The sequence below is a fragment of the Silurus meridionalis genome, chromosome 7, assembly GCF_014805685.1.
Source record: "Silurus meridionalis isolate SWU-2019-XX chromosome 7, ASM1480568v1, whole genome shotgun sequence".
Classification (NCBI taxonomy): Eukaryota; Metazoa; Chordata; class Actinopteri; order Siluriformes; family Siluridae; genus Silurus; species Silurus meridionalis.
In genome coordinates, this window is record NC_060890.1 from 27,905,707 (window position 1) to 27,977,795 (window position 72,089).

Consider the following 72,089-nt stretch of genomic DNA (forward strand, 5'->3'; position numbering starts at 1 on the left):
CAATGCTACCTACTAGTCCTTAGCCCTGTGTGTTCTGTTCCTGTAATTGTTGTATGTAGCATCAGGGTTCTGGAGGAAGGTTGTTTCATTTCACTGTGTACTGCGTCAGATATATAGGGTTGAAATGACAATAAAAGCTTCTTGAATTGACCTCGTTATTCTGTCCTGAGTTTTCGTGATTTTCAGTTACTGACCTACGCCTGATCTGACACTGAGTTTGCCCGGTCCCGTTTTGACCATATTTACCTCACTGTATTATATCTGTAAATATGTGTAAATATTTGTTGTTTTGTTCACTGGTAGTAGGGATGTGGCTGCCATTTCTGTTGGTTGTGTGTTTGTTCCCTGTTTTTGGTGAGGGAGTTGGGAAGTGTTTTGTCTTTCTTTTGGGTTTTGTGTGTAGGTAATTAATGTTTGTTAAAAGAGTGTTTTTGTTTATTATTCTGGCCTTGGTCCACCCTTGGTCTGTCCCGGTGCTGTATTGTACATACTTCAATATACCTTCCATTTTACGACACCCCGGTGTTGGCGTTTCATTCCCCCATCACACTTTTACCAAATGCACTTCCATCCACCAATTATATATACCACCCTGTGCCTTTAATCACGCTGTGCACCCCAACCCTAGACTGCGACGTAACACCTCAGAGAGTGTGGAGAACTCACCATTTACATTAACAAACTGATAGCGAGCAGTCAAATAAGACCTGAGCCACAAAAGAGCTGTTCCCTTTATTCCAACAACACTAGTTGTCAGGGTGCAGGTAGTTGGACCCCAATGCAGTATGCCAACAAGGTATATATTTTAAGTCTTTAATAAACAACAACAATTTCAGGCAAAACACAATGTGCTTGCAGAACAAAAAGGCACAAAACCAACATGTCTCAAAACTTATGATGGCCAGGCTAAAATAGTCCACATATGAAAAAAACACAAAAAAACAAGTGTCCGAAAACGTACGACCACACCATGCTGAGCGGAGTAAGTCTGATAGAGAAAATCAGTGTTATTTTGAGAATAGAGAAGATAAAAAACAACCCACGACTGGCAGCAAGTCGTGAATCCACCAAATGAAGCCTAAGGTATTTAGTGCTCTTTACAATCTTCACAGAGGAACCATTGATGTTCAGTGGGGAGCAGTCAGTTTGTGTTCTCCTGAAGTCAACAACCCGTCTCTATTGTTTTGTCTATGTTCAGAAACAGGTTGTTGGCTTTACACCAGTTTATTAACCTCTGCATCTCCTCTCTGTATGCTGAATTGTCATTCTTGCTGATGAGACCCACCACGGTCGTGTCATCAGCAAAATTAATGATGTGATTGGCTCTGTGCATTGCTACACAGTCATTATTCAGCAAGGTGAATAGCAGGGGACTGAGTCCACACCCCTGAGGGGCTCCAGTGCTCAGTGTGGTGGTGTTGGAGATGCTGTTTGTAATCTGCCAAGGTCTTACAGTCAAAATGTCCAGGATCCATTTACAGAGGGAGAAGTTCAGGCCCAACAGGCTCAACTTCACAATCAGCTGAGGACTGATGGTGTTGAATGCTGAAGTGAAGTCTATGAACAGCATTCATATGTACAAACCTTTTTTTTCAGTGAGTGAGGGCCAGGTGGAGTGTGGTGGAGATGGCCTCCTCAGTGGAGCATTTTGGGCGGTATGAGAACTGCAGTGGATCCAGTGTTACAGGCAGCAGAGTCTTTATGTGCCTCATGATGAGCCTCTTCAAGCACTTCATGATGATAGGATTGATTGAGATTTTGAAAATGTCTGCACATCCCCTGAGCACTCTGCCAGGAATGTTGTTTGGTCCTGCAGCTTTTCATGGATTGACTCTGCTTAGAGCTTTCCTCATGTCAGCAGTGGAGAGACAAAGCACCTGTTCTTTGGAAGGGGGGGTGGTTTTCCATGTTGTCACATCTGAAAGAGAGCTGTCACTGTTGCAGGCAGGTGATGATGTTCTGTAGGTGATAGCTTGGATGCCCTGCCACATGCACTGTGTGTCGCCACTGTCTGTGAAGTGTATATGGATACTCTGGGCATCAGTGTTGTGCTCGTTACTAAAAAATAGTAACTAGTTACAGTTACTCGTTACTTCATTTAAAAAGTAACTCAGTTACTTTGTTGATTATTTACACCAAAAAGTAATGCGTTACTGTTAAAAGTAACTTAGTTTAGTAACTTTAGTTACTTTTTTAAAGAACCTTCTTTAATGTTCCCATTAATGCCATTTTATGTGTTATGGTCTTCAAACACAAAACTGACTTAAACACAAAGTGATTTTTAAACCCTATTTTATTAAAGTCAGAGCAGCACAAACTGAATATATCACAAGCATTTCTGAAATAAATAACAAAACAAGCTGAATAATAGATTCACAATCAAAAATCAAAGTGGCTTCTGCTGTTGTGTTGAGCTCTTAAACATGTTCCTTTCACAGCTGAAGTATGAAAACTATCAACAATGTAGAACAGAACACCGGGTTAGCTTCTAGCTTCCAGCTACTCAGGCATGGAGTTCCTGGAGGAGCTTCGACAGACTGGAGTTGTTGTTTATCGCAGTAGATACGAGCTTTGAACCAGAAAGACACAGCTTACATTTGACTTAAAAGTTTTTGTCTTTATGCTCAACTAAAGTGAAATAATGATCATATTTCCTCTTTGAGAAACTCGTCTTGCTCTCGCCTCGACTCGCCATTACTGCCACACAGACCTGAATAAACGGAGACACGCCCACAGCGCGTCTTCTTCCTGTTTACAGTGGTTAATCCACCAATCCTACAATGCGCCGCTGCTTTAAGCAAGTTAGGATGTAGTCTACACTTCAGCCCAAATTCATTAATTTAAAAAAGTAACGGGTAACGCACCATATGGTAACGGTAACGAAGTTACTTTATTTTTAAAAGTAACGCGTTACAGTATTAGTTACTGTCAAAAGTAACGCGTTACCGGTAACGCCCAACACTGCTGGGCATGTGCACGCTTTGCCCCCGACAGTTAGGCTGTTCTTAGGGCTGCCTTGTTGTCTGCCCTGATTTCAGGAGTGTACGACCTCTCCAGTTATCCATGGTTTCTGGTTGAGGTGTAAGATGATGTTCTTGGAGATGGTGACATCAATGCACCTTCTAATGTAGCTGGTGTCGGAACTTAGACACCATGTCTGAGCAGAAATATCAGTTAAATGGCTCAATACTCAAATCAGTTTTAGCTAGTCACTAGTCAATTGCCAATATGTTTTAAAACTTCAAATAATACATAAACCAAATGCAGACCAGTTCCAGTCAGGACTGAGAAGAAGCAAATCAGCTTTATTGCAGTAAATTCAGCAGTCAAATTGGCCTCCGTCAGCTTTCACATGCGAGTGCAAAATTAATATTAAAAAATCCTACGCACATAGTAATGTGCTCAAATTTCTGATTAATTATGTTAACTTCTTGACATCATAATGTTATACAACAGGAAGTAGATGCATTGCATAAATTCTTAATAATGAGACAGTTTGCTGGCAGCGAGACCAGAACTTAACACTCCTGTCTAACTGGTTAACAGTAACTACGTACTACCACATGCTTTTTTCCAGGTCCAGATAAAAACCTGATCATCTTTAGAACAGCAAGCATAAAAGACATTTCCTTTAAATGAATTCACCAAGGAGCAGCAGATGGCAGAAGGTTGTAGAAGAATTTATTATTCTATTCTATTATTATTTTTTCCATAAATATGTTTAGAAAGAGAAATATTACGTCCCTGTCCTTCATTTTAGATAGTAACTGTTAACAATGTACAAGTGACAAAAACTGCATATCTTACTAGAAAAGTAATGTACATTTTTTTTAAAAGTAACTAACATTTTTTTTAAATACTCAGGAAAACAATTACTGTAGTTAATATATATATATATATATATACAGTACAGACCAAAAGTTTGGACACACCTTCTCATTCAAAGAGTTCTCTTTATTTTCATGACATATTGTAGGTTCTTCAAAGTAGGCATCAAGAGAATGCCAAGAGTGTGCAAAGCAGTAATCTAAGCAAAAGGTGGCTACGTTAAAGAACCTACAATATGACATATTTTCAGTTGTTTCCCACTTTTTTGTTATGTACATAATTCCACATGTGTTAATTCATAGTTTTGATGCCTTCAGTGTGAATCTACAATTTTCATAGTCATGAAAATAAAGAAAACTCTTTGAATGAGGTGTGTCCAAACTTTTGGTCTGTACTGTATATATATATATATATATATATATATATATGTATGTGTGTGTGTGTGTGTGTGTGTGTGTGTGTGTGTGTGTGGTGTGCATGGTCTATTATAACACTGTGTAAATAAGATGTACACAGATCTGTATTTACTTTCACAAACAGCAAATCAATTTAAAAGATTAACTTTACATATCTGGTACCATCAGTCTGTAGGTGTGTCGGTAGGTTATTTCGATTTACAGTTAAAACTACTTTAGATTAAACAGTCGTGTCTCATAGAATTTTCGAAATGTCCACATCATTAAAATCAGTTTTGAGACAATGGTGCCTTAAAACTACAGTTGCTTTAAAGTCTCTATCAGTAAACAGTTAATAACCTCAAATGATGTAACTATAAAAAAACTAAAAATGTAATCAGATTGAGTCTGTTTGACCTGTTCGACCCTCACTCACATTTAGCATTTTGTTTAATTGATTTGTTCATCATTGGTAAAATGCATAAGAAGTGAATAAACCTGCATATTAACATAGTGAATGATTCTGATATGGTGAGCAAAAGAGCAGTGGAGGCATAAAGGGGAAATGGTCTTTTCTATTATTTATTCACTTATTTTAATTATATGTTATAAGTAGTGAGTAATGGCAGAAGGAAATGCAGAGTGCAGAGAAATTTAATAAAGAACATGAAAGGGAACAAAATACCCAGAACAAAAAGCCTGGATAATACTAATAAACAAACACACAAAAGTAAATAAATAAATAAATAAAACACAGTACATGTTAATCACTAATACAGGCTTACATTCAACAAACGTAATGATTTAGTTACTTAACTCAAGACTCGTGAAGCAGGTGCATAATCATTAAAGGAAGTGGAAATGGCAACAAAACAAAACATTAGAAATGAATTGGATGTGAAAGTAGTCTCTGGTATGTGAAGGTATTTTCTGGTATGTGAAGGTATTTTGCCCATATATACTGGCCATGGCATATATTATATAAACAAAAGTATTGGGACACTTGTCTTTTCCAGCCATATGTGTTTCTTCCTCTGCTTTATAAATTTAGAGGCACAAAGTTGTATATTACATCTTTGGATGCAGTAGCTTGAAAATTCCCTTTCATTTTAACTACGAGACCAAACCTGTTTCAGCACGACAATACCTCAACCCTATTGGGATTGATGTGAACATGAACTGCACCGGGCCTCCTCACCTCACATACATCAGTACCTGACTTTACTAAGACACTAGTGGCTGAGTGAATCTCCACAACTCCAACATCTAGTGAAACATCAGTGGAGCTTATTATAACAGCAAATGTGGACTGAATGTGGAATGTGATGTTAAAAAAGCACATAGGAATCTTATCAGGTTTCCACAAACATTTGGTCATATAGTCTATATTGTTCCCAATTTATTCTGGCTTAATACCAGGTTTAATCCCAAAGTTCAACAAACTTTTTCATGAGTTTTTTTATTATTTTTACACAGTCTCCCTGAATTTATAGGCTTAAATACATTTATATAATTAATCGATTATTTATTTATGTTACTCTTAAATATGAATATTTTTTTTAAAATCAATGATGCCTGAAGTCCAGAACCCATTGAGTCACCAAATGCTGATGTTTGAGTGCCTTTAGTTGCTGCTTGTCTGTTTTCTGTTTTCAGTGTGTTCAGTAAGTAAAAAGCTGCTCAGGAGTTGATGGACTGGAAGTTCTTGAGTTGCTTTGACAAAATGTTTTAGGTTGTTATTCCACTCTACTGGAAAACACCATCCTATCAGTTTCGAAACATTTGGCAGAATCTCAGTAGAAAGTAAAACTCTAAACACTTACTTTTGGCACAAGTTCATCTTGGTTTCATCTGTCCTAAGAACTTTGTTCCACACCTGGCAGCTTTTTAAAAATGTTTTATTATTTTTATATTTTCTGTTCAATCTGTTCTTAAGTGTTACCAGTTTACACCTTAAAGTCACCCCTCTGGTGTAATTTGAAACATGCTCTTGACATGAATGGATGTTGTAAATGGTGTGTTTATTGTTGATTAGATCACTTATTATTAATAATATCTTTCCAATAAGTTTGTTGCCTAATAACAGCCTTCTTCACTTGCACTGATATCTCTTTAAACAGCTACCAAATACAAATTAATGTAAACACCTGAAATCCATCTGGAACTTTAATGTCTTTAATCTGTAATGAAATAAAAAGGATACATGCCAAACCTGGCCATTAAACTGCTGTTCAGTGAAATGTCTAAATTCTATTCAGACTATTAACATGTAGGAGATTTCAATCACATTCACATCCATTTCTTTTTCCCTGCATGTGAGGGAATCTACTTCAAATCAGCAACGTATTAAACCAGGTAGAAACAGATTTGTTGTCATGGAACAAAGAAAAACCACTAGCAGCACCCAAAGCCAGAAAGAGCTTTATAGGTGATGACCAGGAAAAAAGGATTTTGAAGCAGTCTTCTCTGCGCAAATGTAAAAAAGGGACTGGAACACTACAGAAAATAGATTCCGTATGTAGGAGGGAGATTTCTTTAAATATGCTGAAGCAGCACTTAGAAACATCAGTGAAAATAGTACACATTTTATGGGCATTGTATTAATCATAAAAGATTCTTTTTTTAGGAAATGGCAGAGAGATCAGAAGAAGGTTGGGTACAGAGCAGACAGTGTGGTAGTTGTTCTACATGTGGCAAAAAACTGACAAATGTCCGGGTAAGTAGTGACCTCTGCTTTTTACATTTCTATACTTTATTCATGTTTTATGATTGTGTGCTAGGATTGAGGTGAATCCATTTGAAAGTCTGCACTAGTTAAAATTCATTAAAGCAGTTTGCAGTATTTGTAAACTATTGAAGCAAGGACCATTCATTATAGTCTCCTCGTTGTTGACACAATACTAAATTGGGTGAATGACTAAAATAATCTTTTGTAAGTTAGATCTATATATTAAAAGTCAGGTCTGAATGTTAACAAAAACATTTTTATCTGACTTCCAAAATCATGATTCAGTTTGTTAAATATGTGACTCCTTTTTTAAAGAACAAAAAGTAATTAGACACACAAACATGTTGCATATCCTTTGTGTGTGCTTGTGTTGTGAATCAGTACCTTGTCCCATTCTTGGCGATGTAGGATTCTAGCTGCCCAAGAGTCCTGGGTTGTCAGGGTGTGGGCGGCTGGACCCTAGTGCAGGACGAAGAGTGAATTTGAACAGTTTTTTAATAAGGAATTACAGGGAGATACAGGGAGCAAACCTGGACCAGTTTGCGGCTTGACACATGGAAGGTAGGGTGAATTCAGAGGACTCAGGGAAGGCAGAGGCATAGGTCACAGGGTTGAGGACCTTAGATATGGGAAAATGACCTATGAAGCAAGGGGCTAGCTTTCTGCATGCAGCCTTTAGGGGAGGTCCTTGGTAGAGAACCAGACTTTCTGGCTGGAGCAGAAAGCGGAGCGGAACTGCACCTGTGCTTGGCCCAGTGTGAGTGGGAAGACTGTGTTGTGTTGAAGTAGGAGTTGGGCCATTTCCCTGGCTGAGGGGCATTTGGGAAGAGTTATGAATCATGTTTGCCATACCAAAAGAATGGTAGTATGGCCTTCCGAGAGGGGTAGGCCAGTACCAAAATCCAGAGCTATGTGGGACCATGGTCAGCAGGGAGCAGGAAGGGAATGAAGAAGACGGTCTGGGGAGGACCCCGGGGTACTGTACTGGGCCACAAACTGTCAGACATCATCTTTCATGGTGAGCCACCAAAAGCATTGCTGCAGGAGCAGTGCCCGGGTAGCAGAAAAGGTGAGAGTCATGGCAGCATTGGAGGACCTGAGAGTGGAGCTGGTCAGGCACATAGAGTTTCCCCTCTGGACAGAGGACAGGGGTGGGCTGCCTGAAAGTGGCCCTGTGCACCATGTGTTCAATGTCCAGGCAAAGGGCTCGGACTGAAACAGATGGGTTGAGGATATTGCTGGAGGTTCCCTCCTCCTCATCTGGGGCATCTAACTGAGAAAGAACCCGAGTGGTAAAAGTGGGTGAAGTGAAAATATCTGAAGAATAGGCCTCACTTGACTTGCCCGGGATTAAGGTGTGTGGCTGCTCAAAGATATTCTAGGTTACGGTGGTCAGTCCACACAATGAATGGGTGTTCTGTGCCCGCCAACCAGTGCCACCACTCCTTGAGCACCGGCTTGACCGCGTTCCACGACAGAGTAGTTCTGTTTAGCTGGGTTAGGTTGGTGCGAGAAGAAGGCACATAGATGGAGGTGGTTGTTAGACACATAGGCACATAGATGGAGGCATCAACTCTGCCCGGATGAATTGGGTAGAGCAAGGACAGGTGCAGAGGTAAACTGGCTCTTGAGTCTCAGGAAGGCTTATTTGGCTTTAGGGTTCCAAGAGAAACGGCAGGACAATTATTCATTGTGGCCTTTAAGGGTATTAAAGGCTGTCGAACCAGGTGGTAAGCATTGCGAAGGTTGAGCTTGGTGATGGTGACTCCCTTGAGGAGCTCGAAGGCCGAGGACATCAAGGGCAAGGGATACCGATTTTTAATAATGATGGCCTGCAGTAGTCTGTGGAGGAGTTGGAGGCTATTATCCTTTTTCTGAACAAAGAAAAATCTGTCCCCGGCAGTAAAAGGGGATGGTCGAATAATCCCAGAAGCAATGGATTCCCGAATGTATTCTGTCATGGCCTTTTGGGACCTGTCAGTTAGTAAAGGCGACCATGGAGGTGTGGTACCTGGCAGCAGGTCGATGGCACAGCCGTAAGGATGAATGGGGGGTAATGATTATTCTCTGGTTTTGCTGAAGACCCAGATCATGGTACTCAGCAGGGACGGAAGTGAGATTGGGGGAGGTTCCTCACCAGAGCGACGCGGTATTGGGGCAATCTCGGAGAGACAACTGGCATGAGAGGAGACTCCCCACTATAACACTCCAAGTGAGGCTTATGCCTTTGCAACCATGGGAAACCGAACATGGCAGGGGCTTGTGGTTAAGGGATGATGAGGAAAGATAATCATTCCTTATGACATTTAGCAGAGGAGACCAGGAGGGGTTTTGTGCAGTGGGTCCAGTGGAGAACATTGCCTTTGAATGCTAAAGCCAGGAGAGGCGAGGAAAGAGGTTCGGACTCGATGTTAAGCTGGCGACTGAGCCCCTAATAAAGGAATTCGGCATCCGCCCTAGAATCATCAAACACCGCTAACTTGTGGCTGCGGCCCTTGACATCAATCTGAAAAGTGAGCAGAGGTTTGGTGGGGGCTGGGATGTGGTGGCACGGTAATGGCCCCTGTTTAAGCAACAAGCCTTTACTTCTGCTGGGCGGGTGAAGTGGCTGCCATGTACCCTGCCTCGCCACAATACAGGCAGAGTCACAGGGACCGAAAGGTGGCGGCGGCCAATCTCCATGGGCTGCGGAGGTGGGGTTGGTGGGGTTACGGAAGTGGAAACCCTGGAGGCGAACCCTATTGTAATAGATACAGCATGTGGCTAAGCATTGTTCTTCTGAGATATGCAATGCCTTCCTTAAAAAAGATGTCTGGATGAGAGCGTATGCTGCTCTAAAACCTGTATGTAGTATTCAGCATTGATGGAGCCTTTTCAAATGTGCAAGCTGCTCATTCCACAGGCACTAATGTACCACCATACCATCAGAGATACAGCTTGCGCTGATAACAAGCAAATTTTTGGTTGCCAAAATGAAATTCAAATTTAGATTCAAATGACCACAGAACAGTTTCCCACTTTTGCCATTTTACATAAGTCCTGAAGAAGACAGTGGCATAGAGTGCGTAGTGCTTAGAGATTTCTCCAGATTCTTTGAAACTCTTATTGAACACTTATTTTTCCAGACTTGTTGCACTGTCCCAACATTTTTGAGATGTTTTGCAGCCATCAAATATTTTATGTTCGCTTGTGAATAAAATATGGATTTGCTAATCTTTGCATTCTGTTTTTATTTACATTTTACACAGTGTCCCAACTTTTTTGGAATTAGGGATTTACATCAAGATATAACCTCAAAGCATACAGATAGAACTGACACTATTCTATTTTTATATACGTAGCAGCTTTATTATATACTATGTAGCCTTACCAATACAGTTATTACACGACAAAACAATTTAGCAAATCTTCTTTTTTCTAGGCATTGATACAGCAGTTTCATGAAGGCAAAAACACTAAACATGATGAATCAGAGTTTAGTGAGAAAGATCAAGTACAGGCAAGTAGCAGCCCTTTGCTGTTATGATTGTTCTTTAATAATAATAATAATAATAATAATAATAATAATAATAATAATAATAATAATGCAATATTTCCTACAAAACATATTGCATGCATAGCCACATTTCTGTTTCTGGAGAAATTCTTATTGCAAATGTATTTAGGTTTTAGTGCTCACCATTGGAAAAAAATCTTGATTTATTTACTAGTTCATATAAAAACTTATAAACTTTACAATAGTATAGCTTTTTATTTGGACACATATCTAGAAATGAAATAGGGTAACACTCTGTATACGTTCTAGAACTTGGTGAGATGTGGAGAAGGAAGTAATGTTTTCTATACATCCAAGTATCAGAAGCCAAATACAGGAAATCAGAGACAAACTGGGATAATCATATTTATACCTAGAAATTTAAATGTGGCCAAATGACTATTACACATACCTCCCAGGTGACTTTATGGGTGAATACACTTGTTAAAAAAGATCATTAATCAAGCCAAAGTTCATAATCACATTTTCATATTGCCCTTCACTTCTTGTTTTTTAAAGTCAAAGGATGCCTGTTCTGAAGATCAGTGTTAAGCCCACAGTAATCAATACAGTGCTGCCTTTCTTTTTCTTTCTTCTTAAAATAACTTTTAGCCTATAGCTTGATAAGGATGGGTCAATGATTCCCAAACACACAAAACTGTTTTCTTTGTGTTCTGGGGCAACAAGTTGAGCAACCTTATACTTGGTGATGCAGGAGCCTATGTGGCGGTAGCATCTGTGCTTTTTTGGCACAGTTGAGAATAGTTTTGGTAAATTTGGACATGTTTACCAGGTCTGATTTAGTCAGAGCTGGTAGTTCTGGGAACACAGGGAACTGGACCAGTTGTATGTGTGTGTTATATAGCCAAGAGAATTCCAGAACCAGTTGAAGCACCGGAACATGGGTCCAATTAAAATATGAGCAATAGGACACCTTATGTCTGATAGTAAAGTTTTGGCAGCTACAGGTCCTGATCCTGATGGTAGATATGCAAAAGCAGATACTGAGACTGGATAGGAAAACATGGCCACTGGCAACACTTGTCTATTTACCAATGTCTTATCAAAATCACTCCATAGTTACTAGGAACGAAGAAGTCAGACACCTGGCTGGGATCATCACAGGTTTCCTTTCCTGCCCCGGCTCCTGCCTTTTGGCATCATGAAGTTACAACTTAAACACCAATAGCCAGCCTTCTCACAATACAAACACGTTTTATGAGAAGAAATCACAGATAAATTGCACGGGTCTTGGGTTCCAGGTCACTGGGAAGTAAAATGAAAGAATGTTGTTTATGCGTCAGCATGGTCACATTGTTAGAATTCTCTATGACATTCCTGCAAGTGTTTGTTAATCCTAATTGACAGGTTCAGATTCAGATTCAGCCTGTTCAACATAGAAATCATGTAAGCAAACTTAGACTGGGACACTGAGATGGCTGCATTCTAAAAGAATTAAACATGTGACTGGCATGTGGCTGAGGAGCAGGCAGTCTTATTTCATCATGAGCAGTATGAGGTAGTATTGAGGATAAGGCTCCAGGGGTCAATAAATCAGTTTATGATTATTTATGCTGATTGGATGTAAATTGGATTGGGGCTGTATCAGAAACTGAATTTGAGATAATACATAATGACTTAGGAATAACTTCATTTCTTTCATATAACATGTTTTTCTTCCATTCAAAGTTTATACATTACATTTATATAAATATAAATATATGATTTACAGTAAATTAAGTTGAGTTTCAGTGTAGGTTCATGAGAAAATTATAGGTGTATGTTTGTATATTGAATGCTAATAAATGTAATTAATATTTTAGTATCTTTATAAATAGCAAGTATCACATCCAGCTGGTCATCCAAATGACTTATTTATAAATCAGTTAATGTCCAACTTGATAAATGATGCCCAATGACATTGTCCTTTTCAGTTACACATCTAGTTTTCGAGCTCCACCAATGTTCATTAGAGATGATCGCATATGCACTTTGGACTGTGATAAAAATGTAGAGAATTTCCACACAGCCTTGGTTATGATTTGTGCATTACATTGTTCATTAAATTCCTTATATTTTGTTGTTAAAAATATATATATATTTTGTGGTCATGTTCCTTACAATAGAAGTGTGTTTTCTTTACAGGAAAAGACAGCGCAGTCAGGAGAGAATAAAAAGGCATATATTAGAGAGTATGATGATGACTCTGAGGCTCCTGGGAAAACAAATGTCAAGGTAAATATAAGTATTTAACTGTCACAAGGTTCAGGAGGCACAACCTAATGGTATGAAGCTAACAATGAATGTGTTGTTTCCTGTATACAAGGAAAACAGGAATAAGTGTCTTATATAATAAATCTTTTTGGCAACTAATACACTGTGATTCAGTATAGAGTGGCTCTTCCCCAAACTACTGCCCCAAAGTTGCAATCATACAACTGTGTAAAATGTGTGGATATGCTGCTACATTTCCCTTCAGTCCTGTTGCTCTAAAGAAAGTTGTTTGATGTGGATTTACACTTATAAAGAACAAACTTATTCATTCTTTATCACCACATTGTCTGTGCAAAGCTGCTTTGTGACAATGTTTATACAAATAAACATGTATTTGAATTGGATTGAATTGATTTCACTTTCCAAAACATAAATTTTTTATAGTCAGTCCTTTGTTAACCTTGTTTTGTTTTTTGGGTTTTTATTTTTCTTCCATGCTTCCTTCTAGTTTACCTACAGCCTTAATCCCAGCTGAAAAGAAGCATGTACACATCATGATAGTAACACCACCAGGGTTCTTGCGTTTATAGTGTTCTTTGATCATTAAAATGTCTTGTTTCTGTGGCAAAACTATTCTTTAGAAGTATACTCTATAACCCAGATGTGAGAAAATGAGAGAATGTTACAACCTGCACATTCACAAAGTGACCAGGTCTTTCTACAGCTTTAGAAATCCACAGAAACCTTTTCCAGTTATTCATTTATATATTGATGTCAGGGCTTTATAGCAGGGGATCCATGTTAAGCAGATGTTCATGGAGCTGGCTTTGTGCACATGAACATTGTCATGCTGGAATGGTTTGGGGTCTCCTAGTTTAAGTGAAGGGAAACAGTCATACTACTGCATCCATTTACATTTATGCCATTTGGCAGATGCTCTCATTTGGAGCCACTTCCAAAATATAATTTGTCCAACTGAGCGTTTGGGGGTTAAGGGGCTTTGCTCAATGGCCCATCAGTGGCAGTTAATTTATGTAGCATAAATCCATCATATTAATGGTTGTAAATGATCTGATATGATTTTTTTATATCTAGTTTTTGTTTGTTTCCTAGTTTTGTTTCCACTTTATAGATAATAAAGGTCTTCTTGTAATGCAGAAACGGAGGCGGAAGCTGAAGTAACAGCAAACAAAGCTTTATTTTAAATCAAAAGGCAGAGCCAACACAGAGCCAACACAAATACCTGCGTTTGCAGGGCTAATCCGCTGGTGTGCTGCGGAAGTGCGGTCCACAAAGTCCTGAACATAAAAGAGGCAGTCTGTAAATACACTCCCAATGGAGGAATCCGGGAGAAAGGAAAGCAATAATCCAAGGTGCGCCTGGAAAGAGGCGCAGTACACACGAACAGAGAGAGTCTTGTGTTCCACCTGCATAACATGCAATAATGGACGGTGAATGTGTGGAAGTCAGGGGTTTATATAGGAGATGGGATGAGTGAGTGAAATGAGCCTCAGGTGTTCTCCATGAAGCCCGATTGCGAGCAGCTCCGTGTGGGCGGAGCACGCACGAGAGAAGGAGCAGGGCATTCCCTGAAGCACCCGAGGTTTGACTGCCACCAAAGGGGGTGTGGCAGGGGGATTCTTGGCACCAAGCCCCCCCCAAGGGGCGGCACCGGACGCCCCCAACCCATAGAAAGCCCGGCGGGCTGGGGCACTTCGAGGAGGGCCTCCCCAACCGCCCAGGGTCGAAGCGACCACCCCTGCGGAGTGCTGGAATGGGACAGCGACCCCAGCGGGGACCCGGAATAGAGCACAGCCCAACGCGGATGCCATGAATGGAGCGAAGCCCTCAGCGAGGACTGGAGGCGGAGAGACACCCACCACGGAGACTCGGAGTGGAACGACGCCCTCGGTGGAGACTGGAGGCAGAGAGACGGCCCTCTTGGAGACCTGTGGCAGAGCAATGCCCTAAGCGGAGACAGGAAGCCGAAAGACGCTCACCACGGAGGCCTGGAGTGGAGCGACGCCCTCGGCAGAGACTGGAGACGGAGCGACATCCACCACGGAGGCCTGAAGCAGAGCGACGTCTACAGCGGAGCCTGGAAACCGAGTGACATCATCGGCGGTGGTCTGGAGCCGAGAGACGGTGGTGCACTGCGGAAGCATGGTGCACTGCGGAAGTTTATATAGGAAGTTTATATATTGCAGGGGTTTATATAGGAGATAGGATGAGTGAGTGAAATGAGCCTCAGGTGTTCTCCATGAAGCCCGATTGCGAGCAGCTCTGTGTGGGTGGGGCACGCACGAGAGAAGGAGCAAGGCATTCCCTGAAGCACTGAGGTTTGACTGCCTCCAAAGGGGGCATGGCAGGGGGATTCCTGACACTTCTACAGGCTCCAATAGACTAATGCTTTTGGTATAAATGTTAACAGTACATTTGGAAGTATTGAAGCATATTAATGAAATATTTAGTTGTTGAAAATGTTCATCTGCATATTCTTTCCTCTGCCTTGTGGTAATATTCATAATAATTTTTTTTCCAGGAATTGGTAAAACAATTTCATACAATGAAAATTCGATCAGAGTTGGTGGTGAAAAGTTCTTTTTCAGTAAGTAATAACATTCTACTTTCTTGAACTTGCTCTCTCCTGTTGGCCGTGTAATTCCTCCAATTCACTACAAATCACACTATATTTAATGTTAAATTCTTTTTTGTAAGAAATTAAATCTGTTATTAAAACTTGTGCTAAATCACAACTGCAGTACAAATTCATTCCACTTAAATCACTGCTCTGTGGCCATGATATTATAAATATGTTTCTTTTCTAGGAAACTGCAAAACAATCTGGAGAAAGTGGATGCACACAAAAAGCACAATGTCGTAGTTGCCCTGAGTGTGGCAAAAGTCTGACAAATGTTCAGGTCAGTAGTATCCCAGTGCTTTTCTTTTATTATACAGTGTTAAATTACAGACTTTTTATCATATTTCCCACTTACATACCACTTCCCTTTATATTTAAAAAGAAATGTTTGTTCCTCGGGACAATTTGTTTTGTATTTCTCAGTTTACTTATTACTTTTTCCACACATATATGTACACAGAATAAAATGCTCTCCCAAATGACAGGTTTTTATTTGTTTTGCAGTGATTTCTTTGATAAATTTCATATCCCTTACAACTCAATTAAAAGTGGTTAACTAATAATATGCTATTTTTCTAGGAAACCGCAAAGCAAACAGATGAAGGTAAAGGGATACAGAGTAGACAGGGTGTTGGTAGCCCAAAGATTCGCAGCAAACATCTGACAGATACACAGGTAAGTAGTCCTTTAAATCCAGATATTGTGCTCAGGATGTAACACAGTTTTTAGTAAAACAATTATTTTGATAATGCGGTCCAATATACTGAAAAGTAACTGTAAGTCAGCATAATAAAATGTTATGTGCCATATGACTAGTGTGTTAAATGATGCCTTCTCTATATAGTATGTTTCTAGTGGCTTGGGCACTCAGCCATCGAGTTAAACCTTAAATTGTAGGAAGAGATTATAACTAAGAATCATGCTAAACAGTTTCAGGTCTTGTACCTCCAGTTTCTACTTCCATTTTAAACTATGACCAGACTTGATATATACCTTTACCATTTGATTTAGAAGGGTACGACTTCTACGAGGTGGCATCAAAAAGTTTTGTGACAAGTTTGCACAGTCACAGGAAGCACCAACTTTTATAAATCAATTTGTGAAAAAACCTCATCCTGTGTACATCGGGAGCTGTGTAACTGGTGCTTTTCTGACCACATGCATTACCACATCTGCTAGATGAGTCACTGATTAAAAAGTGTTACAGAAATTGATAAAAAGTCTGCTATTCTGCGTATGTTATAAAACTCAATGGTAATAGTATTGAACTTCTCTAGACAATGCAAGAGCAATCACAGGAATGTAGATTGGTACAAACGAGACAGCAGGACAGTGGCATGTTTGGTGACAAAACTCTGAAAAATGTTAAGGTATGTAGAAGTCCATTTTTTAATTTCTATTCTCTAGTAACTGTTGTTTTACTTTGTAAAAGGTTCTGGTGGAACAACCCGGTGTTTATATGTTGAATATAAATAACAGAATATATTTTTATCAGGGGAGAAAGATGTCACTTATAGTGAGGAAAATAAGTATTTAAACACCCTGCTATTTTGCAAGTTCTCCCACTTAGAAATCTGTTTTGATTTCTGATTGTCACTGTGAGAAACATAATAAAAAAAAAAAATCCAGAAATCAAAATGTATGATTTTTAAACTATTTATTTGTATGATACAGCTGCAAATAAGTATTTGAACACCTGAGAAAGTCAATGTTAATATTTGGTACAGTAGCCTTTGTTTGCAATTACAGAGGTCAAACGTTTCCTATAGTTTTTCACCTGGTTTGCACACACTGCAGGAGGGATTTTGGCCCACTCCTCCACACAGATCTTCTCTAGATCAGTCAGGTTTCTGGCCTGTCGCTGAGAAACACGGAGTTTGAGCTCCCTCCAAAGATTCTCTATTGGGTTTAGGTCTGGAGACTGGCTAGGCACCGCCAGAACCTTGATATGCTTCTTACAGAGCCACTCCTTAGTTATCCTGGCTGTGTGCTTCGGGTCATTGTCATGTTGGAAGACCCAGCCTCGACCCATCTTCAATGCTCTAACTGAGGGAAGGAGGTTGTTCCCAAAATCTCGCAATACATGGCCCCGGTCATCCTCTCCTTAATACAGTGCAGTCGCCCTGTCCCATGTGCAGAAAAACACCCCAAAGATGATGCTACCACCCCCATGCTTCACAGTAGGGATGGTGTTCTTGGGATGGTACTCATCATTCTTCTTCCTCCAAACACGTTTAGTGGAATTATGACCCAAAAGTTCTATTTTGGTCTCATCTGACCACATGACTTTCTCCCATGACTCCTCTGGATCATCCAAATGGTCATTGGCAAACTTAAGACGTGCCTGGACATGTGCTGGTTTAAGCAGGGGAACCTTCCGTGCCATGCATGATTTCAAACCATGACGCCTTAGTGTATTACCAACAGTAACCTTGGAAACGGTGGTCCCAGCTCTTTTCAGGTCATTGACCAGCTCCTCCCGTGTAGTTCTGGGATGATTTCTCACCTTCCTTAGGATCATTGAGACCCCACGAGGTGAGATCTTGCATGGAGCCCCAGTCCGAGGGAGATTGACAGTCATGTTTAGCTTCTTCCACTTTCTAATGATTGCTCAACAGTGGACCTTTTTCACCAAGCTGCTTGGCAATTTCCCCGTAGCCCTTTCCAGCCTTGTGGAGGTGTACAATTTTGTCTCTAGTGTCTTTGGACAGCTCTTTGGTCTTGGCCATGTTAGTAGTTGGATTCTTACTGATTGTATGGGGTGGACAGGTGTCTTTATGCAGCTAACGACCTCAAACAGCTGCATCTAATTTAGGATAATAAATGTAGTGGAGGTGGACATTTTAAAGGCAGACTAACAGGTCTTTGAGGGTCAGAATTCTAGCTGATAGACAGGTGTTCAAATACTTATTTGCAGCTGTATCATACAAATAAATAGTTTAAAAATCATATATTGTGATTTCTGGATTTTTTTTTTTAGATTATGTCTCTCACAGTGGACATGCACCTACGATGACAATTTCAGACCCTCCATGATTTCTAAGTGGGAGAATTAGGAGAATTAGGAGAAAATAGCAGGGTGTTCAAATACTTATTTTCCTCACTGTATATTTGGAATGAAATGTTCTTGGGGTTGAATTTCTAGAATAATGTTGCTGAAGTAAATACCAGGAAACAGAAAACTCCTGCCTGTTTACTGTAAGGCCCTTGTATGAAAACATGTACAATGTACACGGGTGGGCAGTCTATGTCCCGTGGTGGAGGGGGATTCAGTTTTGGGGCATTGTTAAATGGTGTGGTACCTTCAGAGACCTCAACACTCCTCGCACTGCACCATGCTGCCTGAGATCCAGCACTGCTTGACTGGTACCACCTACTCTCAGGGTGAGAGGAAGGTATACCTCAAGGTTTTTCTCTGTTCTGGCACAAGCTGTTTTTCAAGTGATGGGTGAAGACCTTCCTCTTCCTGAAACAATTAAACTATTGCTTTGCCTTTTACAAAAAATAAACCTTGTAGGCTGATTTATCTTAAGTTTGTAATCTAGTGTAGTGTAGATTTATTCATAGATAAGAGACTCATTTTTCTACATCGCTCTGGACATGGGCATCTGCTAAATGCCATAAATGTTAATGCAAATGTAAATTTGTCCTGGTAGGGTGGATGGAGCCATCTTTAATAATGGCCACTAAAAGGCTTCCTGAACTAGCTTGGTGATGCAGTGAATCCCTGGGTGTCTGGTGCTGAGAGAACTGTGCATCCAGTGCAGGACTCTAGGCCATACTGTAGCTCTATAGGGAATACAAGTTAAGAGAGTATGACACCAAACCCACAGCTGCAGGCATGCACCTATATGACAAAAGAGTTATGGAGGTCTGGATGATGAGAATGGGACTGTAGTACATCGTTATTTCAATTCTTTAAATGCCTTCTGAGCATCATTTTACCACTGGTGTTTTGTGGGCTTTACACATAACAGGGCTGCCACAGTGCTGTAGTCCTTGATAAAACATCTGTAGAAGTTTGTGAAGCTCATACATCTTTGTAACTTATTGACATTAGAAGGCATCATGTGGTCACTGCTTTTACTTGTCTCTCAAACATTTCCACCCCCTGTCAGCTGATGATGTACCCCAACAAGGTGAATTAATCTTTATGAAAACACTAAATGGTGTTGTGGCAGGCAGCGTAATACTATAGTGCAATCCTATGGGCAGTTAGGAGGTAGTGTCAATGCCCTTCCCTTCCACTTTCATTAGTTCTTTATATTTTGAGTGAACTTGATCCAAAGCCATCAAGTCGGGAATTTCGATGGTTGAGGAGCAGCATGGCAGAATAACATGACTGGCAACACAAATCAGCAAAGAGCATGAACAATCGCACAGCTTGGTATGCACTAAAGAGTTGCAATACTTTGCATTGTTCTATAGCAGGGGTCACCAACATGGTGCCAGGTCGCTCACAAGGACCACATGAGTCGCCCACAGGCCTTTTCTAAAAATAGCTCACCATGGCCCTATTTACCAGTAAGCTGCATCTAATTTTTTTGTTGCTTCAGTTTCTAAAGGTTGGCGACCGCTGTTAGAATAAGCATGCATAAATATGTATGAAGCCAGTAAAGAGTCCCTCGATTCTTTCAGAATTCGAGTTATGGCTCCCTTCTGAGGGGAAGAAAAGGAATTGCATCTGGAACTGTTGCACTGATATTCTGCATGTATTATTGTAACCTTCTTGAGACAGAGTCTATACCTGTTACAGTTTTGTGGGCATGGTCATGTACCTTTTCTAGACAGTTGCAGTACGTTCACAAGAAAGCAGACAAGCAGATAAGAGACTTCTAAAAGTAGCACATTTAGTGGCAAAGACCTGAAATATGTCAAGGTATGTAGAAGTTTAGGATTCTGGTGGTGAACTCTGTGTGAATATGCACTGGAAGTTAGCAACTAGTGCAGTAAATTCAGCACCTTTTTTCAACCCAAATCTTTAATGTGAGAAATCACCAGAAATGTGGCAAAAATTCCTGCCTGGTTTCTGTACCAAAAAGACAATTCCCTAAATGATTACAGACCCATAACCCTCACATTGCATGTAATGAAGGATCTGGAGAAACAAGTAGTACACATTTTTAACACATCTTTATCGATCCCCTGCAGTTCCATCCACAGGAACTTGCAGATGACCACAACTTTATTGACATTGCATTGTACAGGTACACAGCAACAAAATGCAGTTTGGCATCTACCAGAAGTGCAAAAAATAGAAATTGTGCAAATAGTGCAGATAAATAAGTAAACATATGTACAGTGAATAAATATAAAGGCTGTAGCAGTGCAGAGACGTGTGGAGATCATTGAGAAGTATAGATAAATGGTTCTAAGGCTATGAAATTGAAAACAAATGTGCAGACACTGTTGTAAAGAACAACAAGTAGAAGGTTATGGATTAAATAATGTGCAAACTGAATAAACAAGTCCACATTATATACACACACACATTTACAGTGGAACCCGCTTATCTCGCCCTCGGTTACCTCGACAACACTATTAAGTCGACGTTTTTGTGGTGGAACCGCCAAATTCTCGCTTGGTCTTAGCATTTTTTATCGGTTATGTCGATTCTTTTATGTCGCCGAACCCTGATATCTCGAGCACAAGGGGGGAAAAATTTGCCATTTAACGTCGGTTATCTCGGTGCAGCCGCAGAAGAACTCATGAAGTGGCGGAAAAATCAAGTCTTACAGCTGCTACAGGTGTTGTATTGTATACTGGTGAATCTCTGCTGTTAGTTAGTGCACATATGCCTTTTGTTGTTAAATGTTATGCGATGAACGGGAGGCGAAACGTGGGATGAGCAGCAAAAGCATAGAATGAACAACGGCAGGATGGGGGGGGGATCCGCGGTGCGCTTTGGGAAGAAAAGAGCAGCCGTTGAGAGAGTGCCGGTGGGAAGACACGTACCGGGATACGCATGAGCGATAACAACGACGGCCGTGAACCAACATATACCAACAATAACGGACAGTGAGAGTGTGGAAGTTTAAATAGGAGCTGGTGATGATGATAAACGAGCACCATATGTGCACGATTGAAGCCGGGAGCTTCAGAGAAAGCGGCCGAGAAAGCACCTGACACGCTGAAGGGGGCCGAAGGGGGCGTGGCAGGTGGATTCCTGACAGATAAACATGTACTGTATGTATTTTTATAGCATGCCTTCATCAAACAAATCGCAGCAACGCTGTTGTGTAAAAAAACCCTCCAAAAACACGTGCATGCACATTCTCATTTATTAACGCACATCATGTACATAAAGACATTTCAAGCATGTTAATATACTGCCGCCATTTTGATTTTCGTTTATCTCCATCATCAGTTACCTCCATGCTTTTTGGCGACCCCCTAGGACATCGACATAACCGGGGTCCACTGTATATATATATATATATATATATATATATATATATATATATATATATATATATATATATATACACATACATAATTGTGAAATAGTGTCCAGAATGTACAGTAAGGTGTATATATAGATACACATAAATAAAATAGTGCAGATGTACGTAAAGCACAATATCACCCAGATGAGGATGAGGTTCTGCTTTTGAGTCTGGTTCCTCTCAAGTTTTCTTCCTCATAACATCTAAGGGAGTTTTTCTGTCATCACAGTGTCCATGATGCTCATCAGGGATAAACACACATCATTTACCTTCACTGTTAAATTCTGTAAAACTGCTTTGAGACAATGATTAAATTAAGAAGAAATGACCTTGACCTGACAGTGTGTGTAGAGAATGAGGAGTATATAAAACAGTATGTAATATGTACATTGTATGTAGAATTATACAGAAGTTATACAGTGTTTACTCCGTGTTTATACAGTGATCTAACGGTGTAGTGTAGAGTTCAGTAGGGTGACGGTGAAGATGATTGTGATGGTGACGGTGAAGGTGATGGTGGATGGAAAAAACCCGTCCCTGAATCTGCTGGTTCTGGTGCGTATGTTCCTGTATCTCCTTCTTGATGGAAGGAGGTTAAACAGTTTGTGACTGGGATGTGAAGAGTCCTTGATGTTGTAAGCTCTGCGCAGACATCTGCTGTGGTGATGGAGCTCAATGGCAGGGGGCTTTTAGGGGGCTTTCCAAGAAATCACAGGTCTTTTAGTGTTTGCAGAAAGATCTTATAAATCTGTACCAGTCTGTGGTAGCCAGTGCAGACTTCTTTCCAGCAGTATGCTGGGGAGGCAGCATCAGATCCAATGAAGCGTAACAAAATCATATGGCCTGCAAACAAGATAGTTATAAGGTGGTAGTGAAAAATCTCAGTCCATTCTGGACAATAAGCAGCACCTCTTCCATGACCAACTGATGAACATCACAGCTCCTTTAGTAGTTTGTCAGTCTGTCTGTCTGCCTCTGCCTCAATTGTGTTCATCCAGCATTAATTTGAAGTGACTGTGGACTAAGTAAGTCTACAAAAGATATTCTGTATATTGTTAATCTTGAGTGCACTAAAACAATGTATATCTCTGGTCAGTGCTCGAATTCAGTCAAGTCTTAAAAAAAAAAAAAAAACAACAAACATTTCATTGATAAAAATGCTGATGCACCACCAGACAAGGATTTCACACCTTTGTCTAAAGTCTGTTTGTCAAATATCTGACCCCTAGTTTACTTTGTAAACTATTAAACATGTTTTAGATTATCCATCTCATAAACTTTGCTGACAAATGCATGCTGATTATAATTATTTCCCCCATTCCTTTACTAGGCAAGGACACAAGAATTCACCACGGATCTACAGTTAGAGAACAGACAGCATGAGTTTGTTGATAAAAACCCAACAAAAGTCCTTGTAAGTATTAGCTTTCAGAAGTGTTTTTAGGTCATTATTTTTTCAGTGTTGTTATGTTGTTTAAGATCTGTGTGGTTAATATCAATTTGCTGTGGCCTGTAGAAACGTATTAATGATTAGCAAGGAACTTGGAATTGCAACTAATTAAGTATTTATTAATGTAAAAATACTAATCAATTAAACACTAGGGCTCTTATGCATGTAATAATATAGTGTTAGGAGATTACTTTTTCTTTTGTTTTTTTTGTTTTTTTAAACAAAAAAAATACCAAAATGTAATTCATCACTTCTTGGACATGGTTTTTACAAACAAATTCTTCTCACTTTATTTGCTGCTAGTAGACCGGTTCTCTATTTGTGGTATGGGTTTCAGGATTTTTTTTTTTTTTCTCCACCCCACAAATATAAATATTTGAATCAAATTGTAATCAAATTACAATGCACTGAAAAGCAATGCAAACATGTACATCATGATTCTAAATAAATAACACTAATTACATACATTTTATTAACATTAATTTATATCTATAATTATAATATTGTAATGATTGTGTTTAAATAATAAATAATAATTACTTGTAGATTCTTCCAAGATAGGCGGACAAGTAGGACATTGAATTAATAATTATTGCATGATTTTAATTATAAAACATGAAATTGTATTTCAAATGAAAACATATCAGCACTCACATAAAATCCCACTGACCCCTGATTATGAGGTGGTATCAAAGATTTTTAAGACTAGCTTATCCACGTTTGCATGCTATCGCCTACAAAACGCACAGCATTACAATTTCCCCAGTGTTCCTGCCACTTCTAAAATGTGTCTTGGAAGTCTTCTTTTCAAAGCGTGTTCAGCACCTTCTGTAATTCAACTCGGATGATCATCATGCATAAGTTGATGATTCTTTTAAATGCTTTAAAATAAAGATTAATTGAATTGAAATGAATATTTTCAGGGGTTGAGTTTATTGAAGGACTTCCTGAACTTTTATTGAAGATGTAAGTAACACATGGTCAGAAAAGCACCAGTTAGCATCATTAGTCTTGAATATTTTAATACCACCTCATACTCTATACAGTATATACTAAATAAATGTCAGCCAGACATCGTGCCACCAGTGCAGTGGCCACATTACCCAGTCTTTTACCAGATTGTGTCTTTTGCTCCCTTTATGTGAGACCTTCCAGCCCTTTTATTTCCCACTTGAGACTTTAAGACTGCTTTTGGGTTCTTCTCTCCCACAATCAGTTTTCAGACAGAAAAATATTCCATTGTTTATAAGTTTTTTGACATTTTGGATGGTTCTCTGCTTGGTGTTTTCATTAAAGACGGTAATTTATACTTCTGCATGCATCCTGCATTTTGGGTCATTTTGGGTCCAGTGCCATCACTGACAAAACAATCTGTCCAGCTATGGATCCCGTGGATGCTTCAGATCTACAAACCACCCTCAATTCTCTAATTCAGTTCTCAGCTGCCCATGAACAGTGGCTCCAGGAACTCACCACAGCATTTTAGCATCTCATGCAGGACTTGACTAGTTCTTTCTTGCGCAGTGCAGCCTGATGTTTAGTCCCCAGTCATCCTCCTTTCCCACCATGCAGGCCAAAGTGGTCTACGTCAGTTCCCTGCTATCTGGAAAGGCTGTGCGCTGGGCTATATTTAAGTGGAAAATCAGTCCTCCCTCTGCTCTTCCTTCACTGCCTTCTTAAGGAAACTCTGTGCTCTGTGTGCTGTAAGCTCACCACACGATTTCTTGGGCTCTAAGGTCTCTCTAAGGTCATTGCAGTTAGACTCAACTTCCCAACACCCTCTGGATCCACCATTCCATGTCTCCCGTCTCAGACTCATACAAGATTGTTCCTACAAACTCTCGCTTTCCCCCAAGAACTTGGTCTGCTACCTTCATTGCTCTGTTTGCCAGGTCTCTGACTATAGGACTGATCTCGGACTGCTTTCTCTGCCCCACCCTGAAACAAGGTTTGGTTTTTCTGACTGTTCCTGCTTTTTTACTGGTTTTACTGACTGTACAAACTGTCTTCTCTCCCATGTTTTTGAGCAGACAGAATATTCTATTATTTATAAGTTTTTGGGCATTCTGTACTATTCTCTGCTGGCTGTATTTATTAATTAATTTATACTTCTGTCTGCGTCTTGCATTTTGGGTCCTCTGGTCCCACCACTGACAATAAACTGTGAAGCATAACCCACTTACACTAATATTACTAGGAGAAAATAATCATAGGAAAACAAATAAGATTCTCCAAAGCAAGCCACTCCATGAGATAGTATGAGAAAGAAACCTTGAAATGACACATTCTCATTTGGTTGGCACCAAAAGTACATTCATTACAATTCCATCATTGTTGAGGTTCAGTGATGAACATTTAAATGCAAAAATGTTCATGCAAACTGTGTTCCTTAGCACATTGTGGCAGACTGTAATATTAATTACAGTGAGTGTAAGGGTGTAAGTAAGACTCCAACAAGATTCACTCTGGCAGCAGAACTAAAAGGGAGAAGCAGAAGGAAACACAGACATGAGGATCTCTGGAATAAGAGACGACCCACCACACCACCATCAACAAACCTGAGTGAACGTGTGAGAGTGAGGAGACGACAGCATCCAAATATCCCAGTTCACCAAACACTCCATATCCATGATCCCTCCAGATCTGCTCCTTTACCTCACAAACACCTACTGACTAAAGACTCCACTAAATAAATATGTGTTCAGCCTCGACTTGAACACTGAGACTGTGTCTGAGTCCCGAACACTGATTGGAAGGTTGTTGGAAGCAGTGTAGACTGATTAAAAAAAGGGGTGAGATAGATAGATAGATAGATAGATAGATAGATAGATAGATAGATAGATAGATAGATAGATAGATAGATAGATAGATAGATAGATGATCAATGGTGTGAAAAGCTGCACTGAGGTCAAGCAAAACAAGTAAGGAGACAAAACCCTGATCAGAGGCCAATAACAGTCATTTAGCACCTTAACTAGCGCCGTCTCTGTGCTATGATGAGGCCGAAATCCTGACTGATACATTTCAGAAATGTTCCTCAGTAGATGTGAGCAGAACTGCTGTGCTACAACCTTTTCTAGAATCTTGGAGATAAAGAGGAGGTTTGATATTGGTCTGTAGTTGGACAGCTGACAGGGTGAAGGTCAGGTTTCTTAATAAGGGGGTTGAAACATAATTAGGGAAGAAACATAATATCATAATGTTCATAAATGATCAAGAACCAAAGTTTATTCATGCAAAAAGTATTGAAAAAATATAACCTGTTGAAGATTTTAGCACCCTCTGATTCTTTGTACAAAATCGTGGTTGTTGGTATCTAGTCATCACCATACTTTCCAGTTACTAATATACAACATACAAAACTCTATAGAATTTAAATTGTAATGAACTGTAATCAGCAATCTAATTATGCTTCGGAATACAAAGAAAATCATAAGCATATAGACGTCACTGTCTCATAGTCATGTTGTAGGACATGGATTTCTTTTTTTGTTTGTTTGGTGCTATTTATAACAATTCCGATGTATTTACTGGATTAGCTTAGTCTGATATCGCTATCTGCTACATTATATATTAAACTAAAACATTAGCAATCATCATAAATCATTAATGTCTGTGCAGTGTTTGTCTATCAAATCACTTGTAAACATTTTTATTTAAAAACAATCTCAGTAATCCAGAGGAAACGATTCCTTATTTTACATTAGAATTCTCATTAGAATGTGAACTAAATTAATGTATTTTTTTCTTTTGTTATCATTTTTCAGGAGGGAGAATCAGTCTTAATAGGACCGCTGTTGTGTAGACTTGGACTTGAGAACAAATATGAAGACAAACTCACCAAAGCAGAATTTCTTGAAATCTCCAAATCCACTTTACAGAACAAAGAGCCCAGTAAAGAGAATGAACTGGTTCATGTTTTCATGAAACGACTTTTAACAGGCGATTACACAGCAAGACAGGTCTCTGTCAAAAATGACACCGAAATACAGGAGTCTCCATCAATAGCTAACGCAGACGCCTTCACTGCTCTTTTTAAAAAACGGAGTGTTAAGACTAATAGAAAACAGGCTGAGATCCACCCAATGGATGTCCAGATGGCGTTGTTCCTCTGTGCAGATGATTTTCTGCGACAAATCATGGTGAATAAATTGGCACAGTGTCAGTATGCGATTCCTTTACTGGTTCCCAATCCCTTTAGTGGGAAAATTGAATGTCCTCTCTGGACAATCCGCCAAATCAACAAGAACTGGAAGTCGTCTGATGCTTCAGGAGAAATCATCAGCAAGACTCTGCCTGTTTACAAAGCAGAAACTCCAATGGTGGCTTTCTTCAGGCTTGGCTCTGTTTCCTCATCCAAGTCTCAGCTCATCAACCACCTGATTAATGAGAAGCACAACACATTCTTCCACAAACACTGTCCAGGCAGCAGCAGAACTCGACTACTGATGGATGGAGTGGTGGAGATCGCCTGGTACTGTCCATCTGGGAAAAGCTCTGATCATTTCTCTGAATGTGTTGCCTTCTGTAATCTTCATGGTGATTCCAGCATTGCTGTAACTCAAAGAGAAATACTAACTACCATGGCCTCTGTAAATGTGATACTTTTGCCCAAACTTGATGAGGAGGATCATAATATGGGAGTTGTAAAGGATCTTTATAAGTCCCAAACTCCTCTCATTGTAGTTCTTACTGATGAAGAGGATGATAATGATGGTACTGGGTCTGAGATTGGAAATGGAAAATACAAAATTGGACTAAAAGGCAGTACTCAGGCGAACGTCTCTGCTGCACTCAGAAATGTGATCAAAAAATGTATCTTTCAAAAACACATGACGTTTAATCTTGAAAGCATCACAAAAAATGTAGTGATCAGTGTGGATGAGAGTAATGAAGCCTGTCGAAGAGGAAAGAAAGCTGCACAAACTGTAATGAGTTTCTTAGATGGAAAAGATCCACTGACAGTGAAAGAGAAATATCTGCCTTGCCAGGGGAAACTGTGGCACGACTGGTGCCAGAAAAGCAAAGGCTTACGACAACTCCAAAGTAATACAAACATAGAAACTGAGCTCAGCCGCAACTTAGAGGAAATGAAGGAACTCAGATGGAAACAGCAAGAACCTGGTGTTAGTGGACTCATAAGGTCATTTGTTGACAATTTACAAAAATTCTCAGTCAGTGAAAACAATTATTTCCTGAGATGGACTGGAATTTACCTGGATGAGTTCATTTTGGAGAAACTGCACAAAATGAAGCCTGAAGAATTAAAACAAATGTCACCCAAGATGAACGCTGCTAGCTTTGGATTGGAGCACCTGCTGAGAGAGATGGGACAGATTTATGAAGCTTCAGTCTCTGAAGAAAAGAACATGACAGGAAAAGGAATAGGAAACTTCTCTTACCTGCCTGAACTTGCTGCTGAACTCCTGATATCTGGGCACCCAGTGGAACTGATGGATGGTGATACAGCTTATGTTCCTCTAACCTGGGTTTCAGCTCTTCTAGATGAAGTCATCAGGAAACTAGGAGACAAGAAGGTTTTCGTGTTGTCAGTTTTGGGGATTCAGAGCTCTGGGAAATCCACTATGCTGAATGCCATGTTTGGGCTGGAGTTTGCAGTCAGTGCAGGCAGGTGTACCAGAGGAGCCTTCATACAACTGGTTAAAGTTTCTGAGGACAAAAAGAAAGACCTGAAGTTTGACTACATTTTGGTTGTTGATACTGAAGGTCTCCGATCTTCAGAGCTGTCTGGAAACGCCATCCACCAGGACAATGAACTTTCTACATTTGTAGTAGGATTAGCAAACATGACTTTGATTAACATCAATGGGGAAAACCTTACTGAGATGCAAGAAATTCTCCAGATAGTTGTTCATGCATTCCTCAGGATGAAGCAGGTTAGATTGAACCCCAGCTGCATGTTTGTACATCAGAATGTTTCTGATATTGCAGCTAGAGAGAAAATCAGGGATGGAAGGAGGCATCTACAGGAAACACTGGATAAAATGACTAAACTAGCATCAGATGAATACAACTGTGCAGAAAGATTCACTGATGTCATTGCATTTGATGTAGAAAATGATGTGAGGTACTTTGCACATCTATGGGAGGGTTCTCCACCCATGGCTCCACCAAACCCACTCTACAGCGAGAACATTCAGGAGCTAAAGAGAGATATTATTTCTCGTGCAGCAACTACAGATGTCCTCAAATTATCCCAGTTCCAAAAGCGAGTGAAGGACCTGTGGAATGCTCTACTGAATGAAAATTTTGTGTTCAGTTTTAAGAATGCTCAAGAGATTTCAGTGTACAGGAAACTGGAGCGTGAGTACGGGAAATGGACCTGGAGTCTAAGGAATGCCATGATGACTGTAGAAAATAAAATACTTAACAGAGTAGCCAGTGGAACAGTAAAAACAATTCAGAGGCAAAATCTGGAAGAAGAAATGACAGACACCCTACAGACGGTCCAAAAGGAATGTAATCAATTTTTTGAAAAAAACAGTGAAAAAGAAACACTGATTCAGTGGAAATGCAAATTTGAGACACAAGTCAATCACCTCTATGATGATCTTATTGAAGATGCAAGGAGAAAAGTGGATGAGAGCATTCAGCAGAAAAGAATTAGACACAAGTTAGACCAGAAACTGAGAAAATATGAGAAGGTTCTCTTTGAAAAGAGCAAAGAGCTTGCATTAAAACTAAAAGGCAACATTAACAATAAAATGCATGCAAACGAATTTAATTTAATGTGGGGAAAATGGATCTTTGAACTAACTGACCAAGCTCCTAAATTTAAGGATGTTGAGATTTCAAAGGACATAACTCACGTTCTGGGAGAGATCTACAAAACTGACTTAGTTATAAATCGAAAATGCTCCAATGAGTATAAACAGATTGGAACTGTTAATGATTATAACAGCTATATCACAAAGAAAAACCTCGTCAATAAAAAATCCATAAAACTTTGGTCGGGAAGTTTTCTTAAAGCAGAGAATAATAAATCAATACATTCTCTAATCAATAATGTCACTGAACAAATCAAACAGACAGTGGAGTCATTTCCATTCATAACACAGGGCTATAACTCAGGCTACCTGTACAACATCGCACATGATGTGAAGGAGCAGGTGCAAGAGTTTGAAACTCAAGTCAAGAAAGAACGAAAGTTATCTGATGATGCTTCTGTGTTTAACCAAGACTTCTATGTAGATTTCTCACTTTATGTATGTGAGCAGTCTGCAAACCGCATCTCAGACCTTCACAGAAAATTCAAAGAAGCAAATGATCCAGTGATTTATTTTGAATGGAAAAAGACTGAATATTTTAACATCTTTCAGAAATACTGTGATGGAGCAACTTCAGCAGCTATACTTGGAGACCAGGTTTGCAGTAAACTGAAAGAAGCGATTTTGCAGAGTGTCTACAACATGATGGCTCCTTATGTGTGTGGACAGATGAGAGGAAAACCACCATTTAATGGGAACAGAGCTGATCTGGAAAAACACATTCTGAAGTCTTTAGCAGAGCAGAAGGGAGAGAAGGCTGAGAGGTTTAATAACTATTTAACATACATGTACCAACCTAGAGTCCACTTTGAGAATTTCATCAGGACCAGGGTTAAAGAGTTCATGGCAGCTGAAAATCCTCAAGCAGATTCTGCAATCAAAGAGTGCATTGACCACAAACAGAGAAGCATCTTAAGTGCTGCAACAGTGGCAAGAGATGAAGTCAAACGTGTCAATGGAGATGCAAATCACTGGATGGAAGTTTTTTCCAACAGCCTTACAGATGAGTTGGGAGATACTAGGGTTCACCTGTGTGATGAAGAGGGTATGGCAAGCATTGATTATGATGTTCTTATGGATGCTATAAGTAAGGAACTCTTAGCTGTGGTTGAAGAACTAAAGAGAGACCTCAGTAGGGTTTCAGACTTGGCCATGGAAATGTTCAGAGAAAGACCTGATGAAATTCTAATCAAACACTTCTGCATTTGCTGCTGGGAGCAGTGTCCTTTCTGTGGAGCCGTCTGTACCAACAGCCAAAAACACCATCCTGGAGATCACAACGCTGATTTCCATCGCTCAACTGGAATGAGAGGAGTGTATTACAAGGAAAGATCTGAATTCCTCATAGATTTTTGCACAACTGTAGTAGCCAGTGAACAGTCCTTTTGTGCATCTAGTGAACATGAGATTATTGTGCCTTGTAAACGATACAGGGAAGCAGGTGGAGCGTATGCTACATGGGGAATCTCCACTGATTTCTCTGAGCTGGCTTACTGGAAATGGTTTGTTTGTGAATTTAAAAAGAATCTTGAAAAGCACCATAACAAGCAGTTTTCTGGTAGAGGGAAGATTCCTGAAGAGTGGAAAACTTACAGCCAATCAGATGCTGTTAGAAGTTTAGGGATACATCTTTCAAAATGGTAAGAAGTGTTTGTGCCAACTCTAAACATCTGTATGTGATTAGAGAGTGCTACATAGATTTACTCCTGTTTGTCTTAAGAGGAGGCCTACAACAAAACCATGTCAAAACCTTTTTTTTGTTTAACAGCATTTAGGATTTTGTGTATTGGATGTTAACTTTGAATGATTTAATCCTTGTTTTTGCAATTTTCACTTAAGTTTTTTTTATTTATATTCTTATATAAAGCCTTTGTGATTTCACTTATTACTTGTTGAATGACGTTTTTTCTCTTTTTTCTGGATTGAAATGAGATACTTTTCTGTCTAAGATGCTACATAATAAACACTATAATGCAATAATTATGTTTTATTACAACCTGAATATTGGATTCATGATTCTTCAGTCAACTAACTGCCGAAAGATGACTTGCTGGTCATCCAGAGAGTTATAGCATTATTGACAATGGTTCTCTTTTTACAGTGTATACAGTGTCATGACTTTGTACAATATGCTACACATTATAAACTTATTATCAGTTACACATGCAGTACTACACACAATACCCAGCCTATGTAGAGAATATATGCATGAAGGTAAAGACCAGGAACTATGGTCTGTGGAGCTAGATTTGTAGGTTGCAAATACAGGGCACAGCAATGTACCCAAAACAATGTTGGTAATGTATCTGTAATGTTTTATGTGAGTCTCAGCAGGCAGCAAAAAAAGTGTATAGAGATATTGTAGTTCCACTATTCGAATTATATACTTTTTTAGGGTTTATATAACATTTGGTAGATGCTCTTAAGCAGAGCAATTATCTTATTTATACATGTGTTCAGGGGCCCAGCAGTGACAGCTTTGCTGTGCTGGGATTTAAACTTACCACCTTCCAATCCAAATTTTAACATCCTAAGACTAAGCCACCACTTCTCCAGCTTTTTAGGGAGCTGCACTCCTGAAATAGAGCAACATTTGGAACATGACTAACAACTTGACCACTTTCTCCACAGCAGTAGAGGATTGAGGAGATGTATTTAAAGTGCATTGCATCTATTCATGCACCTTTCCTCATTGTTGATTGCCCTAAAAACATTAAGTGCATTATTGAACAAAAGGACACCCAGAACTGTTGAGCAGCTAGAATCCTGCACCAGACACATATGACAACATTCCTCTCCCAAACCTTTAGCAACTAGTGTCTTCAGTTCCCAGATGTATACGATTCAACACATGATGGTACACAGTATAAAAAACATGGCCCTGTCCCATGGCTACCTTTACCCTAACCTAGGCGTTCATCTATGCCACAGATTGCTTGAGCTAATGATATACGCCTTCGAAAGTCAGAGGTTACAAAGAGTAACATTATAGAGATGTGTAAATTAACAAAGACAATGTCTGATGTAATATGCTCTGGCCCCATCCAATGCAGCGTGGTGATGTAGCTTACATCAGGTGATGGTCTCTAAACTGCTGGATGTCCGAGTTCTTGTAGTATTGGTCATAGTCTCAGAACAGTGACTTTCCAGAGCCAAGGCCAGGGAGCAGACAGACAGACTAAACCGACCATCTGCTAGCTGCACAGAGTCGTCACTCAGGATCCACCATATTGATACTGTGTCTGTCCCCCGAGCAAAACCAAAATGTAGAAATTCTCAGAAGGTCTGTTTAAGTAACCTGATTAACATTAAATTAAATAAGAATGAATGAAAAGCAGCACCTCTGATCTAAAGATTGTTGAATATTAGATCTCTCACGTCAAAAGCGCTGACTATAAACAAAATTATTACCGACCAGGAGTTTAATATAATGTGTTTGACAGAAATGTGGATTAAACCAAATGAATATGTAGCATTAAATGAAGCGAGTCCTCCTGGGTATAGTTACATACACCAACCCCGTCTGAATGGCAGAGGAGGCGGAGTCACAGCTATTTATAATAATAATCTAAATGTCACACAAAAAACATATACAAATGTAAAACATTTGAAGTTCTTTACAGCAACATAAAATATTCAGTGTCCAAAAGCAGGTCCAGTCAGTTAATTCCACTAATTATTATTTATAGACCCCCAGGGCCCTACTCTGATTTTCTCATAGAATTTGCAGATGTCATTACAAATTTAGCTCCTTCTTTAGACAAAGCATTAATTGTTGGTGACTTTAATATTCATTTTAATAATCAGGAAGACTCCTTAAGAGCAGCAGTTGTGTTCATTCTAGATTCAGTAGGAATTAATCAGAATGTTATAGGACCCACTCATAGTGGAGACACACTCTGGGTTTGTTGATAACATCTGGATTAAAATAAAAAATGTAGTCATAATTCCACAGTCTGAAATTATTTCAGATCATTATCTCATCTCTTGTAAAATCTGCCTCAGTCACTGCATCAGTACCTCCCCACGTTACTGTGTTAAAAACATTCACGTCAACTACAGCAGCGCATTTTATCCAGAGGTGGCAAAAGTACACACACCCATTACTTAAGTAGAAGTACAGATACTCATGTTTTAAAATACTCGGGTAAAAGTTGAAGTACTGATTATACCTTTTTACTCAAGTGAAAGTAAAGAAGTCTTGGCTCTGACATGTACTTAAGTAAAAAGTAATTACTTCTACCTGTTTTAGCTGTTAACTGGACCTCACATCATATTAATACTAGATAGATAGATAGATAGATAGATAGATAGATAGATAGATAGATAGATAGATAGATAGATAGATAGAAATGCATGCTGAATTGATAGCGTGTTAATAACATTTAGTGTCGTTTAAAATAATTTGAATTTTGACAGCCAAATATATATATATATATATATATATATATATATATATATATATACACAAAACTAATTTAAAATGTTACCGAATGAATGTATGCAGGCTGAAGATCCACGACGTATAGAACACAAGCAGAGAAAAGATGATGATGATCATGAATGTGTCTGTTTTCAGCAATCGAGCCGATTTTAAAAATGTAAGAAGTAAAAAGTACAGATATTTGTGTAAAAATGTAATGAGTAAAAGTATAAAGTTGTCTGAAAAATAAATAGTGGAGTAAAATACTGATACCAGAAAAATCTACTTAAGTACAGTAACGAAGTATTTGTACTCCGTTACTTCCCACCTCGACTGGGTCACTGAATATCTAGAATCACATTCCAAAATTAACAGGAAATAAAAGCACTGCACCATCCCTAGCATACACGTTTTTTTAAACAGATCATTCCAGAGGAAATTGAACCTGTTTTAAAATAATAAACTCTTCCATTAGCACTGGTTTTGTACCTGAATCCTTCAATCTGCACTTATCAACCCCCTAATTAAGAAACCTGACCTTCACCCTGTCAGCTGTCCAACTACAATCCAATATTAAACCTCCCCTTTATCTCCAAGATTCTAGAAAAGGTTGTAGCACAGCAGTTCTGCTCACATCTACTGAGGAACATTTCTGAAATGTATCAGTCAGGATTTCGGCCTCATCATAGCACAGAGACGGCGCTAGTTAAGGTGGTAAATGACTGTTATTGGCCTCTGATCAGGGTTTTGTCTCTTTACTTGTTTTGCTCGACCTTAGTGCAGCTTTTCACACCATTGATCACACTATACTGCTTGCTGGACTTGAGAACGTTGTTGGAATAAAGGGAACAGCTCTCTCTTGGCTCAGGTCTTATCTGACTGATCGCTATCAGTTTGTGGATGTAAATGGTGAGTTCTCCACACTCTCTGAGGTAAAGTTTCGTGTTCCGCAAGGATCTGTCTTAGGCCCACTGCTTTTCTCTTTATATCTGCTGCCTCTGGGTGAAATTATACATAAACATGGGATTTGCTTCCATTTCTATGCTGATGATACACAGCTGTATATTTCAGCAAAGCCAGATGAGAGAGATCAGCTCAACAATGTTGAGAAGTGTGTAAAGGACATTAGACAGTGGATGCTTGATAACTTAATTCTGCTCAACTCAGATAAGATGGAAGTACTTTTACTAGGACCACATGCAGCTAGAAGTAAACTTTCCAATTACGTAGCATCTCTGGATGGTGTTTCTGTTTCAGTGTGTACAGCAGTCAAAGAGCTTGATGTGATTATTGACCCGAGTCTTTCCTTTGAATTCAATAAGAATTCCGAGGTGGAAAGTAACTAATTAATTTACACAAATTACTGTAATTGAGTAGTTTTTTGTTCAAGTTTATTTCCTTTGCGCTTTCCACAATTGACATTGTCTCAAAGCAACTATACAGAACTTAAGAAATAAAGTTAATGATGTGTGTTTATCAGTGATGGGCCAAACATTTGGTACCTGGGCCTTCAGTGAGGTCGTAGCAGACTTAATCCACCTCTTAATCCACCACTATCACAATTATAGAAACCATCAATACAATACAAAAACACAATATAACAACACGTGCATTACAGAGAGACGTTTCACATATGGGGGTGAAAACCATTTTACCATTACCATTCTCATCTAAACCAGGCGATACAGCTCAATTAACCCGGATAACTGAGTGTGTTAAGGAACTAAGAGATTGGATGACCCATAACTTTCCTGTAATGCGTTACTAGGTGGATGTCCTGCTTCATTAATAAACAAGCTTCAGTTAGTCCAGAATGCAGCAGCCAGAGTTCTTACAAGGTCAAAAAAATATGATCACATAACCCCGATCTTATCGTCCCTACATTGGCTTCCTGTTAAGTTTCGAATAGACTACAAACTATTACTTCTCACTTATAAAGCACTAAATGGTTTGGCTCCCGTGTATCTATCCAGTCTTTTAACACGCTACAATCCGCCACGCTCCCTGAGATCTCAAAACTCTGGGCTTCTAGTAGTTCCTAGAATAGCAAAGTCCACTAAAGGTGGTAGAGCATTTTCACATTTAGCTCCTAAACTCTGGAATAGTCTTCCTGACGGTGTTCGGGGCTCAGACACACTCTCCCAGTTTAAGTGTAGATTAAAAACGTATCTTTTTAGCAAAGCCTACACATAACACACATCACATCATAACCTTGTGCTCCAGAACATCTGATCACATGCACATTATCAACTTGTGCTGTTAATATCATGAACAGCAGCTACGCTAATTCCTCTCCACTGCTTCTCTTTCTCTCCCCATCCCGAGGCATCCTGAGGTTGCTCCAGCTCCAGTCACCTCCCACCTCGTGATGATTACGGACCTTTAAAGAAGTAGATGCCGAACTCACAAACATCCTGAACCATCTAGAGACGTACCAGTGCCATTTGGATCCCGCTACATGTGTGGAGTTTTGACATTGGACCTCCTGGAGTGTTTAAAGGCTCTGGCATGGAGAAGCTGATGCTGGATCTGTGGTGATCACAAATGCTGAGCTTATAAAACTCGGAGCTACTAACCATATAGACTGTTTAAGACTGCAGAAAGAACATTACTTATAATCTTATACTCCAGTAATCATGTTAGTTCTCACTCTCCAGTGTTCTGTATTGTTGAAAGATTTATGATCAAACTCTTGATGTCACCCAGATGAGGATGGGTTCCCTTTGAGTCTGGTTCCTCTCAAGGTTTCTTCCTCATAACATCTAAGGGAGTTTTTCCTTGCCACAGTCGCCACGGCTTGCTCATCAGGGACAAATGCACACCATTCACCACCACTGTTGATTTGTGTAAAGCTGCTTTGAGACAATGTCTGTTGTGAAAAGCGCTATACAAATAAACTTGACTTGACTTGACTTGACTTTCTACTTTTAAATTCTGATAAGACTGAGATTTTGCTCATCGCCCAAAACTAGTATACAGACGCTCCAGCATCTCAACCTGCATTTAGACGGATGTTCTGTAACCACTAGTTCAACAGTAAAAGACCTGGGTGTTATTCTAGACAGCGACTTGTCTTTCAAAAATCACATCAATCAAGTTACAAAAACAGCCTTCTTTCACCTTAGAAATATTTCTAAGGTAAGAAACATGTTGTCTATATCTGATGCAGAGAAGCTCGTCCATGCGTTCATGACCTCCAGAATAGACTACTGTAATGCGTTACTAGGTGGATGTCCTGCTTCATTAATAAACAAGCTTCAGTTAGTCCAGAATGCAGCAGCCAGAGTTCTTACAAGGTCAAAAAAATATGATCACATAACCCCGATCTTATCGTCCCTACATTGGCTTCCTGTTAAGTTTCGAATAGACTACAAACTATTACTTCTCACTTATAAAGCACTAAATGGTTTGGCTCCCATGTATCTATCCAGTCTTTTAACACGCTACAATCCGCCACGCCCCTGAGATCTCAAAACTCTGGGCTTCTAGTAGTTCCTAGAATAGCAAAGTCCACTAAAGGTGGTAGAGCATTTTCACATTTAGCTCCTAAACTCTGGAATAGTCTTCCTGACGGTGTTCGGGGCTCAGACACACTCACCCAATTTAAGTGTAGATTAAAAACGTATCTTTTTAGCAAAGCCTACACATAACACACATCACATCATAACCTTGTGCTCCAGAACATCTGATCACATGCACATTATCAACTTGTGCTGTTAATATCATGAACAGCAGCTACGCTAATTCCTCTCCACTGCTTCTCTTTCTCTCCCCATCCCGAGACACCCTGAGGTTTGGCCAGCTCAGTCACCTCCCACCTCGTGATGATTACGGACCTTTGAAGAAGTAGATGCCGAACTCACAAACATCCCGAACCATCTAGAGACGTACCAGTGCCATTTGGATCCCGCTACATGTGTGGAGTTTTGACATTGGACCTCCTGGAGTGTTTAAAGGCTCTGGCATGGAGAAGCTGATGCTGGATCTGTGGTGATCACAAATGCTGAGCTTATAAAACTCGGAGCTACTAACCATATAGACTGTTTAAGACTGCAGAAAGAACATTACTTATAATCTTATACTCCAGTAATCATGTTAGTTCTCACTCTCCAGTGTTCTGTATTGTTGAAAGATTTATGATCAAACTCTTGATGTCACCCAGATGAGGATGGGTTCCCCTTTTGAGTCTGGTTCCTCTCAAGGTTTCTTCCTCATAACATCTAAGGAGTTTTTCCTTGCCACAGTCGCCACGGCTTGCTCATCAGGGACAAATGCACACCATTCACCATCACTGTTGATTTGTGTAAAGCTGCTTTGAGACAATGTCTGTTGTGAAAAGCGCTATACAAATAAACTTGACTTGACTTGACTTGACTTTCTACTTTTAAATTCTGATAAGACTGAGATTTTGCTCATCGGCCCAAAACTAGTATACAGGCGCTCCAGCATCTCAACCTGCATTTAGGCGGATGTTCTGTAACCACTAGTTCAACGGTAAAAGACCTGGGTGTTATTTTAGACAGCGACTTGTCTTTCAAAAATCACATCAATCAAGTTACAAAACAGCCTTCTTTCACCTTAGAAATATTTCTAAGCTAAGAAATATGTTGTCTATATCTGATGCAGAGAAGCTCGTCCATGCTCATGACCTCCAGAATAGACTACTGTAATGCGTTACTAGGTGGATGTCCTGCTTCATTAATAAACAAGCTTCAGTTAGTCCAGAATGCAGCAGCCAGAGTTCTTACAAGGTCAAAAAAATATGATCACATAACCCCGATCTTATCGTCCCTACATTGGCTTCCTGTTAAGTTTCGAATAGACTACAAACTATTACTTCTCACTTATAAAGCACTAAATGGTTTGGCTCCGTGTATCTATCCAGTCTTTTAACACGCTACAATCCGCCACGCTCCTGAGATCTCAAAACTCTGGGCTTCTAGTAGTTCCTAGAATAGCAAAGTCCACTAAAGGTGGTAGAGCATTTTCACATTTAGCTCCTAAACTCTGGAATAGTCTTCCTGACGGTGTTCGGGGCTCAGACACACTCTCCCAGTTTAAGTGTAGATTAAAACGTATCTTTTAGCAAAGCCTACACATAACACACATCACATCATAACCTTGTGCTCCAGAACATCTGATCACATGCACATTATCAACTTGTGCTGTTAATATCATGAACAGCAGCTACGCTAATTCCTCTCCACTGCTTCTCTTTCTCTCCCCATCCCGAGACACCCTGAGGTTTGGCCAGCTCAGTCACCTCCCACCTCGTGATGATTACGGACCTTTGAAGAAGTAGATGCCGAACTCACAAACATCCTGAACCATCTAGAGACGTACCAGTGCCATTTGGATCCCGCTACATGTGTGGAGTTTTGACATTGGACCTCCTGGAGTGTTTAAAGGCTCTGGCATGGAGAAGCTGATGCTGGATCTGTGGTGATCACAAATGCTGAGCTTATAAAACTCGGAGCTACTAACCATATAGACTGTTTAAGACTGCAGAAAGAACATTACTTATAATCTTATACTCCAGTAATCATGTTAGTTCTCACTCTCCAGTGTTCTGTATTGTTGAAAGATTTATGATCAAACTCTTGATGTCACCCAGATGAGGATGGGTTCCCCTTTTGAGTCTGGTTCCTCTCAAGGTTTCTTCCTCATAACATCTAAGGAGTTTTTCCTTGCCACAGTCGCCACGGCTTGCTCATCAGGGACAAATGCACACCATTCACCATCACTGTTGATTTGTGTAAAGCTGCTTTGAGACAATGTCTGTTGTGAAAAGCGCTATACAAATAAACTTGACTTGACTTGACTTGACTTTCTACTTTTAAATTCTGATAAGACTGAGATTTTGCTCATCGGCCCAAAAACTAGTATACAGACGCTCCAGCATCTCAACCTGCATTTAGACGGATGTTCTGTAACCACTAGTTCAACAGTAAAAGACCTGGGTGTTATTCTAGACAGCGACTTGTCTTTCAAAAATCACATCAATCAAGTTACAAAAACAGCCTTCTTTCACCTTAGAAATATTTCTAAGGTAAGAAACATGTTGTCTATATCTGATGCAGAGAAGCTCGTCCATGCGTTCATGACCTCCAGAATAGACTACTGTAATGCGTTACTAGGTGGATGTCCTGCATCATTAATAAACAAGCTTCAGTTAGTCCAGAATGCAGCAGCCAGAGTTCTTACAAGGTCAAAAAATATGATCACATAACCCCGATCTTATCGTCCCTACATTGGCTTCCTGTTAAGTTTCGAATAGACTACAAACTATTACTTCTCACTTATAAAGCACTAAATGGTTTGGCTCCCATGTATCTATCCAGTCTTTTAACACGCTACAATCCGCCACGCTCCTGAGATCTCAAAACTCTGGGCTTCTAGTAGTTCCTAGAATAGCAAAGTCCACTAAAGGTGGTAGAGCATTTTCACATTTAGCTCCTAAACTCTGGAATAGTCTTCCTGACGGTGTTCGGGGCTCAGACACACTCTCCCAGTTTAAGTGTAGATTAAAACATATCTTTTAGCAAAGCCTACACATAACACACATCACATCATAACCTTGTGCTCCAGAACATCTGATCACATGCACATTATCAACTTGTGCTGTTAATATCATGAACAGCAGCTACGCTAATTCCTCTCCACTGCTTCTCTTTCTCTCCCCATCCCGAGACACCCTGAGGTTTGGCCAGCTCCAGTCACCTCCCACCTCGTGATGATTACGGACCTTTGAAGAAGTAGATGCCGAACTCACAAACATCCCGAACCATCTAGAGACGTACCAGTGCCATTTGGATCCCGCTACATGTGTGGAGTTTTGACATTGGACCTCCTGGAGTGTTTAAAGGCTCTGGCATGGAGAAGCTGATGCTGGATCTGTGGTGATCACAAATGCTGAGCTCATAAAACTCGGAGCTACTAACCATATAGACTGTATAAGACTGCAGAAAGAACATCACTTATAATCTTATACTCCAGTAATCATGTTAGTTCTCACTGTCCAGTGTTCTGTATTGTTGAAAGATTTATGATCACACTCTTGATGTCACCCAGATGAGGATGGGTTCCCCTTTTGAGTCTGGTTCCTCTCAAGGTTTCTTCCTCATAACATCTAAGGGAGTTTTTCCTTGCCAGTCGCCACGGCTTGCTCATCAGGGACAAATTCACACCATTCACCTTCACTGTTGATTTGTGTAAAGCTGCTTTGAGACAATGTCTGTTGTGAAAAGCGCTATACAAATAAACTTGACTTGACTTGACCAAAACAACAAACCCAGTTAAAACTCCAAACCTCTAAACTACAACCACAACTGTGCACCTACAACATCTGGAGCAGTTCACAATTAATATTTGTCTAATAACATGACAAAAACATTAAAATGTAAATAAAACACAACCTACTCACCACAGATGCAGACTCATAATGTGCAGCGCCCCCCAGAGGCAGTAATCCAGTGGTACCGCTAGTATTCACTGGTCTGTAAGTGGAGAACAAACCCTTTCCCGGGCTGAGACACGCCAGCTAGCTTCAGGGTTGGTGACCTCCTCACCATGTCTCGCTTTTCTTCAAGTGTCCAAGACCAAATCAGTTTCTCTTCCTCCGTAGGGATAAACATGTGCATGTGATCAGATGTTCTGGAGCACAAGGTTATGATGTGATGTGTGTTATGTGTAGAACTCGCTAAAAAGATACGTCTTTAATCTGCACTTAAACTGGGTGAGTGTGTCTGAGCCCCGAACACTGTCAGGAAGACTATTCCAGAGTTTAGGAGCTAAATGTGAAAATACTCTACCACCTTTAGTGGACTTTGCTATTCTAGGAACTACTAGAAGTCTGGAGTTTTGAGATCTCAGGAAGCGTGATGGATTGTAGCATGTTAGAAGACTGGAGAGATACATGGAGATAAACCATTTAGTGCTTTATAAGTAAGAAGCAGTAGTTGAAACTTAACAGGTACCCAGTGCAGGGATGAGAAGATTGGGGTTATATGGTGATTTTTTTTGACCTTGTGAGAACTCTGGCTTTTTGGGCCGATGAGCAAAATCTGTCTTATCAAATTTAATAATAGAAAGTTATGGGTCATCCAGTCTTTATTTCTTTAACACACTCAGTTATCCGAGGCCAATTGAGTGTATCGCCTGGTTTTGATTAGATATATAGCTGGGTAACAGTGGAAGCTAATTCCATGCCTTCTAATAATATTTCCCAAGGGAAGCATGTATATTGTGAAAAGCAGGGGTCCTAGAACTGAACCTTGTGGCACGCCATAATTTACTAGCATTAGCCTGGCTAGCTCTCTTTTTAAATCTATGAAATGGTAACGGTCAGTTAGGTTTTAAACATCTTAATGCCTGTCCCTGAATGCTGATGTAATTCTGTAAGTGATCCAGGAGAAGATCATGATCTATAGTGTCGAATGCAGCACTAAGATCTAGTAAAACTAACAGCGAGATGAAGCCTTGGTCTGAAGCTAAAAACAGGTCATTAGTGATTTTAACTAGAGCAGTTTCGGTGCTATGATGGAGCCTAAAACCTGACTGAAACTCTTCAAATATATTGTGCTCTTGTAAGTAGGAACAGAACCTGACACATGATTTGGTGACAAGTAAAATTGTATTAAATTACTTATATTTAAACCTCTGGCATTTGCTATAAATGTCATCAGTTTCACCCTGTACACTCAGATTCTCCTCCTCACATCAGAATTACACAATTACACAGCACTTAAAATCAAGTGCACAAGTTTTATTTTTTATGAACGTTAACACTTGTCCAGTGTTCAAAAATAGTGCCACAACTGTTGGTTGAGCTTTTGAAGTTTACCAAGCTGTAAAAATATCACATTTTCTACCTTTTTGCTTAAATCTGATAAAAACTAACAAATACTTTTTTAAATGCAGTATTGTTTTATTTCTAATTTAATTTGTGACAACACAGATATAGGGAAATACACACAAAATGACAATTTTAATATAAAAAGTTATTGTGGACTAGTTTTTTTTTTTTATTACCATTTATCAGTCTTGAATGTGTCATGAATTAGTAACAAAACTGACTGATGCATTATTATTATTATTTTGCATCAGCTTGAATTATTTCAATCCTCATTTCTTGTTATTGGCTGATTTTTCTCCCTTGACATTCTTTTTATATTATTTTATTGAGCCACCATGACATCATATACATATATATGAAAGTGCACCCTAATGGGAACAGATTACATTTGCGTTTTTAACTGTTGACAAGCAGGTGGCACCACAAGACCATGAAATGGGGCAGTAGATAGAAAGCTTAGTTTTTGTCTTTTCTATGGAGTTTTCTAGTATGTACCTCTAAAACACAGTTATGGACAAAGCCAGAAAACTGGATTCCAGTGAAACCACTTGCGTTCCTGTGGGCCAAAAAATGTTCACTTAGAAAACTGTAGGAAGTGAATCAGTGGATCTACAAGTAAATTACCAGAAGAATTAGACTGACACACTGCATTTCTTTAGAACTTCATCCTAATGGAGCTACGGGCATGCAGGGTTTGCTCACAGAGCTCAGACACGTTCTGTTCTCAGGGTGGAACCTGGATGGAAATATTAAACGCTCACAACTGTGGGATTCAGCAAGAACACCGATTCAACAACATACATAAATGCAGATTATAACTGTCAAATATCTTCAGCATAAAGCCTGAATAAATAAGACCAGAGTGACCAAGAGGTCTGTGGGAAAGATCTTGTATGGTGTTCCATGGTCTCCTGGGTCTTCAGTCTTCACTTGTGATGTAACTGCATTTTAATTTAAAGGATGGGAAATGCTTTGTTATGTTGATTTTAAATATGTCACTATTTGTATATTACAAAAAAAAAACCCACTAAACATGTAGATTTTACACATTTTTATTACAGAATTTGTGCACAAGTGAAGCATCTACTTCAGCTCCTTGACAGCCAGACCTGAGAGAGAGAGAGAGAGAGAGAGAGAGAGGGTGATGCACTACAGAATCATGTACAGAATGAAAGCTGGTTAGAGAAACATGGTCACTGTACTGTTGTGTGTTATGTATTTGTCCTACACTGTTGTTGGTGAATAATAAAGCTTTATATGGTTAAAGTGTGTGAGAGGTGATTTTCCTTTATTCCAGTGCAGTGTAAATGTTGGTGAACCGGTGGAACTGAATCTTCTATAGAAAGCAGAAATCCAGCACTTGGTTCGTCTTTTGTTCTAGCAAGTGTGTAAATGCACCGCGAGCACCGCTCAGGCCCGGAGTGTTTGGACAACTTGCACAGGAAATGACTCGATCCCTCACATTCACTTAACACGCACTCATTCAGGAACAGTCCTGATACACATCTGATCCCTCTCTCACACACACAATCACAAGGGCATCAAATAGTTTGGAGCATAAAAAGGAACTCAAAGCAGATGTTTCCCATGTGATCTGATTATTCAGGATTATAATCTCCTCCTGTCATTATCATGGTTTCTTGTAGCTGTCAGGCAAATTTTAATTATTTTTAAGACCCTCGCTGAAACATAAAACCCGTTATAAGTCCATGGTACAGTCACAGATTCGTACCAATAACAAAGCTGTTGGTCTCATTTGTAGTCGTAATACAGCTAATTAAATTTGGACGTTAGGGGGTCCACTAATTAATCTCATCACTAAAAACCCTTCATAAAAAATTTTAGATTAGTATAATATTACAGTGAAATCCTTCCTTCGCATATCTGACTGGCTGGAATGCTGGGGTCAGAGCGCAGGGTCTGCCATGACAGCACCCCGAGGCACAGACCAGTTAAGGGCTTTGTTCAAGGGACCGAAGGCGGCAGCCTGGCGATAACGGGGTTTAAACCCCCCATCCTTCCGATCAGTAAGCCAGAGACTTAACCACCGAGCTCCCACTCCCCCATGGACATCAGAAAATTAAGACCAGTTAAAAATGTGAATTTAAGACTTGAAGGCCTAAACTCTTACTTTTTAGGACCCAGCAGAAACCCTGAACAAAAGAGATGAGATTATAAGTAGTATTTGTTAAGTCCAGAAGTTTGGGGCGTACCTAATAAATGTGTTACAGTATGCTATAGAACAGAAGACCACCACACTCACACTGAAGATCTCTGTGCTAATTGAACCTGAGCATGCAGGAACATCTGGGGTGTGATGGTTAAAGAAGGCAGAGCACACGTGTATTTTTATGTGAAGAACAGTGTGAGACTGAGTGTGTGTGTGTGTGTGTGTGTGTGTGTGTGTGTGTGTGAGCGTACCAGGGGGTAAAGACTGTTTGAGCTTCTCTGCCTTCTCCTTGTCTGTGATGACGAGTGTGTACAGGTATCTGCTGCAGCGCACCTTAAACTTCACATTGTCCTTGTTCTTCTTGATCTTAACAGCTACACAAACACATTTAAACAGTCACACACAATGGAAGTGATGAACACCACACACACACACACACACACACAGAATTATGTTATATGAAAGACTCCATCACTAATCCTTCACTGGTCAGCTGAGTGCTGAACGACACAGCTGAGTTAATCACACTGATATTTCAAGTGTATTTCTTTTCATTGTGATGATTTTGGCTCACAGGTAATGAAAAACCAAAATTCAGTATGAGAAAATTGTGAGAAAGTTAAATATTGGAGACTCGTGGTGTCTCACTCTAATCAGCTCATTAACTCCAAACACCTGCAACAGTTTCCTGGGTCTTTAAAATGGTATCTGTCTGGTTCAGGCTCCACAATCATGAGTTAGACTGCTGACTCGACAGTTCTCCAAATGATGATCATTGACCCCCTGCACATGGACGAAGAGACACACAAGGTCATCGCTGAAGCTGCTGTTCACAGACTGCTGGAACCAAGAACATTCATGGAAAGTTGGATGGAAAAATGTGGTAGAAAAAGATGAAATGAAGCAGATTCAAGAATTGGTGGAGATTCTCAAAGAGTGAACTGCAGCTGGAGTCAGTGCATCAAGAGCCTCCACACACTGACGTCTCCATGGGCTTCAACTGACTCATTCTGCCAGAGACAACGTTAGATGTGTCTTACCTGGACAAAGACAAAAAGGACTGGACTGTTGTTTAGTGGGACAAAGTCGTCTTTTCAGATGAAATGAAAAAATTGTGCATTTCATGTGGAAATCAGGGTCCCAGAGTCTGGAAGTCTGGTGGTTAGGGGAGTCGTGTCATCTGCTGGTGTTACTTCACTGTGTTTTATCAAGTCCAAGGTCAGAACATCCATCTACCAAGAAGTTTTACAGCACTTTATACTTCCCTCTGCTGACCAGGAGATGCTGATTTAATTTTCCAGCAGGATGTGCCCACACTGCCAAAAGCACCAGAAGCTGGTTAAATGATCATGGTGTTGGTGTGACTTGAGCAAACCCAGACCTGAACTTAATGGAGGAACATGAGAAACAAGAGACCAAAAAATGCAGATGAGCTGAAGGCCACTGTCAAATAATCCTGGGCTTCCACACCACCTCAGCAGTGCCACAGTCTGATCTCCTCAGCAGTGCCACAGTCTGATCTCCTCAGCAGTGCCACAGTCTGATCTCCTCAGCAGTGCCACAGTCTGATCTCCTCAGCAGTGCCACAGTCTGAGGATCTGAGCAGTGCCACAGTCTGAGGATCTGAGCAGTGCCACAGTCTGAGGATCTGAGCAGTGCCACAGTCTGAGGATCTGAGCAGTGCCACAGTCTGAGGATCTGAGCAGTGCCACAGTCTGAGGATCTGAGCAGTGCCACAGTCTGAGGATCTGAGCAGTGCCACAGTCTGAGGATCTGAGCAGTGCCACAGTCTGAGGATCTGAGCAGTGCCACAGTCTGAGGATCTGAGCAGTGCCACAGTCTGAGGATCTGAGCAGTGCCACAGTCTGAGGATCTGAGCAGTGCCACAGTCTGAGGATCTGAGCAGTGCCACAGTCTGAGGATCTGAGCAGTGCCACAGTCTGAGGATCTGAGCAGTGCCACAGTCTGAGGATCTGAGCAGTGCCACAGTCTGAGGATCTGAGCAGTGCCACAGTCTGAGGATCTGAGCAGTGCCACAGTCTGAGGATCTGAGCAGTGCCACAGTCTGAGGATCTGAGCAGTGCCACAGTCTGAGGATCTGAGCAGTGCCACAGTCTGAGGATCTGAGCAGTGCCACAGTCTGAGGATCTGAGCAGTGCCACAGTCTGAGGATCTGAGCAGTGCCACAGTCTGAGGATCTGAGCAGTGCCACAGTCTGAGGATCTGAGCAGTGCCACAGTCTGAGGATCTGAGCAGTGCCACAGTCTGAGGATCTGAGCAGTGCCACAGTCTGAGGATCTGAGCAGTGCCACAGTCTGAGGATCTGAGCAGTGCCACAGTCTGAGGATCTGAGCAGTGCCACAGTCTGAGGATCTGAGCAGTGCCACAGTCTGAGGATCTGAGCAGTGCCACAGTCTGAGGATCTGAGCAGTGCCACAGTCTGAGGATCTGAGCAGTGCCACAGTCTGAGGATCTGAGCAGTGCCACAGTCTGAGGATCTGAGCAGTGCCACAGTCTGAGGATCTGAGCAGTGCCACAGTCTGAGGATCTGAGCAGTGCCACAGTCTGAGGATCTGAGCAGTGCCACAGTCTGAGGATCTGAGCAGTGCCACAGTCTGAGGATCTGAGCAGTGCCACAGTCTGAGGATCTGAGCAGTGCCACAGTCTGAGGATCTGAGCAGTGCCACACCCAATTGAGGCAGTAATTAAAGCAAAAGGAGCCTCGGCCAAGTATTAAGTACAGATACAGTAAATAAACAGACTTTTCAGAAGACCAACAATTCACTCAATTGTTTCACTGTGAATTGGTGGGTTTTTGTTGAGTCAAAAATCACAGTGAAAAGTAAACACTTGAGATATATCAGTGTGTGTGATGAATCTACATAATCCACCAGTTTCCAATCTTGTTTTGAATTACTTAAATCTACTTTTTTACTGATTCTGATTTATTGAGATTCCCTTTACAGAATAAAGATTTTTAAAACCATATTTAACGTGAAATGGTTTTTAAATAGAACTTGTAATGTTACAGTCTGAGATCAGTGCTGTGTTTTCATGTGTTTATGAACAGAAATGATGTGGACTGAAGCATCTTACACACTTCTGTGCAGCACAGAGATGTATTTTCAGACGTTTCAGTGCAGATGAAACATTTAGGAAACGTTTCTAGACTAAAACACCAGTTTTAATTTAATCTGATTAGTGTGGCTGTAGCCTTTGGTTACTCTCATATACTCATCCAGACCTGGAAATCACTCAAACTGTGTTTAAACCCATTTACATTTGATATTTCTCCTACACATGGTGGAACAGTTACGCACCAGATGAACAGTGATGTTTCCTCACAGCCATCAGATCGAATAACAGACACTACTGAATAAAATACTCACACTTTGCGTCTTTTCTCCTGGCCGTCAGCAGGAAATCTTTAATCTCTTCGATTTTGCGCGGCTGAAACAAACACACACATCAGTGCAGTGTGGAGACACACATCATCCTAAGATTCATTATTTACCCTGAGGGTCTCACTACACAGCTACACACCACCCCAGCTACACACCACCCCAGCTCCACAACTACACACCACCCCAGCTCCACAACTACACACCACCCCAGCTCCACACACACCACCCCAGCTCCACACCACCCCAGCTCCACACCACCGCAGCTCCACACCACCGCAGCTCCACACCACCGCAGCTCCACACCACCGCAGCTCCACACCACCGCAGCTCCACAACCACACCACCCCAGCTCCACAACCACACACCACCCCAGCTCCACAACTACTCACCACCCCAGCTCCACAACTACCACCACCCCAGCTCCACAACTACTCACCACCACAGCTCCACAACTACTCACCACCCCAGCTCCACAACTACCACCACCCCAGCTCACAACCACTCACCACCGCAGCTACACACCACCACAACTACACCACCGCAGCTCCACAACTACACCACCCCAGCTCACACCACCGCAGCTCCACCACCGCAGCTCCACCACCGCAGCTCCACAACTACACACCACCCCAGCTCCACAACTACTCACCACCCCAGCTCCACAACTACTCACCACCCCAGCTCCACAACTACTCACCACCACAGCTCCACAACTACTCACCACCACAGCTCCACAACTACTCACCACCCCAGCTCACAACTACTCACCACCACAGCTCCACAACTACTCACCACCACAACTACACACCACCCCAGCTTCACAACTACTCACCACCACAACTACACACCACCGCAGCTCCACAACTACTCACCACCGCAGCTACACCACCACAACTACACCACCGCAGCTCACAACTACTCACCACCGCAGCTACACACCACCACAACTACACACCACCCCAGCTCCACAACTACACCACAGCTCCACACCACCCCAGCTCACAACTACACCACCCCAACTACACACCACCCCAGCTCCACAACTACACCACCCCAGCTCCACAACTACACACCACCGCAACTACACACCACCCCAGCTCCACAACTACACCACCGCAGCTCCACACCACCCCAGCTCCACAACTACACCACCGCAGCTCCACACCACCCCATCACAGGGAATCAGAACTACACAAGCAGCTGTTCTCCAGAGTGCTCTACACGTCTCTCACACTCAGACAGAAGCAGTTATGGGGTAAAGGTTTTTATCTCTGCTGGTTAATGCAGTAAAACGTGTGCAGGCAAAACGCTACACTCCCACGTGTGCAGTTTAAACACATGAGCGCGCGCCCTTACAGAAAACTCAACATCCTGCAGCCAATCAGAATAAAGCATTCCAGGGGATTAGCATTTAGCTAGCATGAGCAAGATTCAATTATTATCAGCATAAAATAATACAAAATATAAACTAATACACTTATATAACTAATGTATATCTAATAAAATAAACAACCGCGGTGAATTAATAGACTACTAATTAACCGACTAACAGAATAAAACTCGGCTAGATAAAGACTTTTTACACACAATATTAAACTTCTACATTTATAATAAAAAATTACCACATTTTAGAGACGAACTGAGTGTGCGCATGCGCAGTAAGGAGGTCACTCACCATTCTCCCGGCGGATTCTGAAAAACACATACACACACAGTCATTAAAACCGCGACACATCTCACACATAGCGACTCTGTGCACCTCATAATCACTTTATAACTCTTTATAAAGCACCATTTCCTCACACACGCCTGAGGATTGATGCAGATTTGTACAGATTCTGGTGCAGATGTTTCGGCATTAACACTTACACGGGCTGCGAGCGAGGAGGGAAAAGGGCGGAACTTCCGCTTCCGCCTTATTTATCACTGCGCTACGGCGGCTCACGAGCGACAATTTCAGTACCTTCAAACGCATACAACGAAAATACGCCCCCCACGGCGACCTCCCAGTACTGCACCGAGTGATCCGAGTCATTTACAGGAAAGGGATTCGATTCTTTAACTCACTGTTTCAGTGATAATATTTGTTGTGTAGTTGTGTGGTAGATAAAGTTCACAAAACATGTAGTTAAAGTAAAGACACTCAGTAAAATGTTACTCCAGTAAAAGTAAAATTGTGTCTTTAAACTTTCACTTGAGTAAAAATATACAAATATTTGCCTTCAATTGTACTTCATAGTATTTTAGATACTTATAACTATAATGTTTATATTCATTTTTATCACAAGATTCTTCACTTAATCAACTCAGGTAATGTGAAAAGACTCGAATGTGACTCTCAGCATACTGATATATTAATAGAATGATTTTAATGACTCAACACTGATTGATTTCAAATTGAAATAAAAAAAAAAACAAATTTTATTCATCACATAAACACACATACAGAGTACGACATGCAGTGAAATGCTTTATACGACTGTCCAGCATTCAAGGGCAAAAGGAATAGAATTCAAGGATATAAAATATTTTTACAAAATAAAATAGAAAAAATTAATTAAGTAGATAAATAAAAAGTATAAAATATAGAAATATATAGAAATATATGCATTTATAAGACGCAGTGTGCAGATATTGACAGTACAAATTAAAGTGTGTTTGTTCTTAAAGTGTCCATGTGCAGTGTGGTGTGATATAAAGTGACATTGTGCTGTGACAGTCCAGAGGTAAGGTGTCTTAATAGTGCAGAAAAAAGTTGTGGAGAAATGAGTGATGATGGAGAGAGAGTGATGATGGAGAGAGTGATGGAGAGAGAGATGATGGAGAGAGTGATGATGATGATGGAGAGAGTGATGATGGAGAGAGAGTGATGATGATGGAGAGGTGATGATGGAGAGAGTGATGATGGAGAGAGGTGATGATGGAGAGAGAGTGATGATGGAGAGAGAGAGGTGATGATGGAGAGGTGATGATGGAGAGAGAGGTGATGATGAGAGAGGTGATGATGAGAGAGTGATGATGGAGAGGTGATGATGGAGAGTGATGATGGAGAGAGGTGATGGAGAGAGGTGATGATGGAGAGAGAGAGTGATGATGAGAGAGTGATGATGGAGAGGTGATGATGAGAGAGTGATGATGAGAGAGAGGTGATGATGATGATGGAGAGATGATGATGAGAGAGGTGATGATGGAGAGGTGATGATGGAGAGGTGATGATGATGGAGAGTGATGATGGAGAGGTGATGATGGAGAGGTGATGATGATGATGGAGAGGTGATGATGGAGAGAGGTGATGATGAGAGAGAGATGATGAGAGAGAGAGAGTGATGATGGAGAGGTGATGATGATGATGATGGAGAGGTGATGATGATGAGAGAGTGATGATGATGAGAGAGTGATGATGGAGAGAGTGATGATGATGGAGAGAGTGATGATGAGAGAGGTGATGATGGAGAGGTGATGATGATGATGGAGAGAGGTGATGATGGAGAGGTGATGATGGAGAGGTGATGATGGAGAGGTGATGGAGAGAGGTGATGATGATGATGGAGAGAGTGATGATGGAGAGAGAGGATGATGGAGAGAGAGAGATGATGATGAGAGAGAGTGATGATGGAGAGAGAGTGATGATGATGATGAGAGAGAGTGATGATGGAGAGAGTGATGATGGAGAGAGAGAGAGAGTGATGATGAGAGAGAGTGATGATGGAGAGAGATGATGATGAGAGAGAGATGATGAGAGAGAGATGATGGAGAGAGAGATGATGATGATGGAGAGAGTGATGATGGAGAGAGTGATGATGGAGAGAGAGTGATGATGATGATGATGAGAGAGTGATGATGGAGAGAGTGATGATGGAGAGAGAGTGATGATGATGATGGAGAGAGAGTGATGATGGAGAGAGAGTGATGATGGAGAGAGAGAGAGTGATGATGGAGAGAGAGTGATGATGGAGAGAGTGATGATGATGATGGAGAGAGTGATGATGGAGAGAGAGTGATGATGGAGAGAGTGATGATGATGAGAGAGATGATGGAGAGAGAGAGAGTGATGATGGAGAGAGAGTGATGATGGAGAGACAGCTCCAGTTTTTAGATCCTGCATGTTTCCTGGTTTAAACTCAGAATAGCTTGCGGGAAGAAGCCTGCGGGAAGAAGGCTCAGAACACAACCCTGGGGAGCTCCAGTGCTGAGGGTGAGGGTGGATGAGGTGTGTTTTCCCACCCGTACGGCTTGTGGTCTGTCTGACAGGAAGTTAGAGATCCATTGACACAGCGGCAGGCTGAGTCCCAAGACCTCCAACTTAGAGGTGAGTGTGGAGGGAATTATGGTGTTAAATGCTGAACTGTAGTCCACAAACAGCATCTTTGTATAATTCCCTTTTCTGTAGTCCAGGTGGCTGATTGTAGTGTGGAGGAGATGAGCAATGGCGTCCTCAGTAGAGAGGTTCTAGTGGTACGTGTACTGTAGAGGATCCAGTGTGTCTGGTAGTGATGCAGTGATGAAGTCTCTGACTAGTCTTTTGAAACACTTTATCACTACTGAGGTCAAGGCTACAGGGCGGTAGTCGTTAAGGCAGGCGGGCTGGTGTTTCTTCGGGAAGGAACAATGGTGGACTGTTTGAATGAGGGGACAACAGACTGTTCCAGTGAGAGGTTAAATATCTCAGTGAACACCGGTGCTAGCTGGTCAGTGCAGGCTTTCAGAATCTGACCTTTGATTCCATCTGGTCCTGCTGCCTTCCTGGTATTCACTCTCCTGAATGCCCTCCTCACGTCATGCTCCAAGATAGTGAACGTGTCCGGCTCTCTCGGAGGGCATACTATTTGTGCCGCTAGCATCATTAGCTGCAGCCTCGAAACAAGCGTAACTCATAGTGCCAGAAAAGTATCCACATTCACCATTCTAGAAGATGGTGTTCTATAGCCGTGATTGTTCTTAGTCCCTGCCACAGGCTCCTACAGCCACCATGTTGGAACTGTGACTCTAGTTTCCTCCCGTAGCGCCGCTTTGCATCCTTCACCGCTCTGAGCTCTGGTCATGTGTGTGGTGGTGAGTTCGAGTCTGGAGTTTCTTCATCATTTATTCCTCTCTAAATGTTCTGCTTGATGTTGAACTGATGCTGAACTGTATGTTGGCGATCAGTAGATGCACCAATCAGAACACGTGTAAAACAGAGCGTGCGCTCGATCCTGATTGGTGACTCGCTGCGTGTTTCACCAGTTACGTTTTTATTCTCATTAATAAAAAGAAATTTTGCAAAATGTAGTTAAAATTTTAAAATGTATTGAAGTTACAGTAAAAATCTCCCTGAATGGAAACACTTCAGTAAAGAACAGATGCGAAAAAAAGCTACTTAAGTACATCTGACCATCTCACCAGGACCACCTACAGGTAACACGCAGTCTCTCTACTGGAGTCCTACAAGCCTAAGGATCTTTTCTGTTCTCCATTTATACTCTTGTTGAAGTTATATTCTGGGTTGCTCAGTAACTTCATGGATCTGCTCCTTTACCTCACAAACACCTACTGACTAAAGACTCCACTAAATTTCATTTCATTTCATTTCATTTCATTTCATTTCATTTATTTGACAGGGACAATGCAAACACACATAGTGTCAAAGCAAGCTTGTCACTGAAATGCTGCATAAAAAGTTTATAGCAAATGCTAATAACATGATATGGACAATTCCTGTCCCTAGTCATACACAATAAAATTTAATTTAAATTTCTGGAACTCATTACCATCTGACAATAAGACTATACTGGACTTTACTGTGTTTACTTCCAGGCTAAAAAACTGCTTAAAGACAAACCAAAGGTGCACTCATTTTTAACTAGTAGGTAAGAGTTGTATATGATATATGTGTGTATGTAAACTTTACGGGTAAATCTCATGGGTAAATTTTATTGTGTATGACTAGGGACAGGAATTGTCCATATCATGTTATTTGTTTAAATTGAAGTAGTTTAGTATGCAAATTAGCATTTGCTATAAACTTTTATATGATATGGTATATTTTCTAGATCTAGTGAGGACTCTTGCTGCTGCATTCTGAACTAACTGAAGCTTATTTCTGCACTTACTCCAACACCCAGACAGTAAAGCGTTACAGTAGTCTAATCTAGATGTTACAAAAGCATTAACTAGTTTTTCTGCATCCTGTAACCACATCATATTTCTAATTTTAGCAACATTTCTTTCTAATGCAGTAAAAGTAAGAGCACTTTTTCCTTTTACAAAATTCAACATGTTCCTCTGCAGGTTGAGAGAACGCTAGATGGCGCTGTATCTCCTGGCATCCTAAACTGAAATCACAAACACACACACACACACACACACACACACACACACACACATACACACACACACACACACACACACACACACACACACACACACACACACACACACACACACTCAGGGCTGAAGGAGCAGTCAGACGTGTGATGATGGAGCTGAGAGATGATTATCCTGGACGGAGGTTACTGCAGTAGGAAGTGTTTCTCAGGTCGGATAATGAGCTGCAGAAGGAGCACAGATCTGCATTAATAAGGCTCTTGGTGATGGAATGAGGCTACAATGAGCTTCTCAAACCCCACAAAGACTCACTCCAAGTAAAATATGTGCATTTCATCAGAATCAAGTCTCAGACTCGCCGTCTTCAGCTTCCATTATGTCTGGAATTAAACCCAGCGGCTCCACTGATTAATTATTTTTTTCTGTGTGAGTTTTATTTGTTTTTGATTATTGTAATAAATCAGTGCCAAACAATTCATTTACACACACACACACACACACACACACACACACACACACACACACACACACCAATCATTATGCTTCTACATACACACTAATAGTTTAATCAATTCTGTATTTTAATCCTGGGTTCAATCCACAAATAATTTCATTCATTTGATATTACTAATTTTACATTTTAATATTGGAGAATTATTGTAATCATTTTCAAGGAAACATTTTTTAGTACTCTTAATATATACATCAGTGTCACTTACATCATATTAATGTCACCAGTTTCCCTTTTAAACCTCCTGAAGCATGAGATGTCAAAATGAGGTTCTGGAGCATCAGTTCAATTTAATTTGAATGTAATTGAATGTGAACAGTGTGTTAGAGGAGACAGTGGTGAGGGAAAAACTCTCTGAGATGGTTTAAGAAAGAGGAACCAGATTCGAAAGGGGGAACCCATCCTCATCCGGGTGACACAGAACATCCCTTTATTACAGTTCCCTCATTGTTTATTCAAATAAAAACGTGAATATCAAATGTAATAAATACATTATTACAAACAAATCATGTTTATGCAGTAAACAGGGTTAACATTCACACAGAATCTTCCTGAGCTGACTGGAATAAAGGCCATGAGAGAGTTGAATCATTGTTCCAGAAAAATGATCAATAAATAAAAATAAAAATGCGAAAGGCTACAGATTATGTGTATGTAAAATGTAAATAATTCAGAATGCAAATCTCATAAACCCATATTTTATTCACAATAAAAACAAAAACAGATTAAATGTTTAAACTGAGAATATTTAGCACTTTAAGGAAAAAATAAGGTCATTTTCTGTTTTAATGACTGCAACACGTCTCAAAAAATGTGTAACAGGGCCGTGTTTTCCACTGTGTCGCATCATGTCTTCTGTCTGGCAGTTGCTGAAGTTTTGGGAGAGGAATGTTGTACTGTACCATACGTGTCTGATACAGGATTTTAGCTGCTTAGCAGTTTTTTCCTTTGTTGTGTTTTTCTTTTCATGATGCACCATTTTTTTTTTTAATTGTGAAAGGTCTAGACTGCAGACAGACCAGTTCAGCACCCGGACTCTTCTACTACAAACTCATGCTTCATGCTGTATAATAGAGTTCAGCAGTGATGAGCCCATTCCACAGGCACTAATGCTCTCCTATACCATCAGAAATGCAGCTTTTTGAACTGTGCTGATAACAAGCCAGATGGTCCCTCTCCTCTTTAGTCCAGAGGACGTGGTGTCCATGGTTTCCAAAAATAAATTAACATTTTGTTTCTTTTGACCACAGAACAGTTTTTCACTCAGTACATTTTAAATGAGTTTTGACCCAGAGAGGATGGTGGTGTTTCTGGATCATGTTCACGCGTGCCTTCTTCTGTGCATGATTTAACCTGCATTGTGGATGACATGCAAACTGTTTTCACAGACAATGATTTCTGGAGGTGTTAATGAGCTCATGCAGTGATTTCCATTACAGAATCATGACTCTTTTGATGACATTATGTTCCATACATATTCAACTGTTTTGCACTTTGATGGTAAGGAAAATTATTCTGAAATTGTTCTACAGTTCTCTAAAATGATGCAGTGTGCTCTGTATTTGTGTGTGTGAGTTTGTGTGTGTGTGTTTGTGTGTCTGTATTTGTGTGTGTGTGTGTGTGTGTGTGTGTGTGTGTGTGTGTGTGTGTAAATTTCAGCATGATTCTCAGCACATGTCTCTATTCAAACACTGCACACAGTGTTTTTATTTTCTTTCCACATTTTACTTCTGCAGAAATTTCCCCTCAGGCACACACACACACACACACACACACACACACACACACACACACACACACACACAATCCTAAGATAGAGTAAATGTGTTCAGCCTATACATTATAGATCAGGTGTGTGTGAGAGTGTAAACTCACTGCTTTAAAACACAAATTGCGGTGGTGCAAGGTACAACAAGAACAAGGCACACACACACACACACACACACACACACACACACACACACACACACAAATCATTATAACAGGAGAACTGTGTAATAAACAATTTCACTCTACAGGGATTTAACACCTTCACTGTGTGTGTGTGTGTGTGTGTGTGTGTGTGTGTGTGTGTGTGTGTGTGTGGAGGGAGTGAAGTTCTTCATGAAGATTAAAAAAAACTCACCCCCTGTTCCATCATCTGAATCTCTCCACGAATTTTCTTTCATCTGCTCATGTATTCTTACAATTCAATTCAATTCATTTTTATTTGTATAGCGCTTTTAACAATGAACATTGTCTCAAAGCAGCTTTACACAGATAATGTGGTGATTAAACATAAATATGTTCTTTGTAAGTATGTTTGTCCCTGATGAGCAACTGTGGCAAGGAAAAACTCCCCGAGATGGCATAAGGAAGAAACCTTGAGAGGAACCAGACTCAAGAGGGAACCCATCCTCATCTGGGTTGCACAAAATGTCCATTTGAAGCAGATATACAATGTTGCGGGGTACAGTGATGATGATCAGAAGCAAACTGTATTCCTGAGTCAGTGCAGCAGACCGCCGACACCAACTACAGTCCAATCCGTCCTCAAAGCACCCGTTCTACTCCGGAATTACATGGAACCACCCAAGGTGTTGATGAGAGACCGTCCCAAGCTGCACAGAGTGGCCTCCAGTCGAAGAGAACACTATCCAGAGGCAGACCAGGACGAAGTGGGAAGATCCACTGAGGGGAGAGGGACAGGAACAGTGATCACTGGAACCTCAGGAGCATGATTAACTCGACCGAGAGAGAGAGAGAGAGAGAAAGAGAGAGAGAGAGAGAGAGAGGGAAGAGAAGGATATGGATTATTATGTGTCCTGATTGTTGTAAGAGAGTTAATGTCACTGTGCAGTTTGGACTCTGGTAAGATTCACTCTGGCAGCAGAACTAAAAGGGAGAAGCAGAAGGAAACACAGACATGAGGATCTCTGGGATAAGAGACGACCCACCACACCACCATCAACAAACCTGAGTGAACGTGTGAATGTGAGGGGACGACAGCATCCAAATATCCCAGTTCACCAAACACTCTATATCCATGCTCCCTCCGATCTGTGCCTTTACCTTAGAAAAAAATCTACTGATAAAAGGCTTGACTAAATAAATATGTGTTCAGCCTCGACTTGAACACTGAGACTGTGTCTGAGTCCCGAACACTGATTGGAAGGCTGTTCCATAACTGTGGGGCTTTATAAGAGAAAGATCTGCCCCCTGCTGTAGTCTTCATTATTTGAGGAACCAACAGATAGCCAGCACCTTTTGATCTAAGTAGGCGTGGAGGATCATACTGGTACAGAAGTTCACTCAGATACTGCGGCGTGAGAGCGTTAAGTGCTTTATACGTCAGTAGTAGTATTTTATAATCAGTGTGAGATGTAATTGGGAGCAGTGTAGATGATTAAAACAGGGCTGATCTGATCATATTTTCTAGATCTAGTGAGGACTCTTGCTGCTGCATTCTGAACTAACTGAAGCTTATTTCTGCACTTACTCCAACACCCAGACAGTAAAGCGTTACAGTAGTCTAATCTAGATGTTACAAAAGCATGAACTAGTTTTTCTGCATCCTGTAACGACATCATATTTCTAATTTTAGCAATATTTCTAAGGTGAAAGAAGGCGATCCTGGTGATATTATTCACGTGAGACTCAAAGGAAAGACTCGGGTCAATAATCACACCAAGGTCTTTGACTGCTGTACACACTGAAACAGAAACACCATCCAGAGATGCTACAGAATCGGAAAGTTTACTTCTAGCTGCATGTGGTCCTAGTAAAAGTCCTTCCATCTTATCTGAGTTGAGCAGAAGAAAGTTATTAAGCATCCACTGTCTAATGTCCTTTACACACTCCTCAACATTGTTGAGCTGATCTCTCTCATCTGGCTTTGCTGAAATATACAGCTGTGTATCATCAGCATAGCAATGGAAGCAAATACCATGTTTATGTATAATTTCACCCAGAGGCAGCATATATAAAGAGAAAAGCAGTGGGCCTAAGACAGATCCTTGTGGAACACCAAACTTTACCTTAGAGAGTGTGGAGAACTCACCATTTACATCAACAAACTGATAGCGATCAGTCAGATAAGACCTGAGCCAAGAGAGAGCCGTTTCCTTTATTCCAACAACGTTCTCCAGTCCACCAAGCAGGAGATTATGATCAATGGTGTGAAAAGCTGCACTGAGGTCGAGCAAAACAAGTAAAGAGACAAAACCCTGATCAGAGGCCAATAACAGGTCATTTACCACCTTAACTAGCGCCGTCTCTGTGCTATGATGAGGCCGAAATCCTGACTGATACATTTCATAAATGTTCTTCCTCAGTAGATGTGACCAGAACTGCTGTGCTACAACCTTTTCTAGAATCTTGGAGATAAAGGGGAGATTTGATATTGGATTGTAGTTGGACAGCTGACAGGGTGAAGGTCAGGTTTCTTAATTAGGGGGTTGATACTGCAGTTTGAAGGAGTTAGGTACAAAACCAGTGCTAATGGAAGAGTTTATTATTTTAAAACAGGTTCAATTCCCTCTGGAATGATCTGTTTGAGGAAACTTGTAGGCGAGGGATAGAGAATGCAGGTTGATGATTTTGATGAGGAAATAAATGAAATGAAGTCATTCTCATGAATAGGAGTAAAACTTTGTAGTTGATTGTCTGCTATAATGACACTGCTGTCTACAGGGTTATTTATAAAATAATTTGGATTTATATGAATCGTCTGGATTTCTTGCCTGATGTTTTCAATTTTATTATTAAAAAAGTTCATGAAATGACAGACACTAACAATCTGTTTAGATAAAATCATTTTTATTTAACATTTAATTATAATTATACCCTTTTTTCATTCGAGAAAACTTTTTCATTAGTGTTAATGTTTTATCAGAACCAGAAATTCTATAATATTTCAACTTATTATCACACTCCGTGTCATGTCACGTAAAAATCAGAGCCTTAGTGATCAGAGTCATATAAAGGTGCAGTGGCTGATTGGTAATGTAGAATAGCTATAGAGTAGCCTTCATGTGTCACATATACATTACAGTGAAATTCTCCTGCAGCACAGATGGTGAAGGGCCTTGCTCAAGGGCCCAAGAGTGGCAGCTTGGCAATACCGGGGCTTGAACCCCAGACCCCAGATTCAGTGACCCAGATCCTTAACCACTGAGCTCCCAGAATATCCTGAATCCACCAGAACCAGAGTACTGTAAATACTGTAACAGGATCTGGAATGAGTAAAAAGAGTAAAAAGAGTAAAAAGAGTAAAAAGAGTAAAAAGAAACAATCTAAGAGGAAGTAGTAAACAGGAACACCCGGAACACAACCTACTGTAAACTGAATATACAGTACTGTGCAAAAGAGGACCACCATCACCTCCATCATCATCATCATCATCATCATCAGATTATTCAGATTCATTTAGAGATTAGCGGCTAAGTGCTAGGTGATTAGAGTAATATAAATATGCTAAATATAAACTGTTTCTCTGTTGGTCCTTTAATCTCTCCATCCTCATCACCAGTGTTGGGCAGTACTAGTTACCGGTAACGCGTTACTTTTGACAGTAACTAATACTGTAACGCGTTACTTTAAAAAATATAGTAACTTCGTTACCGTTACCGTATGGTGCGTTGCCCGTTACTTTTTTAAATGAATAAATTTGCGCTGAAGTGTAGACTACAGTCTAACCTGTTTACAGCAGCGTTGCATTGTAGGATTGGTGGATGAACCACTGTATACACAAAGAAGACGCACTGTGGGCGTGTCTCAGTTTTTCAGGTCTGTGCAACAATAATGGCGAGTCAAGGCGAGGTCGAGAGCGAGATATGTTTCTCAAAGTGGAAATATGCTCATTATTTCAGTTTAGTTGAGCAGAGGAAAAAAAACATTTTAGTCCAATGTAAGCTGTGTCTTCCTGGTTCAAAGCTCCTATCAACTGCTATAAATAGTAACTCTAATCTGTTTAAGCACCTTCAGAAACTTCACGCCTCAACAAGGCTAGATGCTAACCCTAACCTAACACCTGAAGTGAGTCTAACCCCTCCAGCCAAACAACAGCGACTATGTTTTAACCAGACTGTTAGCCAGGGACAGATCAACAAAGCGATTGAACGGTATGTTGTTGAAAACATGCAACCTGTCTCTACTGTGGAGTCACCGGCTTTCAGGCAGCTCGTTAGCATGATAACATGTTCAGGCCGCACACAGCAAATGGGACGAAAATCTTTTTCCAACTACTTGGATAAAGAATATTCAAAAATGGAAAGTGTGCTGAAGACAACATTTGAAGGGCTACAATACATTGCGACCACTGCAGACATTTGGTCTGTTCACAACAAAAGCTTCCTAGGCTTGACAGCCCACTGGATAAACACCGCTACTCTTCAATGCCAGAAAGCTGCGTTGGCCTGTAAAAGGATCAAAGGTAGACACGCGTATGATGTCATAGCTGCTGAGATCGATCACATTCATTCATTATATGGACTGTCAACGAAAGTTACGGCTACGGTTACTGATAACGGGTGTAACTTTGTAAAAGCCTTCCAAATGTATCAGCCGGAATCGCTCTCTGACGATGATGATAATGAAGAGGATGAAGAGGTTACCTTCACAAATGTTGCAGACGTGCTTGACACCTCCACAGAGGAAGGGATTGTTTTCCCACCACACCAGAGGTGTGCCTCTCACACACTTAACTTAATTCCATGCTCTGATGTGGACAAGTGGCTGCTTTCAAATCCTGGGACTAAAGGAATCTACAGAAGTGCTACCGCCAAGTGCACAGCACTGTGGAGTAAGGCTAGCCGGTCGACTTTGGCTTCAGAGTTAGATGGCGATTTGGTTGGCAAAAAACTGCTTGTGCCATGCTCCACAAGATGGAATTCATTTTATGATGCTGTGGTGAGAATAGTTGAAATACCCATGGCTGACTTGAGTACCATCTCTAATCGTTTAGAGCTAAAATGTATTGGTGAGAGGGAGTTTCAGTTTCTGAGGGAATACTGTGCCATCATGAAGCCTCTCACAGTTGCTCTGGATATCCTTCAAGGAGAAGAAAACTGTTACTATGGCACCCTCCTGCCCACAATAGAAGTTTTGATGTCGAAGCTACTGGAGATAAAAGAAGGCCTGATTATTGCAACTGGCCTACCTGATGCCATAGTTCAGGTAAGAAACATTCATCAATATTCAAAAGAAGTTTATGGATGTAAACATTAATATTTTTAGCTGAGCAAGCACCAATATAGCGTAAGAAATGGAAAGAATGTAAAGTGCAAAAAATAATTTTTGATTCTATTCACACACTGTAGTGCACCTACCCACTGGATGATAAACAGTAATAATACCATATTTTTTTTGCAAAATAAAGTTTTATTTTTGTCTAATCAGTTGCACATATATTTTTATTTTCTTAATGTGTGTTTTTGTGATGCTTCAATGATTTTATAATTCATATCTATAGGTCAAAAATCATAGTGGTGTACAGCTATCATAAAATGTACATAGAGGGAATCTTTCACTCATTCTAATATCTGTGTCAGTGTGTGTTTTTTTTTTGCAGGCAATCAAAACACGATTTGCAGCCATTTTGGAAAGCAATGATGCAATACTGGCAGCTGTCACACTTCTTATGTTCAAACTGCGATGGTTGAGACACCAGAGGAAGAAAGATATGGTCAAAGGAGTGTCACAAGCTCATTCCTCACCCTGGCCCTGTTTAGCAAGCAGCCAAGATGCCCGTGTCTCCGACAACACCAGACTCAAGCTCCTTCAATGTGCAGGACTTTTTATGTTTTGAGGAGGCTGATGATACCTACAGCACTGTGGAAACTGAAGTAATGACCTACTTGAGAACAGCTGAAACAGGTGGTTGTACCAAAGGTTTGAGAGACTTCTTCTCATGCGGTTGAGAGACTTCTTCTCATGCGGTTGAGAGACTTCTTCTCATGCGGTACAACCACTGGTTTGAAGGGTAAAACTCAAATTAAACATTCATTCAGGTCCTTGCTAGTAAGCACCTTTTGTTGTTTCAAATAAATAAGTACACATTTGTTATTAAAAATATTTGTTTGTTAAAAATCATGGTTAGTTTAGTAGCCACAGTGACATTTCAGTTATATGTTCGAACACTAATTATGCATTATAAAATGCATTATGTTTACGTTTGTTTTACTGAGCTTGTGTAGTTATTTATTTCAGAAATGTGTGTGATATATTCAGTATGTGCAGGTCTGATTTAATAAAATAGGGTTTAAAAATGACTTTGTGTTTAAGTCAGTTTTGTGTTTGTAGATCATAACGCATAAAAGGGCATTAATGTGAACATTAAAGAAGGTTCATTAAAAAAGTAACAAAAAAGTTACTTTTAACAGTAACGCATTACTTTTTGGTGTAAATAATCAACAAAGTAACTAAGTTACTTTTTGAATGAAGTAACGAGTAACTGTAACTATAGTTACTATTTTTTTGAAACTAACACAACACTGTTCATCACATCCTCTCTAATCTTATTTCAACATCCATATCATTTCATTTCTCTCTCTCTCCACCCCCCCTCTCTTCCCTGCTTGTATTACTGCAGGGGAATTGGGGTCTTGTCCCTCGTTTCTGTTGTCATACACTGTAAAATCAAATAGCATACTTCACTAGAAAAATGCTATTATGTTTACTTAAATCTGACTAAAATATTGAGTTTACTAAAAATAGTTAATTATTGGTAAAATTCTAAAATAAATATTTGAGATTACTAATAAAAATTAAGGAATATTACTCAAAATGTTTGAGACATTTCATTGGGCATGCGCAATGAAGCACAACTCCCCTCCCCCACACTTCGCTGAAGCTCATGGACTGAAGACGGTTCGAGCATCTACCAATTAAGGAATTAATTAATGCATATTTTTGCTTCCTTGGTTGTTAGTTATAATCATGATGTTTACTTGAATTAATATTACTAAACTTGTCTTTACATAAACATCTTTTGGACCATTTGTAGCTTTGAACACCTCGTGTTGGAGACTAACATCTAAAATGTTATTTTTGCACTTTAGATCTGTAAAATCAGATTACTGGTTAATTATTTAAAAATGCTTTATTTTTGTTAATTTGATTACTCAGTCATGACAATGTGGGACCTGGCAGTGTAACTTAACTCGTCTATAATTAGCATGCGTTATAAAATCTAGCCATTTTAATCGTGATGTGGAGCGGGGGGGAGGAGAAAAAAAAAGTTCACGAGATGTTGGAAGGAAGGAAGGAAGGAAGGAAGGAAGGGAAAAAACGGGATATAGGAGGCAAAAAAATCTAAAAGAAAAAAAATGGGACAACTGTTTTGAACCAAGGGCGCAAGTTTTGACTGAATACATTGTCAAACTGTAACCACCGCGTGAAAATACAAATGTAACGTTAATTACACAGCCGCTCTGAATGTTGCCAGCGCGTGCACTGCGCTAACACGATTGGTTTCTATCTTTTAAAAGACAGCGTTAAGGTGTAGCTTACTGAATAGTACAGATTAAAGCTGCGTGTTTTAGTTTTAAAGAAGTAGTTCACCAAACATTTTTCATATGACTTGCTTGATAATTAGATTTTTTAAATAGTTAATGCCAATAGTATTGTTCATTGTTAAAGTTGTGGATTAATTCATTTTATTGGTAATATTTAATGCTAAATAAGCATGTGAACTTCATTGCAAGTTACTCTGCCTTTACCTTGCCTTTAACTTAAGTAATTCATTTATTTTTTCTTTTTAGGTTTCCTGTTGATTGCCTTCTGCCATGCAGTGCAACAGACAACATGCAGAAGAAAGGCATTAAAAAACCTAGACGGTTTGAATTAAATTTCTTACCAAATTTTCCCAATGGGAAAAACGAAGAAAGTCAAGAACGCACAAGAGTAGAACTTGTAGAAGCAATGAAAAGGAGGACCCGAAACATGAGCCTGATTGGCCAGAAGATTTAAAAAAACTTAAACAACAAACAACAAAACAGCACATTTTAAACAACAAACAACAAAACAGCACATTTTAAACAACAAACAACAAAACAGCACATTTGCCTTGAGAAGGAAGGAAATCATTCATGCTGAACCTCCTATTTGTGAGATCCTGGAAAAGTGGCCTGCACTTTTCACCGAAAGCCAGGTATGTATTCTCTTTACAATCTAAACATCTTATTATTCAATATCTTATTTTATTGTAAATAACCACTCTGTGTTTGTTCTCAGATCTTTGCAGAATTTAATCGCATATCTGGAAAAAATCTGAGATCCGAGTTCTATGAAGCATTGGACAAACACTCTACACGTTTGATTGAAATTTTCAGGAAAAAAGGAAGAATGCTTGATGCAATTCTGCGTCAAGTTGATTTAAAGGTAAACCTTTATGTAGTTGTCTTTATTGTATAGTCAGTGTATGATTGTTAACCTCATTCTCTGTTTTACATAGTCATTTGATGTAACTTGTGTGAGCACCGCAGTACTTCATGGCCTTCCAATCCTCCTGGGAGATGATTCTGTGGAATTTTTCAGGACATGCTTTGTAAGTAATGTTGGTGTTTACTTCTTTATTTGTGCTAATGCTAAATTGTGTATTAGGGTCCATTAGAATATAAATCAGATGAAGAGTACACAGTAGTCATTTGTCTCGTGACCTAGCTAGCATCTCAGCGATCATGCCAGAAATGTAGGGAAGACATTACTAAAATAGTCTTTGTGATCATAGTCATTTAAATGTAATTTGATGAAGTGACAATAATACTAACAGTGGAGGCTAACACAGAAGAGGATAAATTGTTGAATACATTTTTTAATAAATGTTTTTTTGCAAGCAAAGTATTCCTGTGACTTCAAGATTACATTTGAACAACCCTGACCACATGGCCTGTTTTAGCAATGTCTTTCTGGATGTTGAAAGTGAAAATGATGATGTCCAAAACTGGGCAGTTAAACTCAAAATATCATAATTGGTATCTTGTGTAAAACAATATAAAGGTAATTAATGCCAGAATTTACATTTTACAATCAACTTTCCCTTTAAAACAAGATCACACTTTCTTATGCTTTGTGCTTACACAGGACACTGTTCCAAGGTATGGAGAAATTACCACTTGTTACTTTTCTCTGTTTAGGATTCAGATGTGAATGAAGACCTGATTGCAGTACCAGAAAACATGCCTGCCCAAACTCCACATGCCCTCAATGTCGACTCATTAAGGGCAATCATTCTCGAGGGAAAAATTTGGTGAGTGACATCCCAAACTTGCCACATGCTGTATGTCTTCTCTTTGCTTTGATCTATGCTCTAAATTTAGACTACCCAAAGACAATGCGAAGCACATTTGATGCTATTCAGAGAGTATTTCTGTCACTGGGAAGTAAGAATCTCAAGCCCAAACTTCAAACTCTTAAAAACCAGCTTTTAAACTAAGCTGCTGTTTTTGCTTCTGACAAATTACATGTTAGAAAGATTTAAAATTCTTTCAGCATCAGAGGGATCAGTTTTTTTTTTTTTTTTTTTTAAGAATTGTTTTAACTAAACCTTTTATCTAAATGTCTGTTTTAGACTTTATTTTGTCATTTGTATTTAAAGTTGAGCACTGGAAACTAAAGGGAAAGTTCAACCAAAAATGGAACTTCTGTCATCATTTACTCACCCTTTGTTATTTTAAATATGTATGATTTTTTTTCTTTTGCAGAACATAAAAAAATGATGTTTTGAAAAATAGAAGTAGCAAAAAAACAGCTGAGTTAATCCTCGGAATATTTCTTGCTTTTGTGTGTGTGTAAGAGAGAGAGAGAGTGGTGAGTGCAGACGCGTGTGTGTGTGTGTGTGTGTGTGTGTGTGTGTGAGTGAGTGTGGGAATAGTGGCTCCGAGTACGGAGCTGTGTGAAAGTTTGACTCGCCGGCACGCTGTTCGTGTGGTGTGTTCGGCGGGTGTTGAAGAGTGTGTGCTAGCTAACATTCTCGAAGCAGCAACGATGAACAGTGCAATCGTGTTTTTTTTAATGATATCGATAGAGTGAAAAATGTAGCTGAAAAAGGCATTGTGATAAATAATGAACTCATCCGTGTTTTCCCCCTCAGTTCCCCTGCAAAGAAAGTTATCCTGTCTAATGTCCCAGTCTTTATCTCAGATAAAGAGATTCATAAAGAGTTGTCCCGGTTTGGTCGTGTGGTCTCCCCCATTAAAAAACTCTTCCTTGGTGGTTCCTCTCCAATGGTAAAAAACCGGTACTCCTTTAGAAGGATGGCTTTTATGGTTTTTAAAGACGGTACTGAAGAGCTTAACGCTGTTTTTAAATTCCGGTCAGAGGGCTACGATTACAACATCTTTGTGACTTCGGATACTGATATGAGATGTTTTAAGTGTGGTAAGATAGTCCATCTTGTCCGGGCGTGCCCTGATAAACACAGTGACACTGGTGTTTCTGAGCGACTGGAGCGAGACGCAGCCCAGCCTGCTGGAGCCGTTCCCCCTGCGACTTCAGTTCAGCTGACTGCTGAAAACCCTAGAGCGGCTGCTGCACCAGTAGTAGAGGAGAACGAGTCCCCAGTCCAGCCTGCAGCCCAGAAGCCCACTGCAGCTGCAGCAGCCCCGCAGAACCCCCCCCGGCCGAACCGACCCGAGTGAAACCGGTCACGGAGAAGCCCAGTGAGGCCGACCCAGACCAGCAGGAACCTTGCTTGGCTGAACCGGGTGAAGGGAGGTCCTGCTCAGTGGATCGGGTATAGTGCTCGAGTTGCCTGTGCTGGCATAGGCAGGCCCTGGGGTGCAGAGCCCACGTTCGGAAACGCCAGTCACTACACTGGTGCATGGAGCTGGGGGAGACGTGGAGATGGAGGACGAAACGTTCTTTAAGGTTCCAACCAAAAGAAAGAGGCGAGGTAAGGGACGAACGGTAAAACAAACAAAAACAGACACAAAATCAGCAGAACCGGAATCAGAGAAAGAAGACTGCATGTCAGACTCTGTCCTTAGTGTCGACTCTCAGGAGGAGAACGTCAATGTTGTTTATAAAGTGGAAGACATCAAAGATTTTTTGCGTACCACTAAGTGGCAGAAGAATATTTTAATTGAAGAGTATTTTCCAGACAGAAAACAATTTATTCATGATGTTAAACATTTTAGGAGAGAAGGTGCTTTTATAGATGTAGAAGTATTTCGTCTGAAGAAATTGATAACGAGAGTAAATCGGGAAAACTCTGAGGAGGATTGATGTCTGGGGTTTTTTATTTTAGAGAGGTCTTTACCCTCTGTTTATTTTATCTATTTTTTTCAATGAACGGAATTCGGGTTGCGAGTATGAATATTAATAGCGCGAGAGAGTATGGCAAGAGAACGAAGCTATACGAGCTAGTTAAACAGAAGCGTGTGGATGTTTTAATGTTACAGGAGACCCACAGCGATGCCAGTAATGATGCTGATTGGGTGAAGGAGTGGGAGGGGCTGGCGCTCTTGAGTCATCACACGTCACGAAGTGGTGGTGTAGCTTTACTGTTTGCTCGCACTTTTATTCCTGTGTCGTATTCGGTTGAGGAGATTTTAAATGGGAAGCTTTTAAAAGTGAGAGCTTTTTATGAAATGAGGCGTTTGTTTTTATCTGTTTGTACACTCCCACCAGTCCAGTGGAGAGGATGATTTTTTTTAAATACGCTGGATAGCGTCATTGCTAACTGCAGCACTGCAGATACTCTAATTTTAGGTGGTGATTTTAACTGCACGGCAGATATTTTAGACAGGAATCACGTTCAACCTCACGTGGCTTCCCGTAAGCGTCTGTTGTTAGAGGTCCACAAACTCTGTGATATATGGAGGAATATACACAAGAAACAGAGACAGTACACGTGGGCCCATGCCACAGACGGCGTTCTCTCGATGGCCAGGCTTGATCGCTTTTATTGTTTTAAACATCAGCTGACATCTTTTACCAATTGTTTTATTGTTCCAGTAGGTATCTCAGACCACAGCATGGTTTTGTGCACAATCAAGAAATTGAATGTAAAGCCTAGGAGTGCCTACTGGCATTTTAACACCACACTCTTAGATGATGTTAATTTTAGGGAATCTTTTATTTTTTTATGGAATGTTTTTAGATCTGGAAAGGCAGCTTTTAGCTCGTTGCAAGAGTGGTGGGACATAACAAAATTGCAAGTCCAGGACTTTTGTCAACAGTACACTCTCAATGTCAGAAGGGACGTTACTAGATCAATAAAAGCTCTGGAGATTGAAGTAGTGGAACTCCAGCATTTGGGGACCACAGGAAACCGAGGGCATGATGAAGCCCTCAAGAACAAAAAGGCTAAGATGAATGACCTGTTAGACATTACAGCACAGGGGGCGCTGGTCCGCTCACGCTTCAAGAATGCGGCTGGGATGGATGCTCCATCTAAGTTCTTCTTTAGTCTAGAGCAGAAGAATAGACAAAAAAAGATTCATGCATGCGGTGTGAACAGAGTCAGGGGATCTCTTATCGGAGCCCACTGCAATTTGCAGGCAGACAGTAAGCTTCTATGAGAAGCTGTACAGCAGTGAACTGTCAGAGGCACATAAATTGGAGGAGAGTTCCCTTGTGGACCTGCCTAAGCTCTCTGAGCAAGCGGCCAGAGAGATGGATGGAGAGTTGACGCTGGTTGAACTTAACAAGGCCCTCCAATGCATGGAGAACGGGCGGGCGCCAGGTAAAGACGGTCTCCCTGTCGATTTTTTACGAAGCCTTCTGGGCAGTGATAGGGCAGGATGTGCTAGAGGTCCTGAGGGACAGTGTATGGAGTACGTAGAAGAGCCGTGCAGTAGAAGAGCCATTATGACCCTACTGCCGAAGAAGGGAGACCTGACCCACCTAAAGAACTGGCGCCGGTCTCATTACTGTGCACCGACATCAACTTCTCTCAAAAGCATTAGCTTCGAGACTAACTAAGGTGATGGAGCAGATCACTCACCGGGACCAGTCGTACTGTGTGCCTGATAGGTCGGTATTTTATAACGTTCATTTAATTTGTGATATTTTGGACGTCTCCAGGCTATTGGGATTGAAGACTGGCCTGATTTTTCTAGACCAGGAAAAGGCTTTTGACCGGGTTGAGCATAAATATTTGTGGAAGGTGCTGAAAACCTTCGGGTTCAACCCAGGTTTCATGGCCACGATCAAGGTGCTGTATTGTGATATTGAGAGTGTATTGAAGTTTAATGGTGGTTTATGTGCCCCTTTTAGAGTGCACAGAGGCATCAGACAAGGCTGCTGTCTGTCAGGCATGTTGTACACTCTCGTAATTAAACCACTTTTATGTAAACTGAGACATCATCTTTCTGGTTTTAAAATTCCACTTAGCGATGCTTTTATCTGGTGAATACCAGAAAGGCAGCAGGACCAGATGGCATCACAGGTCGGGTTCTGAAAGCCTGCGCTGACCAGCTAGCAGCGGTGTTCATTGAGATATTCAACCGCTCTCTGGAACAGTCTGTTGTCCCCTCATGTTTTAAACAGTCCTCCATTGTTCCTGTCCCGAAGAAACCCCAGCCCGCCTGCCTTAACGACTACCGCCCTGTAGCCTTGACCTCAGTAGTGATGAAGTGCTTCGAGAGACTGGTCAGAGACTTCATCACTGCCTCACTACCAGACACACTGGACCCACTGCAGTTTGTGTACCGTCAGAACCGCTCTACTGAGGACGCCATTGCTCATCTCCTCCACACCACGATGAGCCACCTGGACCAAAGAAACGGGAATTATGCAAAGATGTTGTTCGTTGGTAAAAACTACGGTAAAAACTTGGTAATCCACAAACGTCCAGCATCTTTGTGTCCATTAAAAACAAAGTTCGGTCCAGCCCCAGTAGTCTGACTGTGCGTAAAATTCCATGGGCTGCTGCTCTCTATGCCACGTCTTCCGGCCCAGTGAGAAGTCTCTGGAGGAACTGCAGGTGGAAAGCTGCAGTCCTGCTGGCTAGATGTATCAGCCCCTGCCCCCTTCCTCCTTGGGCAGATGAAGAACACCCCGAGGAACCCAGTGTAGACCGTTCCAAAAGAAGTCCACTAGCAGAGCCTGGATGTTCGCCAGCAGGTTCGATGGTTGCTCCACACATGCCAGCTTGTGCTAGAGGGTCGATGTGGCTAGGTTGTTGATTACCAACATTCGCCCCCTGTAGGACATCCTTGGGAGCAGCCGCTTCCACCTGCTCAACTTGCCTTTAACAAGCGCTATGGTGCCTTCCCAGTTTTTATGTACACACTCATTATTTCCAAGGTAGACACCCAAATACTTTAACCCACCTTTCTTCCACACCAGACCCCCTGGTAGTGAAGGCCGCTCTCCTCCCCACTCCCCAACTAAAATAGCTTCACTCTTTCCCCAGTTGACCTTGGCAGAGGATAAAATTTGAAATTTATCTAAAACATCATTCAGAATATTCACA

The 72,089-nt window shown here is 40.6% G+C and overlaps 2 protein-coding genes across 5 annotated transcripts; one reads left to right on the top strand and one right to left on the bottom strand.

Annotated features, from left to right (window-relative positions):
* Positions 1–3,568: 3,568 nt before the first annotated feature.
* On the top strand, positions 3,569–31,913 carry LOC124388455 (interferon-induced very large GTPase 1-like). 4 transcript variants are annotated; one of them, XM_046853070.1, is made up of 10 exons: positions 3,569–3,668; positions 6,850–6,939; positions 10,373–10,450; positions 12,632–12,721; positions 15,243–15,308; positions 15,529–15,621; positions 15,921–16,016; positions 16,619–16,711; positions 23,118–23,201; positions 27,005–31,913. In XM_046853070.1, the coding sequence occupies exons 1-10, from the start codon at positions 3,636–3,638 to the stop codon at positions 31,667–31,669; spliced, it is 5,388 nt and encodes a 1,795-aa protein (XP_046709026.1). In that variant the 5' UTR covers positions 3,569–3,635; the 3' UTR covers positions 31,670–31,913. The 4 variants fall into 4 exon arrangements, with proteins under 4 accessions (XP_046709026.1, XP_046709028.1, XP_046709027.1 ...); XM_046853072.1 differs by lacking the exon at positions 10,373–10,450 and adding an exon at positions 13,859–15,115; XM_046853071.1 differs by lacking the exon at positions 10,373–10,450.
* A 12,425-nt stretch (positions 31,914–44,338) lies between these two features.
* On the bottom strand, positions 44,339–50,847 carry rpl38 (ribosomal protein L38). The gene is made up of 5 exons (XM_046854594.1): positions 50,746–50,847; positions 50,552–50,568; positions 48,862–48,922; positions 45,724–45,846; positions 44,339–44,411 (listed from the first exon to the last, which is right to left on the bottom strand). The coding sequence occupies exons 2-5, from the start codon at positions 50,552–50,554 to the stop codon at positions 44,386–44,388; spliced, it is 213 nt and encodes a 70-aa protein (XP_046710550.1). The 5' UTR covers positions 50,555–50,568; positions 50,746–50,847; the 3' UTR covers positions 44,339–44,385.
* Positions 50,848–72,089: the final 21,242 nt, after the last annotated feature.

What these genes read in the sequence shown, in the direction of transcription:
- LOC124388455 (XM_046853070.1), top strand. Translation starts at nt 3,636, where the DNA reads ATGAATTCACCAAGGAGCAGCAGATGGCAGAAG. An exon ending in CTGGGAAAACAAATGTCAAG is followed by an intron (nt 12,722 to 15,242) that starts GTAAATATAAGT and finishes TTTTTTTTCCAG; the next exon opens with GAATTGGTAAAACAATTTCA. An exon ending in AAAGTCTGACAAATGTTCAG is followed by an intron (nt 15,622 to 15,920) that starts GTCAGTAGTATC and finishes CTATTTTTCTAG; the next exon opens with GAAACCGCAAAGCAAACAGA.
- rpl38 (XM_046854594.1), bottom strand. An exon ending in CAGGAGAAAAGACGCAAAGT is followed by an intron (nt 45,847 to 48,861) that starts GTGAGTATTTTA and finishes GTGTTTGTGTAG; the next exon opens with CTGTTAAGATCAAGAAGAAC. An exon ending in CAAACAGTCTTTACCCCCTG is followed by an intron (nt 44,412 to 45,723) that starts GTACGCTCACAC and finishes TCTCTCTCTCAG; the next exon opens with GTCTGGCTGTCAAGGAGCTG.